General features: G+C 49.5%; 2 protein-coding genes and 1 non-coding gene across 4 annotated transcripts; 2 read left to right on the top strand and 1 right to left on the bottom strand.

Moving 5' to 3' along the window:
* Positions 1-5,465: 5,465 nt before the first annotated feature.
* LOC133341769 (protein FAM78B-like) lies at positions 5,466-29,770 on the bottom strand. Of its 2 annotated transcripts, none has more exons than XM_061550453.1 (2): positions 29,427-29,770; positions 5,466-9,910 (listed from the first exon to the last, which is right to left on the bottom strand). In XM_061550453.1, exons 1-2 carry the CDS (start codon positions 29,690-29,692, stop codon positions 9,295-9,297), a joined length of 882 nt encoding a protein of 293 aa, XP_061406437.1. In that variant the 5' UTR covers positions 29,693-29,770; the 3' UTR covers positions 5,466-9,294. The 2 variants fall into 2 exon arrangements, with proteins under 2 accessions (XP_061406437.1, XP_061406438.1); XM_061550454.1 differs by having other exon boundaries at positions 5,466-9,907.
* A 10,985-nt stretch (positions 29,771-40,755) lies between these two features.
* Positions 40,756-51,678, top strand: LOC133341770 (uncharacterized). Its single transcript, XM_061550455.1, has 3 exons — positions 40,756-41,320; positions 48,462-48,564; positions 49,026-51,678. Exons 1-3 carry the CDS (start codon positions 41,126-41,128, stop codon positions 49,439-49,441), a joined length of 714 nt encoding a protein of 237 aa, XP_061406439.1. The 5' UTR covers positions 40,756-41,125; the 3' UTR covers positions 49,442-51,678.
* Positions 51,679-59,390: 7,712 nt separating this feature from the next.
* LOC133341933 (U1 spliceosomal RNA) lies at positions 59,391-59,555 on the top strand. Its single transcript, XR_009755076.1, has one exon. It is a non-coding gene; the product is annotated as a U1 spliceosomal RNA (small nuclear RNA).
* Positions 59,556-72,089: the final 12,534 nt, after the last annotated feature.

The raw sequence follows: 72,089 nt of genomic DNA, 5'->3' as shown, positions 1-72,089 counted from the left end.
GCATCCACGACACGCACAGTGCGGATTGTGCAATAATTATAATAACGATACTAATTTACAGCCCCTTCATAATCAACGTTTTTGGGTTAGATCGCGTTATTTATAAATGTGTCGTAACCCTCCACCACCCGACACGGCCAATGAGTAAAAAAGTGTCACGTTGACAAAAGACAAATAGTTCGCTGCTTTAGCCCACCGGTGTGTTGAAGCGTGAAACCACAACATTTACAATTTGAGTAGCACGACGTTTCGCTGGTAATTGCATCCAGCATCATCGGGCAATTCGCCAGAATGGTGAGGCTCTGCTCTATCTCCCGTTCTTATATAGAGCAGCAGCAGGGTGACGTCATCATTAACTAATTAATTCATATTATAAATAACGCGATCTAAACCCAAAAGCGTTGATTATGAATAATATTGGTCGCGAAAGCCTACGTGTTAAATTTGCAGCCCCTTGTCAATGCACTGCTGGATGAAGGCGTCCATACGCCGTGTCGGCCACGGGAATTGGTCGAACATACTTCACCGCGCTGGTCACATGCGGGGTTTGATGAAGTTGAGGCCTCGGACCGGTTCAGGCGTCACCCGCCACTAATGTCAGCCATGGCCGGGAATCAAGTTCAGCTTGCAGGTCTCATAGCGCAGTGCTCTTCACCAGGACACTGCCGCCTCACCTCCACTATAAAATAGGCAGTTGTATACATCACAGCGCCCACTGCACTTGGATAGATATAGCAGCTCACAGCGGTATGCGGCGTTGCATGTACAAATGCTCTCAGCCTAATCCAGACCACCAGCTCAGTAGAACTGCATGCGATGTTTTTTTTTCGTCATTTTGCAGATTTGAATTCTACACGTGATTCACTCTCTCTCTCTCTATGCATTACTCATCCACTTCACCACCACCACCACCACGACAACAAAATCATCGTCATCTCCCCCATGATCCCGGTGACGCACGATCCTTGCTATTTTCGTGCGGTGTTTTTTGAGGCGCCGTAACACCGAGGCCGCATTCTAACTTGGAACGTTGCACGTTATTTAATGCGAAGTCGCCTTCGGGTCCGGTCGAAATATCCGTCCGCGAAGCGTTGAATCGGGAGCCTCGATTTTCAACCTTGCCCTCGATAGAGAAAAACAAAAGAAAACCCCAATCTAATAGCTCTTGGGGTTTGGGGTGTTTTCGGTTCTGCTTCGCGGCAATGAACAGTCGGGTGAAGGCAAAAAACAAAGAGCAAAGAGTGCATGGAATTGTAAACAGCTTGCCAGGAGCTGCGTGCAGCTCATCCCCATTGGCCCACGGTCGTTTATTGCAGCTCAGTAGCCGCGTTAGGGACACTGCCAACGCGTAATGTTGGTTGGAACAATCGACTTTGATTCCAGGGGGGGTCCACGGTTCGATCTCCATGAAATAATGGGTCAAGTTTTCTTAAATCAGCCCGTCACCAACCACCCCCCCCCCTCAACACTATGTCCACCCAACAATCTTAATGGGTACACCGCCTTTAGTTGATCAGCAGTCGTGGGGTGAAGTGTGGGTACACTCACCTCTTGCCAGACGCGTGACCGGCGAGGAAGAGTAGGCCAAATACCCTCTGGAGGGGCTCTCGAGTGCTCCTTCTATCTTACTGCTGCCTACTTTATTGCGGGGGGGGGGGGGGGGCGATAATTGGCACGTAAAAATAAAGACTGATTGATTAATAATTGGTTTTTTACCCTTCTATCTGGCAACAAAACTGACACCTTTTTACAAGGAGCCATGTTTGCATAGACCACACCCGAGACAGCTTTCCTTACACCCATGTGAGACTAGGCTCTAAGGAAAGCTGTCTCGGGTGTGGACCAATCAACTTCAAGGACAGTGCATATATTATCAGAGTTATGTTTTTTGTTTGCATTATGGCTGCAGGTATTGTGGTCTATGCAAACATGACTCCTTGTAAAAAAGGTGTCAGTTTTGTTGCCAGATAGAAGGGTAAACAAACAATTATCATATTTTTTACTGGCAAATGAGGTTCCAATACTTATTGATTAATTAGCTGCTCGGACATACGGATCAAACACACGTGGACACATTGTAAATTAAATAAAAGGGGACAACGCTGAGAAAATTTCGATTTAAAGCTTTCGTGACTGCAGGGATTCATCTTCTTGGTTCTTTCGGTAAAGTCACGTAGAAGGGAAGTAATAAAATAATAAAAATAAAACATAATAAAACAATTCTCACGACGTTTCGGCCACAACGCAAGCAGCCGTCCTCAGGTGAAAACAGGTCCGTCGAGGCGACAGAGTCGTGTGCTGTTTCATTCAGACTCTGTCGCCTCGACGGACCTGGTTTTCACCTGAGGACGGCTGCTAACGCTGAGAAAGTTCCGCGCCTGGACGCGCGGGCAGGGCCATGCTTGGACTTGCACCGAGACGCAGAGAGAGAGAGAGAGAGGAAGGCTTGGGTTCGAGATAGAAAAAGTGTGGGTGGTGTGGGCGGACCGTGCATTGCTTGGTCGAGGCTAAGAACAGAGCGGCAGCCAAACGAGGGAGTGGAATGGCACGGAGAAGACGACCGCCGTGGAGATGGAGCAGCGAATCGAGCTCGCGTGGAGGCGCCGGGTAGACTGTGGCCTCGCGGGGCCGTTGGAGACGGTGACGGATCCGTCCAGCAAGCTCATCGAGCGTGGCTGCTTGGTGAAGACGGCGATGAAGAGGAGAGCATCGCATGCATCTCCGTACCGTCGTGAACCTCGCCTCCAGCGAAGGGACCAGGAACGCGTTGCGCCATTCAACGGAGCGCTCCAAACGCCAGTTGAGTTCATCCGCTTGGCTTGGAGGGAACCCGAACTGTTTGTTATCCCGAGCCAGATGTTTGTTGGCCGTGATATTTTCCCTTAACGGGCCCGTGAATTATTAATCGAGCAGGCGCGCGCGCGCCACCCCTAACGATGCCAAATGTTTGTCGCCTTTAGTCACTCGGTCAACAAAGGCTGTCTCGCTTCGCGCCTTTGTCGTGGCCTACGTCATGGGGACATTTAAGCAACAAACAAACAAACAAAATAATCCCCATCATCGAATGTATCACCCTCCGCTGTCTTCATTGTAACGTCGCTTGCCCAACAGCACGGACGAGACACGACTCTGAGCCTGGCCCACGATCACACTTCACTTGCGGACGTGTGCTTGAAGAACTACGGTCAAACAATCCCCTTTGCCTGACACACGACGGTGTGAGGAGGACTTCATCCAGCAGTGGATTTGTTAAACGAATGTAAATAATTATTATTATAACATATGTAAAGGCAGAGGTGCAGCCCTGCAATTGCTCGCTCGTGTTACTGCTGGCGGGACGGCCTTCACTGCACTGAGCTCGACAGAGCCTCTCCAAATGCCACGTTGGCCTACTCCGGTTTCCCCCTCCACATTTCGAATCAACATCACGCGTTTCGAGTACTGCATTTGGCTGCGATAAATGTGCGCGTGATAAGCCACTTCGTTGAGCTATCATCTGTGGCCAGGTCGCTTCTGAAAAAGAGATACACATAGCTGAGTGGGCCTTACCTGGTACAATATGAATATATGTTTTTAAAGTTTAAAAAGAGTCACTGACAATCACGGTTCACAGCAGCAGCTGAGAAGAGGAACCCGATCGCCTTCGGTGTTAGTTGCAAAGTCAGAGAGCGCAGCATCGTTTTAATATAATACAGAGCTGTGCTCTTTTATTCAACAACAACAACAACACAACGCTTCAACATTCTTGAGGGAGGCGCTCCCGAGTGAGCTGAGCGCAGTTTTGTTTAAACGTAAGAGTCCTCGTAATGTTTTCATGTTTTGGGTTTTTTTGTGTGTGGACATTATTGTTTTTTGCAGGTTGTTCAAATGTTTATATTTTTAATTTTTTGAGAGAGAGAGAAAAGCCCAGACACCAGCACACATTGCAAGAGAGTAGTGGGGGGGGGGTTAGGTGCAGAGGTGCAGCTACACTTTCAAGCTGGGATGGGAGAGCTATGTATGTGTGTGTGTATGTTGAACTTCTTTCGCACCGTCACGTAGCCAACCGCGCTCATCAGAGGCGTGGAGTCTTCGCCCTTTGCCCGACGTGTCCCCGATGTACTTGGTTCGATCAACGGTGCCACGGATAATATAGGTCGTGGGCAGTAGTACCGCTGATAAGTGGAGTTCTGTTGTCCCATAATACTGGTAGGAACCTCCTGGTTACACCAGCCCACAGGGGATTATTGTGTCCGTCCGTCTGTCGTGCAGGGAGGGGCTGGGTGGGGAGGGAGGGGCTGTGTGGGGAGGGGAGGGTGGGGCTGGGTGGGGAGGGGAGGGTGGGGAGGGGCTGGGTGGGGAGGGTGGGGAGGGGCTGGGTGGGGAGGGTGGGGAAGGGCTGGGTGGGGAGGGTGGGGAGGGGCTAGGTGGGGAGGGTGGGGCTGGGTGGGGCTGGTCACCCCGTGGTGCCCTTATAAAACTCAACGTTTAACCTACTCACGCCGGCTTGTGCCCCCCCTCACAGTCGGGCATATTTGCGGAATACACCACGCCGCCGTTGACCCTGGCCATTGACCGAGCAACCCAACGTTCCTACCAGCTCCCTCCGCAGGAATGTGTATAATTACCGTATTGTGTGGATTATACACTCCCCCCCACCCTCCCTGTGTTTTAAAGCAAACGTTTGGGGGTAGGCGCGCGTGCGTGCGAGCAAGACGAGTGTCGCGTCGCGTCTTCACTTTACGGAGCGTCTTCTAATACGGGGAATACGGTTACGCATATTAAAAAATCTACCACACAATTGGCCACTTGCTCAGAACTCGAGCACCCGCTGTTCGTGAGCTGGTGTCCACTTACAAAAAACTTCCCTCCGTTATCACGATCAGCACTTACGTCGCCTTGCTGAAGGGAGATAAAGTGGTGACTGTGTGTTTTGTCTCTTAAATATACAGTATATAATATATATATATATGTCCAGGGGCATTAATTTTCCTCGTTAAATATTTTCTGCAGCTCAGCTCCGGACCGGCTCCTAGGCTCCAGTTCGGATGAAACCCTTTGCTACGTCTAATAACAACAACAAATTCGATTTAAAGCTTTCGTTACTGCAGGGATTCATCTTCTTGGTTATTTCGGTAAAGTCACGTAGAAGGGAAATAATAAATAATAACAATAATAATAATAAACATAATAAAATAATTCTCACGACGTTTTTGCCACAACGCAAGCAGCCGTCCTCAGGTGAAGAACAGGGCTGTCATTCAGACGCTGTCTTTCCGACAGACCTGTTCTTCACCTGAGGACGGCTGCTTGCGTTGTGGCCGAAACGTCGTGAGAATTATTTCATTATGTTGTATTTTAATTTTTTTTATTATTTCCCTTCTACGTGACTTTACCGAAAGAACCAAGATGAATAACAACAACAACAACAATATTGCGGATGGTGCCAAGCACACTCAAAACGTGTACGACACCGGCCACCGGTCTGGTTTGGTGTGACTCATCGATTCACTTGCCCACGCGCATGCATCGCGGACCCACTCACAACACCTTCCAGATGCATTACCGCCGTGCGGGCATGAAACACTACAATCAGCGACGTCGATTAATCTATGAAAAAATACAATATATATTTTTTCTACAAGGTAGGCTCACTGAGCCATATAGCTTTTTTCACATTTGTACATATATATATTATGCACGTGATGAATATGCGTTAGTTCTACAGTCCCTTTCTACAGTCCATTTTTCAATCCACTGCTGGATGAAGGACAAGTCTGAACACAAGTTACTCACGATAGCTGTTTAATCACGTGACGCCATGCTGATACGGGGGGTGTAGAGAAGGAGGAGTGGTGGCGCAGTGATTAGCACGCTGCGCTATGAACTCAGCTTACCTGAGTTTGATGCCCGGTCACGGCTAACATCGGTGGCGAATATCTCAACTGGTCTTGGGTATCCCCATTCACCGGCCCTGCACAGCGCGGTGAAGTATGGTCAAATAAACCCACCCCCGTCCTTTCCTCCTGAGTGACACATCATCCAGAAGTGGATTGAACAAGAGTACTGCAAATTCATGTTTATTATTGTTTATAGTTACCGTATAGTACATATTTTTTTTCTACTGTTAACATGAGACAATAGCCCTCTCGGTCACAATTAAATTATATACAAAACAATTTATTACAAAAAACCCACGGCTGCATGCATAGCATCGTCGCTGGACAATGAGAGATGTTAATTCCCTCGCCTGGTATGCAGGAGGTCGTAGGTTTGATCCCGACCCTGACGCCTGTTGTGTATTTGGAGTTTGCGGTGTCTCTCTCTCCCCCTGGTCGCGTGTTTTTTTTTCTCTGGGTCCTCCGGGTTTTCCCTCCACATTTAGAATTAACATCGCCATGCGGTTAAAGTGTTTTTGGCTGCTATAAATTTCCACGTGATAAGCCACTTCGTTGAGCTATTATTTGTGGCCAGATCGCTTCTGAAAAAAATGACATAGCTCAGTGGGCCTTACCTGGTAAAATGAAAATAGTTTGAGTAAAAAAATTGTGTATTTTTTAGTTTAGGCTTGGAACTACACGGACTCTGAATACGAAATGCAGGCCAGGATTTGTTGTTATGCAGTTATTGCTCGCGTAAGTGATGTGATCTTGTACACCTACCCACCTCCTTATAATTAGAATGCGTAAACATGCAATGGTACGCATTATTTAAATAACTAAAATCACAGTTAACATTAGTAATGGCATAAATAAATACATCTGAAAAACGCTTATTCAGTACAGTCATTCCAGGTGAGCGGTTGTAACCTTGGAGTTCGATTAAAATCAGCCGAATTTTTCGTTGAATTTAACCCAGGAATCGAACGTGAAGTCTGCGAGTGATTGCGAGTGATCGTTACGTGCGTCGAATTCGTTTGCCTCGACATCAGATTCAAGAAGAAGAAAAACATCCGCTGGCTTGTTCCTCGTGAATTGCACAGTGTGACAACATTAACACACTGGGCCAAGTCTCGAGGCTAAGTCACGTCCCCCCCCCCGCCCCCCCTTACAAAGGAAACAATCAACATTTGGACGATTCACAGCCCTCTGTCAATCCGCCCATGGAACGAAGGCCTCCCCCACTCCACGTCGATATAATGGGAATCGTTTGACTGCACTTCACCAGGCCAGTTAGTGCGCGGTTGGTGATTAAATCCGTGGCACGCGCGAGACCATTTCAGACATCGTCGCCTCCGCCGTTAACCGTTGGCTGGGAATCGAACTCGGCAAGTTGCTTCGGTTAACAGCGCAGCACGTGGGCCACTGCCACCACCGCTCCACCCCACGTGGGCAAAGGGAAAACTTTGGCAATTTAACTAAGCCCCCCTCCCCCCCCCACACGCATCTGTCAGTATGGCTCCAGTTCCACGAAGGGAGGGGGGGGGGGGACACCACTTGCGGGGTTCGTGGCGTGCCGTCGACGAGGGAGCGTAAGCGGCTACATTCATATTTAATCAGTTCTCACCAGAGGACAAAGCGCATTCATTTATCTCGAAGAAATTAATTTGGGGGGGGGGGGGGGTGGAGTTTGACTACGTCCGCGTGTAGCGGCGGTGCCGACGCGGTGTGGATCGTGACGCCTCGGAAAAAATTGGGCCCGTTTCTTCCTCCTCCCCCCCCCACCACCACCCCCTACCGCTCTCTGCGAATGAGCCACTCCCCGGCTGTCAGGTGCGAAAGCCCTTCACGGCCAGGGCCTTAAAGCATCATTTCACGGGCCGGAAATAAAAAAAAAGAACGGGGAAGAAAGTTGGTCACAGTGATTGAATTTCACACACACAAACACACGCGCGCGCGCGCACCAAAAATAAGTCAGCAGTTTTTGCACGCGATAATTTCCCCTGACCTCCGTGGCCTGCTCAGGTTTGTCAGCAGAACGGAAGCATGTGTGTATGTGAGAGAGAGAGAGAGAAGCTCTTGACACATTAGATCATGCTGTAAAAGAACCACTAATCTTGGCTCGCAATGACCTATGCAAATTACATCTGGCCTTGGGCAAAAGCAATGTAACGAATGCCACATATAATCCTGTTCATTGCGGTTGAGAGACAATACATAATTGAGCCATGTTTGTGGACTTGCCCTTTCACAGATGCAAGGGAGGCTTTCAAAATCGCGATGCTACCTTGTCGAATTTTTTTGCGGATGATTTCCATCCTGTTTTCCTCCGCATAAGTGCGCGGTTGTAAATTGTCGAATCTTCCTCTTTGTGAGTGTAATTTTGAAACAGCTCGCCCTGCAATCACAGTTGAGTTGTTGTGCCATACTGTGTGTTGTGTGTGTGTGTGTCAAATACACATTTGAGGATGGCAGTGATTGTAATTCCGGGTGCCGTTAAAAATCAACAATCTCATCAATCACATTCAACCCGTGTTCACATTTCAGTGTTCAGATCATCCGTTAAATTGCGTTTACTGCTTATGTTTTTTTTCTCTCAAAATATAATTGCGAATAAAAACAACTCCACAAATAGTTCAGCATTGACGTCCATTAAAATGTCATTTTATATCGGGACATGCTTTGCCTTGTCACATTGCAGTCCATGATTGTCTTGAAGATTATTTTCTCCACTATTTTCTCCTGTACAGTACTTTGTGCTCAAGCAGCTTCCATCCGAGAGAGAGAGAAACGTCCTTCGTCTATTTTTAAATTAAATTATCAACTCGCAAGTCAAACATCGCTCTAACACTCTAATGGTAGTGGCATCGTAAGGCAAGACCGCCTCACAATCTCACAGACGCCAGGCATATTCCTTCCCAATAATATCCCCGCGTCGGCATTTTAGTCTCATATGAGTTTCACATTCGCAGCACCCTGATACCTGTGACATATCGGAATGCTTCGGAGGCACGCTGGAGTTCCTGCTGCTTTGTGCACTGAATGCTGGCGCCGTGCGCAATTGGCGTTGAAGACAAATGGCACTGAAGATGGCTATGGAAAGACGATAGACAGCCGGATAGCCAGACATTCCGACACCCGGGGAGCTGGACATTCGGATAGCCAGAGAGCCCAACAGCTAAAGAGCTGGACAGCCAGGCAGCTGAACAGACAGGCAGCCAGACAGCCGGGCAGCTATACAGCCAGACAACCGACCAGCCAGACAACCGACCAGCCGGACAGCTGAACAGCCGGGCAGCTATACAGCATGACAGCCGAACAGCCGGGCAGCTGAACAGACAGGCAGCCAGACAGCCGGGCAGCTCTACAGCCAGACAAGCGACCAGCCAGACAGATGAACAGCCGGGCATCTATACAGCCCGGCAGTTGGTGACTCCTACTGCTTGGGCGGGATGACCACGACACAGGGGCCGCACTTGGGCCTCCACATGAGCACCTGCGCGTCGTTGGCGCTCGGCCTCTCGAGTGCGTTGGTCGGGATGGGCTCGTTGCGCGGCAGAATCAGCGGCTGCTCCTGCCGCGCGGGGCCCACGAGGCGCGCGCGCTGCCCCAGCGGCCGCCAGGGCTCCACGTCGATGCGCAGCCGCACCCGCCAGCGCACGGTGCGCAGCACCAGGCGCTCGCGCGTGTCGGGGTTCAGTGCCACCAGCCACGTGGTGAACGTCTGGTCGCGGGTCACGCGGCTGAGCCACGGCGTCGGTGGCGCCGTGCCCGCATCGCCGCCGCCGGCGCCGCCGGCGTTAACCGGCACGGCCCACGTGACGCTGGGGTAGAAGTTGTCGTTCATGCTGACGTGCACGCGGATCGGCTTCCTGCTGCCGTTGTTGTTGTTGTTGCTGCCGCCGCCGCCGCCGTTGCCGCCGCCCCTTGGGGAAGCCGACATGCTCGCGGTCTCGGTGGTGTTGCCGTACCACGGGTAGCTCACGCCGTCCGAGTCGGAGATGGCCGAGACGTGCCCGTCCCGCAGCGCCGGCAGCTCCCAGCTCGATCTGCTGGGAGGGAATGTCCGGTTAACGTCCCACCACCCCACTCACCGACTCTTCTTCGTTCGCAATTCCGACGGAGGTTGAAAGCTTTGATATCCGTTAGATCTGTCTGTCGGTCCGTAATTGGGAAGGGAGGGGTGGGGGAGCTTCTCTGGGAGACAATAGCACAGGACAACAATGGAATTTGCGGCATTGCCCTCTGCTGCCCACAACGTTGTACAGCTTCCGCGGCCGCCGATATCAACCTGGGAGCGCATGCCGCAGAGCCCACGGCCACCCACGCGAGCCCAATGCGGGCTCGACCCTGCACGCCGAGCTTCCGAAATCGAAAATGAGATCGGGCGGCGCAATTCCGGGTTGATTTGGTATCAACGTGGCGCGGAGTGGCGTGCGCGGAACTTAACACGGACAACAGATGGCACCCCCCCCGCCCCCCCCCCCCCCCCCCCAGTGGTGAGCACGACGGGGGATCTGGTTTCGGTCTGGGGGATAAGGACATAACCCACACGCAGCAGCAGCAGCATCATCATCATCATCATCGTCCCGTGCAATTATTCACTCTCCAGGCCACGAAGTGCATTCGACGATTCACACGTATTGCAATCGGCTATCGGGGGAGCAATGCATTTTAAATTATACCATTCATCCGACGCTTGCCTCGAGTTTAATGTACAAGGTGGTCCAGATGTCTTCTTACTCACTAAGTCCTCTTCGCTTCCTGTGGAGCGTAAGGCCGCAACAAGCCCACGCCATGCCGGACTGTCTTGAGCAGCTCTCTTTGCTTCATTGAATGTGTTCTTTTTGCAGTTTCCATAAAAAAATTATGGGGTTTGTTCTTCCCCGGGGTGGGGTTGTTAGCTCCACGCCCAACCCCCAACCTGGAGGACCAGGGCTTGTCCATTTCGTCTGTCTTCTAACCTTTGACCAGTCCGGCATGGTTGGACCCAGTGCTGGATTATCCTTGTCACAAAAGTAGCTAGATATGCTATGGGCCCCGCACTTTCAAGGGCCCCGCGCTAAATGCTTCCAAGCTATCAATTCTCGTTCGGTGATTCTGCACTTGCTCTATTACTATAGTACTATACCACCTTCAACTTTTATGAACGACTGGGTGTTTAAGGTTAGCGATTTGTCGGATTGTCTAGCCGTTTAGCAAATGAAGAAATACAATTACTTTATAATGCAAGTAAACAATTAGTGTTTTAATATTTATTTTATTTATTTAGGGTCCCTAATCCGGCACTGTTTGGACCTGCCGGCTTTGCTTTCTTCGTCATGGAGTGACGTGAGCTTCTCTAACACGACAAGGCGACAACCCAGATGTCTTGTGACTTCCATTTAATTCTCTAAAGTGTAATATATATTTTGAGAGGAAGGTTTATTTAAAACATAAATTTATATGTGATGGAGGGGGGGGGGGAAGGCAAATGTGAGGGGTCAATTAGTTGGATGGGTCACAAGACATCTGGGCCACCCGGTTCAATGCAACATCAACATCTTCAAATCAAGATTGAACATCGACATCGTTCAACCTGAGGCAATGCCCGCGTCGTCCGTTCATCGGCCGTCCATAATTAGTCCTAACCCATAGAGTCTCGCTTCTCTTCTTCTCTTTTCCACATCGACGAATTTCCCTTTCGCCCGCGATGCCAAGCCCACGGGCTTTAGCTGGCATCGGGGCAGTTTAACCGGGCCCACGTCTTGTAACCCGCATAGCGGAGCTCAACAATAATTTGCGGCATCTGCGAGTGACCCACGGAATCGCCACTGTGCTCCAAAGGCGGTGGGTGGGGGTGGTGGTGGTGGTGGAGAGAGAGGAGAGAGAGGCTGAGCTCACAAACCCCCCCCCCCCCGGCTGTTCTGTAATTGGCGCGGCGTGCGAGCCGCGCGGCCACGTGCTCAGCGCGTGCTGGGTGATTGACGCGGGCCCTCAAGTTGGTGACGAACCTGTGCCTGATTGTAATGTGACGCCGCATGCCTGTCAACCCCCTTATCAGTGCCCTGCCTTATTACAGACCAATTCAGACCGTGTTGGTCACCGCCGTGCCGCATATAAATCTCAACGTTCACCCTACAAAAGTCCCATCACAAGGGAGAAACACAAACAAATAGACAATCGCCACTAGTACACTCACCACTACGCTCACCATTACATACCTGTCAACCCCCTTATCAGTGCACTACCTTATTACAGACCAATTCAGACCTTATCGGTCACCCCGTGCCCTTTTAAATCTCAACGTTCACCCTACAAAAGTCCCATCACGGGGGAGAAACACAAACAAGTAGACAAAACCACGCAATGTTTGTTGCCCTGCATTGAAACGGCTGTACGCCGCACGGACCTGCAAACTCAATTCCCCTGTACAAGTATACAGGGTTAAACCGTTACGGGTCGACAGCTGTGATGTTGTACGCTCCGCCGATAGCCGAAGGCGGCTTTAAAAGAGCGGCATGCCACAGTCGAGATGATTGGCCAGCAAGGGGGTACGCAGACACTGCTCGTCAATCAGTGGCGGGATCTGCCTGCGTCCTGCCGAGGACCGCCAATCGCTTCGGCATCACGGTGGTTGTAATTCTTTGTAATTGTAAGCGACATGAATATGATATATATAGTATGATAATTGGTTTTTTACCCTTCTATCTGGCAACAAAACTGACACCTTTTTACAAGGAGTCATGTTTGCATAGACCACAATACCTGCAGTCATAATGCAAACAAAAAATATAACTCTGATAATGTATGCACTGTCCTTGAAGTTGATTGGTCCACACCCGAGACAGCTTTCCTTAGAGCCTAGTCTCACATGGGTTGGACCAGATGATGCCAGATAGAAGGGTAAAAAAACAATTATCATATTTTTACTGACAAATGAGGTTCCCATGATATATATAGTATTTATATTACTCGTTGGTGCTTTCGGTAAAGTCACGCAGAACGAAACAACCAAAGAGTATGGATTCCTGCAGTCACGAAAGCTTCAAATCAAGATTGTATTTATATCGTTTTTGTCGTGTGTGTGAGAAATACAGAAAAAAAGGTGACACCTTCCAGCTATTTCAATTTCGCACGTACAGCACACATCTGTCTTGCAAACGGTTGATGCTAATATTACACACTTTATCCATGTAAGCATTCCTGTATGAAGGGTCATAGGAGCATAAGGAATAGTCTATGATGATTCGTTTATGATGGTGGATGAAATAGGATAAGAAATACTGGTTTCCAAACGTTGATCGCCTCCCCACGCCGCGTGGGTCATGATGGTTATAGCCGGTGTGTTTGTGTATATAGGGGTTCAGACAGTGCCGGATGAAGCGAGTGCGAGGCCTGTAGCATATGTTATAAAGGGGCCCAAAATAAAGAGAATATTAAAACTAGATTCGAAGCTTTCGTGACTGCAGGAATTACTCTTTGGTAAATTAAATAAATTAAATAAGAATATTAAAACCCACATTTTTTACTTGCATAGTAAAGTCATTTTATTTTTCCTTTTGCTATACAGCCCGATAATACGACAAATCGCTAAACTTAAACACCCAGTCGTTCGTAAAAGTTGAAGGTGGTATAGTACTATAGTAATAGAGCAAGTGCAGACTCACTCAAACGGAATTTATAGCTTGAAAGCATTTAGCACGAGGGCCCTTGAAATTGCCGGGCCCGTAGCTACTGCACATGCAGCTACTTTTGCTCCGAGGATAATCCGGCACTGGTTTCAGATCTGATACCGGGGTCGTGGGAGGTTATGTGACCAAACTTCACCACGCTGGTCATTGGGGATTGGTGAAGGGCGGTAGGGGCGGGGGAGGTGTGCGGGGAGAGCGGTTGCCCAGGACCGTATCAAGCGTCACTCGCCGCTTGCTGACCCTAGCCGGGGCAGGAAATCAACTTCACGTACAGTCTATACGGAAAGGTTGATGGCTACTGATGACAAATAGTTGCACATTTTTACGCGATAAGAATGTAGAGGTGGTGGTGGTGGCTAAAACCACCTCCTCCCTCCCTCCCTGCCTCCACCACTGCTGCAGGACCTGCTTCAGCCGGACGTGACAGAAGTTGTGACCAAGCCAGAGGGATTTGCTGCGCTGCCAGAGAGGGCAACACGGCCAGAGAGGGCGATCTGCCCTCTCTGTTCTGCCAAGGAAGCGCGCCGCGCAGCGCGCAGCCACACGCACGGCAACTGTTGGTGCAAGTGCTGTATGCGAGCACCTATGAAGGGTCCTGGCACGGCATGCCGGGGTGGGTGGGCGGCCAACAACTTCGCCCGGTCAGCCTTTGTCTCCCTCGCGTTGCGTGGTTCACACACCGCACCAGGTGGTAATTTAAGGCCGAATCGATCTGGGGAAGGAGGCCCAGGACTCGGTTCAGATAGCTGTCAGCGGTGGCCGTGATCGGTAATCGAACCTGGGTGGCCGGGTTCGTAGCGCAGTGCCCTAACAACTGCGCCACCGCTCCCCTCGTGTGGATATTGCACTCATAAAAAGACAAAGATCCCCCGAATAGCCGGGACAGACTGTTGAGGCAAGTGCTGTTATCGAGTACCTATCAAGGTCGGCACGGTCCACACGAGGGGGTGGGTGACCAGCACCACGCCCGGCCGCCTTTGTCTCCCCAGTGGCGATGTTTACACACACATCACCAGGTGCTCATTTGAGGCTGAGTCGACAATGGAAGGAACGAGAAAGAAAGACCGCACAGAGAATGGCTTAACGACGGAAGAGATTTGTGCCAGAAATATGTGTCACTGCTTGAGCATATTGGCACAGGACAAGAGAGGAAAGTGGAAACAAACGACGAAACGTGCAGTGGAACACCTACGGGGTGTCTGCCCACATGGATCGTGATGATGGTGATGATTATGTGGTCAAAAATGTGAATGGTGCAAGTGAGGCAGTGGCATTTTGCTAGTTTCCATTCGAAACATTTCACCTGGTTCTTCAGCAAAAAATAGTCCTTGGGGGAAACGTATCACCGTGCTTCGGTATTGCTCGATGATGATTTGTTCGCAACTGACGTAGAATATCCCTCTGTCAGTGACTGGGGGAATTCCTCTTATCGCTCTGTCAGCGAGAGGATCCTTCGACCATTCTTGACCGTGCTCGTCAGCGCCGGCTGGATAAGTTGCAGAGGGCCCCCGTAGCGGTTTAGGCTTCGCCGGGCACCAATGTCAGCCGTGGAATGGCACCCAGGTCGCCCGGTTCACGGCGAAGCGCGCTTGCCTTCTGGGCAGCTGCTCTCCGATTGCTTTATAAATTCCGGTATCACCGAAGATCCACCGTTGTATTGTCCGCGAGAAACCGTGATTTTGACGAACGACCGTTGACCAAACCATTGGGAACTGTTCTAACCGTGTAGCCAACCAATGAAATATTAGCCAGCGTAGATGCAGGAGGGTGATGAAGAAGGGAATCGACTGATAACATCGAGGAAGGATGCAGCGGTGGCGTAGGTGGTTAGCGCGCCGTGCGTATGAAGCCAGCGTTCCGGGTGTAATCTCAGGTCACAGCGAACGTCAGCTGCTGAGTGATGTCTGAACCGATCCCGGGACACTCAACTTCTCCAACTCGCACTGGCCGGCGTGGTGAAGTATGGCGACGAAGGCCCCTATGACTGGCACGATGTGGAGAGGCTTTCACCCCAGCAGTGGGTTGACCAAGGATTTTAAATTATTATCAGTATCAACCTTCCAGCAACGGAGTGGCCTCCGAGCAGACGCTTCGGAGGACGTGAGTGGATGGATATCTCAGGCTGCCACCAAGCTTTCGCGAAGAGACAGCACAAGAGATTTCGATTTAAAGCTTTCGTGACTGCAGGGATTCATCTTCTTGGTTCTTTCGGTAAAGTCACGTAGAAGGGAAGTAATACAATTATTGTATAATGTTTTATTTTTATTATTTTATTACTTCCCTTCTACTTGACTTTACCGAAAGAACCAAGAAGATGAGCACAAGAGATGTTGTATATATACTCGCATTGGGTAAGTAAAAGTGCACAATGAAGCGTGGAGAGATGCGTGCTCGGAATTATATCGAGTCAGAAAGAGGAACACGCGCATTTTTGAAAACAAATACACTGTGCATGTTGAACTTCTATCGCAGTGTACCAAGCCGACCGTGCTCGAAGCATCACGCTGACTCATCATCTTGGTTCTTTCGGTAAAGTCACGTAGAATGGAAATAATAAAATTATAAAAATTAAACATAATAAAATTATTCTCACGACGTTTCGGCCACAACGCAGGTCTGTCGAGAAGACAGAGTCTGAATGACACACCCCAGGCTTGGAGCGGCTATTTAAGCAGGGATGGAGGGGGGAAGAGCGCCTTGACAAAATAATTTGCATATCAAGAGGAATTTAGCATATTTATGGGAAATGCAGATATGCGATTAGTACTACTTGTGAAATGGCTGACTCTGAATGAAAATGAGTGAGGCCTGGGCAGGGCCGTTGGACAAGACTGGGGATGTAACGGCAGCCAAAGGAGAGAACGACCACCGCAGAAATTTGGTTTGAAAAAAAAAACATTCATGAGCAGGAGCGAAATGAATTGTGGCATCGCCGCACCGTGCGAGGGATGGAGATGATGGGGTGAGGTCTTCGTTCAGCAGTGGATAGGCCATGACAAAGTGATGATGAGCATGATCATAGACTGATGATAGGTGAGATAGCCTACACCTGCCAGCATTCCAGAGTGTTATACCCTCACTCGACAAAAATCGGCTGTAGCATTATCAAGTCACGAGTTGGGAGTTTCAGAAGTCAGCTCAAATTTAACATATGCCGTTCAGGCGGTGATAAACTCAGAGTCGTCCAGCCCAACCAAGCCGCGCAGACTGCATTGCATTCATCAGTGCCATGCAAATAACTAAATGGGGTTCGTTCACGATAGTAAATTACAAGATTACGTGACACCTCTTTTGGCGTCATCTGGTCCAACACCATGTGAGACTAGGCTCTAAGGAAAGCTGCCTCGGTTGTGGACCAATCAACTTCAAGGACAGTGCATACAATATCAGAGTTGTGTTTTTGTTTGCATTCCGACTGCAGGTATTGTGGTCCATGCAAACATGACTCCTTGTAAAAAAAAGGTGTCAGTTTTGTTGCCAGATAAAAGGCTAAAAAAACAATTATAATATACATAAAGTCCTTAATCTCCACGTAGAGACCACGGCACGCCCGACCATTACGTTAATAACGCAGTGGGCCTATTTCCATCGACTCAAAGTACGCGTGCAGCCCTTTGTAGATCCGCCGCTGGACGAGGGCTTCTGTTGTGGGTCGTGTGGATGTATTTCACCAAACTTGACCATTGCTCGTCAGTGCGGGGATTAGCGGAGGTGAGAAGGGTTGCCTTGAAGCGCGGTATACAGTACAATGGATTGTCCTCCGCTGCAGCCTATAACACCTGTTATATTCACGGTGGACGTCCATCCAAGCCTCGTGCAGGGCTCAATTCTACCTAGCGTCCGAGATCTATCGAGATCGGGCGCATTCCACGTGATTTGGTCGTATAGGCTTTATAGGCTACAGCATACATCGATGTATCCACAATCATAGAGAGATAAAGATCCTGCGTATGGTCTTGACAGACTCTTAGGGCGCGTTGCTGTTAGCGAACACCGATGAAGGCGCGGTACGCGAGGGAGTATGAAGACAGAACCATGCCCGACCGCGTTTGTCTCCCTAGTGGTAATGCTTTAACACACCGCAACAGGTACTCGTTCGAGGCTGAGTCGACCTAGGAGAGCCCCAGGACCGGTTCAGATATCGTCACTGGTGTTGGCCGTGAGCGGGGATTGAACGCGCACACACACACAGGAAAATCTCAATAAAGATTTAACCCTTATTTTACACTAATGCATATCCTGAGACCTTCTTAAACAGGAACTGTGATCGCAAACAGACTGTTTCCTGATACAAAAATTTGTCATAAAAGGGCAGTTGCAATAAAATACAAATATCAAAATGCCCAACGTTTTCACTATCAAAAGTCATAGCTACCGTCCGTCTCTGTTGGTTCGCTACAATCATTTGTCCCATATTTAATATATTTATAAAAATAATCTTGTGATACTGCGTTGGCAATAGGTGCGACAAGCACAAATAACACAACTGCATGCAGTCGTCAATGAGACTGTGGTCTTCAAATGAAAATATATACAGGCGACAATTTTGGGCAATATCCCATCATCCCCCTCTCTGCTCTGAAGAAGGTCCATTGCCCGCAACGTCACCACCTATTACTGTACAGTACACTGTATATATATTTGTATCTTTTTATAGTATGTTAGCGAGTGAGATGCGTGAGCTGGATTGGGGAGGCCTTCATCCAGCAGTGGGTTCATATTGATCGATGTTGATGATAGTTCATTAAATGCTTATGTTGTAGTTATGGTGGCAATAATGGTCGGGGTTGAACCCTAAGCAGTATTTATTCAACATTTACCAACGGCCGTGTGTTCTTTTTCCACGTTTCCGTGAATTTATTTGCTTTGAAATATTCCGAGTAAAATATCGATGTGTATTTGTTTTTCTACTGGCATGCACCGCAAGTGATTTCCAGGAAATAGTAAGCAGAGAGTTGAATTAACTGGCCAACATTCAGTACCGCTCCGTTATTTAACGTGCTATAGTTTCAAAATGCCATGTATTTGTGCAAAGCGTCCACCCCACCAATCATGCAGATGAAGGCACGGGTTGTATCAGCCTCCAAAACAAGCAAGCATTGCAGGTCTCCCTTGTAAAATATACTTGTATTCTCAATGGATTGGTTCTGGGATGAAAATCAAAGTTATTCACTGCTTTCAAGGAACATAGAGGCATTGGTGCTCATATCTCCTGTTTACAGAGCTCAGCCAGGGATGGATACTCCACATTCCTATGGCGGGGTTGAGTTACTCCAGACGACAACCCATTGTCGACTCCCCGCACGAAGGGCGATCATGTTATTGGCCCCAGAGGGATGACGGTCTGAGTCAACACCAGGATAATGGCTGCAGAGTTTGGTAGTACATGTTGTTTACGTCGTTTATTGTGAAAATTCGGTCACAGTTCCTATGACCACTGTTTCATTGCTTTTATGGCTTTATTTTGGTGATTTTCGAAAAGTTTTTTGGTTTGGCCATGTTTGTTTGTTGTAGTACAGAGTTAGACTGATGGCCTTAATCTAAGTTGTCTTGTGGTTGTGGTTGTTGTTTGACTTGCATCCTACTGGGATTTTTGCACACAGCGTTTGTGTACGGTGCTTTTTCTGCAATATTTTGCCGCCTTTTCTTGGATTTTCTGTTTGCACTCAGTCACATGTTTACTTTAAGATGTTTTTTGTTCATGTTTTTGTTTTTTGTTTGTTGCGGTTGCACCCGATTCAAGAGCCGAATGGCTCACAGGGCTATACCTAATAAATGAACTTGAACTAATCACGAATTTTGACATTAACCTGCGCATGCACTATAATAGTGTATTTTCTTGGATTTTCTTGGATTTTCTGTTTGCACTCAGTCACATATTCACTTTAAGATGTTTTTTTGTTCATGTATTTTGTTTGTTGCGGTTGCACCCGATTCAAGAGCCGAATGGCTCACAGGTCTACACCAGATAATGAACTGAACTTGAACTTCACGTGCTGGAGTAAACGAAACGTCGGACATCGTGACAGAACAAGACGCACGAACCCATCCCCCCCCCACCCCCGCCCACAAAAAAAGCATCGGAGAAACTCACAACGGGAATTGGGCACACATCTTGATGCAGGACCCTCGTGCCGAAAGTCCCTGAGACTCTCTATGATAAGGCCATCGTGGGCCAAAGGGATTTGCCGTTCGAAGTATATTAGCTGGTGCTTGTGCAACAGAATATATCTGCTGCTTGTCAGAAGGCTGAAGAGGAATGCAATCAAGCGCTCTCTTGGTACGACCACATTGTGAAGGTGAGACTGGAGAGTTAACGCGTAGTGCAAATTTGGGTCAGGACGCTGCCTGACTTTTAATTCGTTTCGCAGTCATCGCAGTTATTTGTGATATCTACGCCTGCTCGCGCCGCTCACAGTGCCGTGCACAGCAAGTTGCATTCCTCCATTCATTCACCCACCCGTAGGCTCACATCGCGAGAGTTCGTCTTCAATATCGCTTTCGTTCCGGGCAATTGCGTTGCGCATTTAAGCCTTTCAACTGCAGCACCTCGGTCAATCCACTGCTGGATGAAGGGCACCTCCGCTCCCTTCCTCCACCACCTGCCCCTGCCGTGTCGGTCATTGGGGTTGTTCGCTCGAAGACCAAACTTCATCCACGCTGGTCGAAGCGGGTTTGGCGAACGGCAGAGGGCCCGCGAAACCGTCTCGGTTGTTACTCGCCACTGACGCTAGGCCGTGGCCGGGGATCGAACTCAGGTGATCACCGCGTTCGTAGCTTCTTGCGTGTTAAATTAACGCAAAGACAGCAGCAGCAGCAGAAGCAGCCAGGGAGCGTTGGCGCAGTCGTTAGCGCACTGCATTCCGAAGCCACCGACCCAAGTTCGAACCCAGGCCACGGCTTAAAATAATTGGTTCTATTGTGTCGACTCAGCCTTAAATCGGCATCTAATCCGATCTGCAAACCCTCAGCGCTGATATGGGGTGGTGGGAGCGGTGTTGGCTGAAGTTATCCATTGGCAGCATTTCGTGAATTAGTGATGTTCTGTCTGTGAGCGCATTGGTTAGCGAGCTTATATAGTAGAACCAGTCCTGACACCCCCCCACCACCACCACAGACCCCAATGCCTTTGTTTGCTGGCGCGCGAGGGCGTGCGTCTGACGAGACGTACCCACGGTATGATGATTATGTGCGGCCGGCACCGGGCTATTGCGGGGGGCATTTATACGCCGCTCATGCGATCGCAGATGCATAACGCATAAGCGAAATCGCCCGGGTAGTTTCCCATTAGGGCCAAGATCAATAGACGAGGTGACCTTGCTAGCCGCGGAATCGATGCGACAAATTCTGCTGCCCGTGATATGTTAAAGTCCTTGCGAACAAACACCGACAGCATTAAAAATGAAAGCCGTCCCCCCCCCTTTTCCTTAGCAGAGAGTTGCTTCGGTGTGGAGCGGTGGCGCAGCGGTTAGCGCGCTATATATGACGATAAATATGATACGTAGTCCTGTGGTTAAATCAGTGGCGATATTCATATTTGAACCGGGGTTTGGGCCCCGCGTCTCCAACCGAGTCGCGTCCGACCCCACGCCTTCATCAACCAGCTGGTCACTCCAGCAAAAAAAGAGGAATCAATTATTTACAGCCCGATCAATACACTTATTGATGACGGCCTCCTCAAGCCTTGCTCTAACCCGAACTGGTCAGCGTTGGTTGAGTATTGTTAAATCAACCACCCCATGACCGACGCAGCATGGGTGAGGCTTTTAATCCAGCAGTGGAATTAACGAAGGATTGTTACATTATAGGTGATTGAATTACATAATCACAAAGACAAAGATCCCTCGTAAAGCATGAACAGACTGTTGGGGTAAGTGATGTTACTAAAGCCGGAAGGACACAAGAGGGGGTGGGTGGCAATCACCACGCCCGGCCGCCTTTGTCTCCCCCAGTGCTGACGCTTACACGCCGCACTAGACATTAATTTAAGGGATGAGTCAGATATTCGACGCTGATGTTGGCCGTGAGCGGGAATCGAACTCAGGTCGGCGGTACAGGTACACTAAAAACAACAACAGGATCACTTCTCTACCAGCGTGCATTCTACACACACACACAAACATCACCCACGCACCTCACCCACGAACCTCACCCACGCATCACCCACGCGCAACACCCACGCACCTCACCCACGCATCACCCAGGCGCATCACCCGCGCACATCACCCGCGCACCTCACCCACGCGCAACACCCACGGACCTCACCCACGCATCACCCAGGCGCATCACCCGCGCACATCACCACGCGCATCACCCACGCACCTCACCCACGCACAACACCCACGCACCTCACCCACGCACAACACCCACGCACAACACCCACGCACCGCCCCACGCAAACACTCACGCACAACACCCACGCACCTCACCCACGCACCTCACCCACGCACCTCACCCACACGCATCACCCACGCACCTCACCCACGCACCTCACCCACGGGCAACACCCACGCACCTCACCCACGCACCTCACCCACTCGCATCACCCACGCACCTCACCCACGGGCAACACCCACGCACCTCACCCACGCGCATCGCCCACGGGCATCACCCACGCACCTCACCCACGCACCTCACCCACGGGCAACACCCACGCGCAACACCCACGCACCTCACCCAATCGCATCACCCACGCACCTCACCCACGCGCATCACCCAGGCGCATCACCCACGCACCTCACCCACGGGCAACATCCACGCGCAACACCCACGCACCTCACCCACGGGCAACACCCACGCACCTCACCCACGCGCATCACCCAGGCGCATCACCCACGCACATCACCCGCGCACCTCACCCACTCGCATCACCCACGCACCTCACCCACTCGCATCACCCACGCACAACACCCACGCACCTCACCCGCGCGCATCACCACCCACGCACCTCACCCACTCGCATCACACACGCAACACCCACGCACCTCACCACGCGCAACACCCACGCACCTCACCCACGCACCTCACCCACGCGCAACACCCACGCACCTCACCCACGCGCATCACCCACGCATCTCACCCACGCACCTCACCCACGCACCTCACCACGCACATCACCCACGCACGTGGCATCGGGCATTCCGAGTACAGTGCCCTTGCCCGCAGGAGTGGCTGTACCCCACGCGTGCCAACCTCCGCAGCGAGCCCGCCTCTCTCTCTCTTTCTCTCTCCTCCTCCAGTGAATCGCTCAAGCCTCCGACTGTCATAATTGCTCAGCCTGGCTCTGTCATCATCTGGCTGGCTGCTTTAGACGTGTTCAGTTGCACCACGCCGCCGCCACACGTGCTAAAATTAGGCATAATTATAACAGTTTCGTTCGGTTCACACCGTCCGGAGCTACAGGCGCCGCGTGTGTGTGTGGGGGGGGGTTGTTTTTGCTGTTGTTCATAAAATAATAATGCCAGGCGAATGTTATTGTGAAGGGCTTCCGCTCGAGCAGAGGGCAGATCTAGGGAGCCCCTCAGGAGGGTATTCTACCTAGGATGGACAGATACGCAAGAGTATTTAAAAAAAAAAACGCGATATCGAACACCCCGACCCTTTTGGATTTGGAAGTCCGACGTACGAACAAATGACACCACGCTCTTTGGTTCTTTCGGTAAAGTCACGTAGGTAGAAAGATAAAATAAAAAAATAAATAACGACGTTTCGATCGCAACACAAGCGATCGTCCTCAGACAGAAATAATATAATAATCCAGCAGTAGAGAACTGCTGCTGCACCAGGAAGTTCTTCGTGATTTATTTTAATTAGATTTTTCTACCTACGTGACTTTACCGAAAGAACCAAAGAGTATGGATTCCTGCAGTCACGAGAGCTTCAAATCACGCAATAACACGGCGGTTAGCATCCCCTTTAAAATAACAGGCATGTCAGACCTCGAAAGCTAAAGCGGCCTTTTCAGCACGCGTCGTGCTTGGATTGGGTGACCACTCGGGGTTTTGCCAGGATTTCTAAAGCCGTGCGACTGCGAGGGTGTCCAGGATATGGCAGGACAGCAAATAATTGAATCTTTAACACGTAGGCTTTCGCAACCAATATTATTCATAATCAACGTTTTTGGGTTTAGATCGCGTTATTTATAAATGTGTCGTAACCCTCCACCAATTGTAAATGTTGTGGTTTCACGCTTCAACACACCGGTGGGCTAAAGCAGTAAACTATTTGTCTTTTGTCAACGTGACACTTTTTACTGATTGGCCGTGTCGGGTGGTGGAGGGTTACGACACATTTATAAATAACGCGATCTAAACCAAAAAACGTTGATTATGATTAATTGAATCTAACTGCGCGGCGCATTCAGTACGAGTATAACCCCCCTTCGCATGCGTGGGCATCCCTCCGGTGTCTCCAATTTCCTTGCACGTGAAGCCAACCGCTCATTGAAGGAGTTGGCCAAGCATGCCAATACAGCAAAATGGAATCGTGTGCGTAAGAATTAATGATTATTGAACGAAGAATTAAGAAACATCACATTCGAATGATATTGCCGTGTTGTGTTTGCACTGACAGAGCAAACGCACGTGCAACAGAGGCTGGAGACAACGAGACAATACAAAGGAGACACCAACGATGTGGGTGGGACACATGGATCGCTTTGTTTATGCTCGGGGATGGGGGAGCGGTGTCCACCTGAGTTTGATTCCTGACCACGGTGACGCATCAGTAGCGGGTGAAATCTTTATCCGTCAAGGGGTCCCCCCCCTCCTTCATCAACCCGTTTGGTGAAGTATGGTCCAACAACTCCCATGGACGATACGGCGTTTGGGGCGGGGGGGAGGGGAGGTCTTCATCCAGGTGTGGATTGACAAAGTGCCGAACAATATTTGTATTATTAATAAAAAAATGAAATTAAAATTAAGAAAAAATTAAATATTTTTTTAAAACTATTTTTAATTTCATTTTTTAATTAATTTTAATTTAATTTTTTACCTACGTGACTTTACCGAAAAAACTAAGAGTATGAATCCTTGCAGTTACGAAAGCTTCAAATCTAGAATTATTAATTATAGCCCACGTGGCACTTGTGATACCAGAGTGCATGTAGCCTCGATTCAAAGGGGTAGCGCCTACTTCGGGGGTAACTTTCCGCGGTGCTGAAATGCATCGCCTTTTGCCCCGGCGCGACAACGTTCCGGCAAATCTGATCGGTCAATCGAGAGTGGAGGTCAAGCCTCGTTGGTGGATCAGCTGCCAAGCAGCATTGATCCCTCTCTGCCCTATTGATTGATCTGCATTAGCGATGTGCGTTCTTTAACGCGCCGTACGGTTTTGCGCTGTGCGCTCTCGCGAGCATGCCGGAGCGTGTCCGCCTCTTCTCTACCAACACAGCCAAGTACTGTATATGCAAAGGTGATGCAAGCGTCTATCGCAGCTGAATTAGCCTATGTGGCAATCTAAATGTTGCCGTATTCTCTGGTTGCAAGACGCACCCAAAACGTGGCGCTCGGTGTCAACAGAATTGCACTTGTAAAGAACATGTGTGCACTTTTTTGTTGATGTGTGAGTGATATTTGATCTAAATCGACTTCTGTGCACTTCCCCCCACCCCCCACCACCGCCACAAAGACAAAGATCCCCTGTGCAGCCTTTAACAGACTTCTGGGGCAAGTGCTTCTTTCGAGCACCCCCCCCCCACTTACCCCGATCCACCCCCACACAATTCACCAGCTCGCGGAGTGGTGAAGTATGGTCAAACGAGCCCCCATATTCGGCACTGTGCGGAGAGGCCGTCACCCAGCGAGGGACTCACAATGGCTTGTAAATAATTACTCGGCTAATTTCGATTTAAAGCTTTCGTGACTGCAGGGAGTCATATTTTTGGTTCTTTCGGTAAAGAACCAAGAATATAATTACTCGGCTTTTAAGATGACCGCTTGGAGCCCCGAGCTTTTGCTCAAGTCCGCCTCATGTCCAGCGCCATCTCTCCTGTGAAGTGGAGTTTTGAGACACGGCGATGGTGTCATTAAACAAGAAGTCCGCCTGCGCGTTTATTTTCGTCTAAGTCCAAAGCTCGTCGCTTGAAGTGTAACCCAGGTGCTCCGAAAACGCGAGTCAGAAACCCTGCTTCATATTAACGAATTAAAAACTATTTTATTTATTTGTTTTACCAGGTAAGAACCACTGAGCTGTACAGCTATTTTTCGGAAGCAACCTGGCTGCAATTCATAGCTCAACGAAGTGGCTTATCACGTGGCATTTTATAGCAGCCAAACACTAAATACGTGTCGATTCTAAACGTGGAGGAGAAAACCCTGAGGACGCGGAGAAAAACCCACGCGACCACGTGGAGAACACGCAAACTCCAAATACACCAGCGTCAGAGTCGGAATTGAACCCACGATCTCCCGTATACCAGGCGAGGTAGTTAACATCTCATAGCCAACGTGGCCCCGAGTCATATTTTTCAAGCGGAAATACCTTTTTTTTGTTCTTGGCAATTTAAAGAAATGTATTCCTTAAGTCTGTGCTGCTGGCTACTTGATATGGAATTGTCAAGGTGCCTCGCCTTTTACAATGTACAGCTTTATGTTAGTCCACTGCTGGATGAAGGCCTTTTCCACGATATTTGGTCCATGGGGGAGAGTGATTTGACCAAAACGTAATGTCGCTTGTTGGTGTGGTATTTAAAATAATAATTATATTGCTGCCATAATTCACCCACACGATGATGCTATGAATAAACATCTCAAAAAGGAATTGGCCCGATAACTCAAGCATGGCATTCGTAGTGGAAATAAAAGTGTCTTCAGCACTCGCTCAGACTTCTGTGGGTAAATAATTGAGGTATGACAATGTTTTCGCATTTCGCATTCACTACTTACGGACAACCATGATTGAGTGACCAATGCAACATTCTAGTGATGTGCTAGCATGTCTAAGAAGCAACTAATTGACGCGAATATGGTTGAGGCCACCACGCTTATAACTAAGATCAATTCTAAAACGAAAAGTGTTCTAATTTTAGCCCCCAAATAATATGGCTTGGAGCTGGATCGTCGTCACCTACATGACCGAGTCAGCAAAGCGTTATTCATTGCTTTAAGTTTCGTGGTAAACACTTACAAATACATACAAACCCTAATCTTCATTGTATCGAGTAATTCACCTCCAGCGGGCAGAGTGCCGTTAAAGCTGGTGGGTAGCAAGCTAATTCCGCTTCTGGATTACTCGCACGGAATATATAGTGTAGCTTCAATAGTGTAGCCTGAAGTCAAGTGGGCGTGTGTATGAAGACTCGAGCGTTGGGTTACACAACAGTGAAAGTTCGTCTATATACAGAGAGGGCGACAGGGTTGACGGTGCAGTGATGACACTGGTGCCTCACAGACAGAAGGGACTGGGTTCGATCCCCAACTCGGTTGGCTTTCTCCGTGGAGTTGATGTGTTTCTCTCTCTCCATTTTCAGCATGGGTTACGTTTGGGGTGCCCTGGTTTCGTCGCATAGCTAACAAAAAACAACGACCCGTGCAATGTAACTGCTATTGGCCAAACATCCCCGTGCTTATACAAGCATTCCTGCCAATCACTAAAATGGGAATTATGCACAACGATCCATCGCCCTCCCATACGATGCAAACTTGGCAGGAATCTCCTTGACAACAGTCTTGAGACTCGGTGAGGCTTTGCTGGGTAAACAATCGGAAAAAAATAACAACAACAACAACAACAGAAAATAATAGTTGAACATGCTGACCATGCTTCTCTTACTTGTGATCTAATTTAGTTGTTTATATTAATTTTATTTATTTTCACCTACGTGACTTTACCGAAAGAACCAAAGAGTATTAATCCTTGCAGTCACGAAAACTTCAAATCTAGAATCATGTTTCTCTTCCTTCATGATACGATGCACCACGTTGACCAGCTGGCAACCCAGTGAGACCACGGGCTCTCTTTGTCACGGGAGGCCTGAGCGAGAATGAGATCTCATTTTGCAAAGTAAAACCCGATAATTCCCACCGCACCATCTCCTAAACAAGTAAAGTGTTCAGTATAAAGGATACATGTTCAGCCCCCGCAACGGCTTGCTCAACACCACTGCTGGTGGAAATGTTCGCAGTGCAAAGCTTATAAACTAAAAACCTTTTTTTTTATTTTACCAGCTAAGGCTCACTGAGCTGTATAGCTCTTTTTCAGAAGCGACCTGGCTTCTGAAAAAGAGCTATACAAATGACAGCTCAACGAAGTGGCTTATCACGTGGAAATTTAAAGCAGCCAAATCCTCTAAGCGCGTGACGACGATTCTAAATGTGGAGGAGAAAAACCGAAGGACCCGGAGACAAATCCACGCGACCAGTAGCAGGCGTCAGGGTCGGGATCCAACGCATGACCTCCTGTGTACACCAGGCGAGGTGGTTAACATCTCATAGCCACCGTGATTATGATGATGAGAGAGAGACACGCAAACTCCAAATAAACAGCAGGCGTCAGGGTCGGGATCGAACTCACGACCTCCTGTACACCTGGCGAGGTAGTTAACATCTCATAGCCACCGTGATGATGACGAGAGATAGACACGCAAACTCCAAATATACAGCAGGCGTCAGGGTCTGGATCGAACTCACGACCTCCATGTACACCAGGCGAGGTAGTTAACATCTCGCCACAGTAGATGTGTACTATCGCGAACGCTGGTATCGCCTAAAGTTGTCAATGGGATTTGTCTCACAACACGGACACATTCGGGTGAGCATTTGACCATTGCGGGTGGACCAAGAGCGCACGAGTCACGGTGAATATTGTCACTGAACAAAAAAAAAATATGAATCACGGTCGCTGGGAACACTGCCCAAAGGTCCACAACGACAATCGGCCAGTAACAAGCAGCACTGTTGAAGTTGTAATAGCAGAGAGAGAGAGAGTAAATGCGCTTCTTGAATTGCGCTAGGTTATTATTCTTCTATAAGAACTCGGTGGGGGGAGGAAAGAGACGATTACGTGCGGAGGGGTTTTCAAAGAGGAGCAGTGCGCGGGAATAAATCGAGAGAGAAGCAGTGTGGTGAGTGAGTGTGTGAGTGAGAGAGTGAGCGTGTGGGTGAGTGATTGGGTGAGTGAGTGAGTGTGGGTGAGTGATTGGGTGAGTGAGTGAGAGTGTGGGTGAGTGATTAGGTGAGTGAGTGAGAGTGTGGGTGAGTGATTAGGTGAGTGAGTGAGAGTGTGGTTGAGTGATTGAGTGAGTGAGAGTGTGGGCGAGTGAATGGGTGAGTGAGTGAAAGTGTGGTTTAGTGATTGGGTGAGTGGAAGTGTGGGTGAGTAATTGGGTGAGTGAGTGAGAGTGTGGGTGAGTGATTGGGTGAGTGAGTGTGGGTGAGTGATTGAGTGAGTGAGAGTGTGGGTGAGTGATTGGGTGAGTGAGTGAGTGAGTTGTTGTGACCTGCAGTGTGGTGGTTAAACACGGCGTGGTGGATGAGACGAAAAAAGTCTGGTCGACTGATCCCTGAACATTAGTGGAGGAGTCAAATAATATTCACTGTGTATGGTGAACAGTCGCCAGGCTAATAGCGATAGTAGAGTGATAAGGAGGCGATTATCCGTCTGTAAGCGAGTGACTCGAGCAATGATTACGTTCACTGGAACAGTAACCGCGGTAATAGCGATCGAAGAGAGAGTGATGGTAAGCGCGATGTGAGAGTGATAAGTAGGCGACTGTCCATCGGTGAACGATTGAACCTCAGCAACATACCTTTGGGGGGGAGGAGAGGGGGGGGGATGGGTGTGTGGGTGTGCGGGGAAGAATAGGGCACGCACGATGATGGATCTCACCCACCACCCCACCCTTCCACATCCCAGGATCGCGTTAATTGCACGCGCGCTAAGTGAATTCGCGACGTACATTCCCAGCTCTCCGTAGACGTTGTGGAACTCCATGTGGTCGCACGCCTGCACGAAGCCCACGACCCACGTCTGTCCCGGCGGGATCGGGGGCACGACGAGTCGAGCCGACGCACGGAAGTAGGGCGTCTTGTAGCGCAGCACGATGGGCGACGACTCCTCAACTACGGTCGGCGTGGAGTCGATCGTGGCCGAGAACTCCTCCACCACGATGTTTTCTCGGCGGAGGCGCCGCGGCTTGCAGATGAGGCTCTGGATGCAGCCCATGGTGGCGGTCGGTCGGTGTCACTAGACCAGAGGTTTGACCAGAGATGAGACGCGCACCTCGATGTTTGGGACCGCTCCTGCCCACCAAACTCACCCACCCACCCACCCACCCACCTCCTTTCCTCGACTTGATTGAGATCAAGGTGTCATCGTTCCAAAAGCCGTGAATTCCACCACAGCTCCAGCCGACTCCGGCAATGATTGTCCTATCGTCCGTATGGGGTTTCCACCGTGGAGTCGGAAGATCGCACCGTCGGTATATTTTACGTGCCACTTCGGCGGCCGCGTTGGAAAGTTGCAAACGTGCGAAGTGATTTGTCCATTTGGCGAGCCGGAGTGGAGCAGCGACGCCGATGATGCGTCTAAGCCGCGGAATGGAGATTACCCCTCGAATCACCACCACCACCACCACCAACAACAACAACCACCACCATCCACCACGACCACGACGCGACCGTGCAGTTGAAGGTTGAGCCGATGCGATGAGATACACCGTGAGGTTTGGTGGGGCACGGTGTGTGAGGAGTGCTGATGGAGCGGTAGCAGCAGCAGCAGCGGCGGTGGCAGCGGCGGTGGCGGTGGTAGTGGCGATGATGCCTATACCACTTCGCAGAGACGCCGGCTAATTCCGAAGACGTAGTCCCTCTCTCACGGCGGGGAAGCAGAAGCAGAACGCGAGACGAGCAAGAGGCGATAGCTCGCGGGTGCCGTACGACACCACGCGCGTGACACGGATGACGCTGCCGCGTGCCGCACTGACAGCGACTCTAGCCCCCCCCCTCCTCCCCCCCCACTGATAGCGCTGTAGCTGACCCCCCCCCTTGCACCCCCACCCCCTCTCCTTTAACGCGAAGCTCTTTGTCCAGCGATTCTCATCGTCTCGCGCGCGCGCGCCGTGTCTGTCCGGGGGTTCTGCCGACCGACACCGCTCGCTCGCTCGCACCACGAATACAAAACGACGCCACCGATCTGCCACCCCCCTCCACCCCCCCTCTCTCTATCGCTCTCTCCCTCTCTGGCCGTGTCGCCTCGTCGCATCTCTCGCTCTCTCTCTCTCCCTTTGCGCCTTCTCGCTCGTTCTATTATAACGTCGCTCGCACGCGCGCTCTCTCTCTCTGCGGCGTTAGTGGTGGTGGTGCTGCTGGTGGTGCTGTTGGACTGGGCCAGGCTGCCCACGGAAAAGGATGCACGGGCGAGATAAGGGAGCGAAAGGCGCCTTGCGTGGGTCCGCCACGCCCGCGTGCTGCCCAGCATTGTGTGAGTGTGGCGCTACTCTCTCTCTCTCGCTCTATTCTCTCTCTTAGCCGTACGTGCATGTGTCACGCTGTGTGTGTGAGTGTGTGAGTGAGTGTGCATGTGTCACGCTGTGTGTGCATGTGTGACGCTGTGTGTGTGTGCATGTGTGACGCTATGTGTGTGTGTGTCACGCTGTGTGTGTGTGTGAATGTGTCACACTGTGTGTGTGTGTGCATGTGTCACGCTGTGTGTGCATGTGTCACGCTGTGTGTGTGTACATGTGTCACGCTGTGTGTGTGTGTGAGTGTGTGTCACGCTGTGTGTGTGCATGTGTCACGCTGTGTGTGTGTGTGTGACGCTGTGTGTGTGCATGTGTCACGCTGTGTGTGTGCATGTGTCACGCTGTGTGTGTGTGTGAGTGTGCATGTGTCACGCTGTGTGTGTGTGAGTGTGCATGTGTCACGCTGTGTGTGTGTGCATGTGTTACGCTGTGTGTGTGTGCATGTGTGACGCTGTGTGTGTGGGTGCATGTGTCACGCTGTGTGTGTTAGTGTGTGTGCATGTGTCATGCTGTGTATGTGTGAGTGTGTCACGCTGTGTGTGTGCATGTGTCACGCTGTGTGTGTGTGTCACGCTGTGTGTGTGTGCATGTGTCGCGCTGTGTGTGTGTGTGTGCATGTGTGACGCTGTGTGTGTGAGTGTCACGCTGTGTGTGTGTGTGCATGTGTCACGCTGTGTGTGTGTGTGCATGTGTCACGCTGTGTGTGTGTGTGCATGTGTCACGCTGTGTGTGTGTGAGTGTGTCACGCTGTGTGTGTGTGAGTGTGTATGTGTGACGCTGTGTGTGTGTGTGTGAGTGTGCATGCGTGACGCTGTGTGTGTGTGTGAGTGTGTCACGCTGTGTGTGTGTGAGTGTGTATGTGTGACGCTGTGTGTGTGTGAGTGTGCATGCGTGACGCTGTGTGTGTGTGTGTATCACGCTGTGTGTGTGTGTGTGAGTGTGCATGCGTGACGCTGTGTGTGTGTGTGAGTGTGTCACGCTGTGTGTGTGTGAGTGTGTATGTGTGACGCTGTGTGTGTGTGTGAGTGTGCATGCGTGACGCTGTGTGTGTGTGTGAGTGTGTCACGCTGTGTGTGTGTGTGTGCATGTGTCACGCTGTGTGTGTGTGTCACGCTGTGTGTGTGTGCATGTGTGACGCTGTGTGTGTGTGTGCATGTGTGTGGGGGGAGCGCTTGTGATTCCCGCTCACGGCCAACACCAGCAACGATTATCTGAACCGGTCCTGGACCTCCCCTAGGTGGACTCAGCCTCAAATGAGCACCGTACATTGTGCGGCGCGTAAACATCGCCACTCGGGAGACAAAGGCGGCCGGGCGTGGTTGCTGGCCCTAACACCCCCCTCGTGTGCCGTGCCGGCCTTCGCAGGTGCTCGCTAACAGCGCTTGTCTGAAAGGCATTGCCAAGGCTACACCGGCGGGCGTGTGTCTGTGTGAGAGTCGGACATTCGTACGCGTGGACCCATTGATGTGCGCGCACTTTGCTCCACACAACACCGCACGCGTCTGCACGGGATGCTGCATCATGGTTCTGTATACACCCACACAACACATGTGCTGGTGGTTACTATACACAGACAAAAGACAAAGATCCCCGTATAGCCTGTAACAGACTGTAGGGGCAAGTGCTGTTAGCGAGCAACTATGAAGACCGGGACGGCACACGAGGGGGTGGGTGGCCAGCACCACGCCCGACCGCCTTTGTCTCCCCAGTGGCGATGTTTACACATCGCACCGGGGTACTCATTTGAGGCTGAGTCGACCTAGGGGAGGTCCGGGACCAGTTCAGATAATCGTCACCGGTGTTGGCCGTGAGCGGGAATCGAACCCGGGTTTGCCAGGTCTCTAGCGCAGCGTAGCGCTAACCGCTGCACCACCGCTCCCCACTACTATACGCCCATTGTGGCCCACACAGAGGCGGGTGCATTAACGATGGAAACCACGAGGGCTTAATACGAGTGGTTGTGAGCGTGAGTGACGCGATATAAATTGAAAGTCGTATTTTTTTGGTAATTTTTATTTTATTTTATCCGGGACGCGAAGGCCAGCCAACAATTCCCGGGAGGTTGTGGACAGGGGGAGGGGAGTGTTTTCCGGCGTTCAGCCCCGGACAGCTCCGGCTGAAATGAAGCCCTTGGGTGAAGCCGGATGCGACAGACGACACTCGCGGTGTTTCTCAATACGAGTTATAAAAACGTAAAGACGGTGTATTTACATTGATCAGATTAACATGTAGTGTTATACCAATATCATCTACAATACAAGTTTTTTTTATTGGGTTAGATCGCGTTAATATATCAATGTGTCGTTAAACCCGCCACCACCCGACACAGCCAACTAGTAAAAGGGTTGTCACGTGAACAGAACGTGGCCAATTCGTCACTAGTACAGCACTAGTGTGTAGTGTATAGTGTAGTGTATAGTGTAGTGTATAGTGTACTATACGCCGGTGTGTTGGAGAGCCAAGCCACAACATTTACAATCTGAGTACGACGTTTCGACAGTAATTACAACTAGCTTCATTAGTTTGTAATTGCTAGTAACTAATTTTCACATATAATCGATGTATGCCTTACCATCTAGTTATGTTTACATAGGGATGGCCCAGTGGTTAACGCAGCACTGGTGATCATAATAATGATAATTGGGATTAATAAAGAGTCGACTAAATGCATAAGCATCTCATTTTACAAGGCACACATGAAAGGCACATTCAGACCAATAAGCTCGCCAGTAATACAAATACTGAACTATGTACATCCGCAATCGACATGTTCATAAAAATCTTCTCTCAATACTTTTTTTAGAAGGCTCCTGCTGCATGTGAATCTTCGCCCAATTATATAAATATATAAACATTAATTATCCGTTTCACTTCGTGGAGAATATAACAGCGATGCCCGGAACCCCCCCCCCACCCCCCAAATCTCCGCATACAGGGGATCAACACCGGCTTAGTCCGCACAGACGGGTCCACGAACCCAGCTTCTGCACTGAAGTTTCACCAATCTACATCTTTTCACGCGACTCGAGGCCCACCGCCGCCGCTTGGAAACGATCCGCCGACGAAACGCGTCAACGGCTGGGAGCATCCCTGGACGACACAGACACGACACAGACACTCTTCGGCGAGCAGACGGGGGGGGGGGGGGGTATTTGACGCTGCCGAAATTAGGAGACCTGCCCGGGCAGGTGGTGATGCCTCTCCTCTTGGGTAGGGGGTGGGCGCTAGAGAACAGTGCGTTAGAGACACACTCATAGAGAACTGCAGCTGCTGCTGCTCCCCATTCTGTTTCGTGTTTAACATTTGCTTCGAGTTTGTTGAACATCGATTGTATCTTGTCCCCCCCGCCCCATTCCTCCTACGTCTTTGTATCCCCCCCCTCCCCCGCCTTTACACAACATAACGCTGCAAGGTCGCATCACAGCATGCTCTGTGCACTGTGACGTCACACCGCGTGCTCTGTGCGCTGTGTGACGTCACACCGCGTGCTTTGTGCACTAAGTTGTGGGTGAAGTTGGTTTTGTTACTTTTTATTGCTCAAGAAAATAAAAACGTGTGGTACAGTAATACCCCGGCGGTATACGTCGGGGATGCGTTCCTGAACGGCGCGACGACGTATATCGAAACGACGTGAAATCAAAGCGATGTACAGGGTAGGCGGTAGTGGTGGTGGTCGTGGTGGGGTTCAGGCGACGCGAGTCGCGACGCGGTGTTAGTCAAGTGACGACGTCTTTGCGAGACGACATGAACGCGGCGAGAATGAAACCGGGGTACTGCTGCTGTACGTGTTTCGCAAATTGCCTGCGTAAGAATTGACGTGAATCCTTTCCTGCGTGTTGTATGTCACCAGTCCGTGCGAGGTATGCCACCACGAGAGGCCGCTGCTATCATTCCTCGTGTACACGATATTTCACACCAGCCGCGATGTCTTCCATCTCCTTCTTTAGGCCGCCTTCTTGTCATGCACGTGGGTTGGTGGTGATGGGCCAGAGAAGATCGCACGACGTACAACGAAAGACGTCAGAGAGTTTTTATTCGTTCACCAGATAAGGCCCACTGGGCTATAACAGCTCTGTTTTTCAGAAGAGACCTGGCCACCAATGATAACTCAAGGAGGAGACTCGCCATGTGGAAATATGTTGCAGGAAAATAGTCTGAACGCATGGTTCTAAATGTAGATGGAAAAGAAAGGACCCGGAGAAAAAAAATCCACGCGACCACTTGAAGAAAAACACACAAACTCCAAATATACAGCAGCAGGCGTCAGGGTTGGGATCGAACCCACGACCTCCTGTACACCAGGCGAGGTAGTTAACATCTCCTAGCCACCGTGATGATGAGAGAGAGAAACACACAAACTCCAAATATACAGCAGCAGGCGTCAGGGTTGGGATCGAACCCACGACCCCCTGTACACCAGGCGAGGTAGTTAACATCTCTTAGCCAACGTTTAACATGCGCTCGAAGTTTATTTTCTCACTGGATGTTGTCGTGCCCCCCCAGCCCCTCCCCTGATATTTTGCCTGCCCCCCCACCCCGCCTCCTCAGCCCCCCCCTACCCCCCAAACACCCCCCACTCTCCGCCCTCCCCTTCAAACAGCACGCTCGCGCTGCGCGCACAGCGAAACCCGCTCATCAGCACCGGGCATCAGTGCTGGATTATCCTCGTAGCACAAGTAGCTACACATGTGTAGTAGCTACTACATATGTTGTAGCTACTACACATGTAGTAGCTACACGTGCTACGGGCCCCGCACTTTCAAGGGCCCCGCGCTAAATGCTTTCAAGCTATCAATTCCGGTTCAGTGATTCTGCACTTGCTTTATTACTATAGTACTATACTGCCTTCAAATTTTGTGAACGACTGAGTGTTTAAGGTTAGCGATTTGGCGTAGTATCTGGCTGTATGGCAAATGAAAAAATACAATTACTTTACATATGCAAAGAAAAAAATGTGTGTTTTAATATTCATGGTTTTGTAGAAAAAAAATCAGGGTCCCTTTATAACATATTCTACAGGCCCCGCACTCGCTTAATCCGGCGCTGCCGGGCAGCCGTCGTCAGTGCGACATCTCGCCTCTGCTCCTCCTCGGCTGTCGAGGAGCAGCGGTGAGGCATCATCCTCCTGATCCCCCTCCCTCCCCCACGAGTGGCTTTGCGAGTTCGTTAAATTCGGGCACGCGGTCGCGAACCGCACCGAAGTTTCGGTTTTGTTTTCTCTCTCTCTCTCTTACCGATCTCGTGACGAAATTTAATTCGCGAGATAGACACACAAAACAAAAACAACTCCAGCGGTGGTAGAACGACAGAGATCGTGACGCCGCTGAGACGGAATCGATCTCCCACGCCGGAGGGGGTCATCGCGTGGGGAAGGTGTCAACATCGCCATGATTCGCAGTGTCACAACATTTGGCTCTGCACGCCTTGACAGCAGAGGTTGTCTAACCACTCCTACTACTCCTACTACTACTACGCATCAGCAGCAGCACTGGCTGCTGTCTTACCCTCCTTCCTTACCCACGTGCATTTATTTGGCGTTATTTTAGAATTTAGATAATGGTATATTCACCCGGATGAGAAGACGTCACGGGGAAATTATGTTTAAACATTTATTACGTTTGTTTAGCCGCAATAGCCTCACTGAGTCTCATGAATTTTGCAGTAGGTAATTTTGCTTGATGCACGACCCGGATAAGAAGAAGATTCGGGGAAGTTACGTTTACATTGTGCTTACGTTTGTTTAGCCACGATAGCCTCACTGACTTTTGCAGCAGGTTGCAATGATTTTGCAAATAGCACGAGACGTGAAGTATTAAGATCGATTTTTTGGAAGCAGAAAGACCGGAGCAAGTCATCGCATTGTACGTCATCGTAACGTTTAGAGAAGGTGCAGCAAGACGACACTGAAGCAAGGTGGGTACCAGATGATACGCACCATCACGTGTGCAAGGCATAGCCGGTCAGCATGTTCGATGCGTTTAATACAATCCCAGAATAAACCACGCAATGCAGTACAGTACACACCTTTAGAGACGAAATGCGGTTTTAAAATCCTCATTTAAAAAAAAATCAGCTCGAGGGAAGGCCGTGGTATGGGCGGGGTGAATATTCAACATCGGCCAGCCCCCCTGTCCCGTCAGCTTTGATCCCCCCCCCACTCACCTGGTCTTTACCTGTCACCGAACACAATTCACTCAACGCTCACCTGGTCTTTACCTGTCCCGAACACAATTCACTCACCGCTCACCTCGTCTTCACCTGTCCCGAACACAATTCACTCAACACTCACCTGGTCTTTACCTATCACTGAACACAATTCACTCAGCGCTCACCTGGTCGTCACCTGTCACTGAACACAATTCACTCGAAGCTAACCCGACCCACATTACTCGCCGAACTAACACCTGGCACCGCTCACAAAACACGCTCATCGCTCACCCATTATCCTTTTAGCAAAGCAATAAATAAGACAAGACTGTACACCCTCCTTCCCAAATGTGTCCCTTCACATATACAAATAAAGGTATTTTATTCACATCCCATGTGCCACACGTTCGCCTTGGGGTGGATTTTTGTTTCAGCAAATTTGGGCTTAATAAAGGCAACCTCGGGACCGGTTTCAGCATTCAGGATCTCATCAGCAGTCAGGCTTGCTGGATCCAATGAACTGTCAGATGTTGAACGGCAAAGCATCCTCTTCTGTAATAAAAAGTGGTCCTAGTTTGACATAAAACTCTACGCTACATAACGCGCAATAGTCACAAGCGTCGTTACTGAGAATACGAGTAACACAATAAATAAATAGACACACACTTCGACTCTTTACAATACTTGTTTCCACAAAAAGTAAAACGATTTAACAGTCCTGTAAAACAAAACAAAAAACTTTAAAGGGAAACTGCGGAGTGAATTGGTCATTGACGCCATCTGCCGTTCGATTTCTCGTACTACACTCCACTGACGACACTCACCAAACCACAGGAGAGTGATTTACTATCATAAAGTAAAACATAAACATATATCGTGGAGTGGAGTGAGACGAGAGGTAGGTGAGTGCGTGGAGTAGCGTCAGATGAGAGAAGAGAGGTAGGAGAGTGGGTGGGAGATGGTTGGGTGAGAGGTAGGAGAGTGCGTCGGGGGAGTAGGGTGAGATGAGAGGGGAGAGGCAGGGGAGTGCGTGGGGGGGAGATGGTGAGATGAGAGGGGTAGAGGTAGGAGAGTGCGTGGAGGGGAGTAGGGTGAGATAAGAGGAGAGAGGTAGGAGAGTGCGTGGAGGGGAGTAGCGTAAGATGAGAGGGGAGAGGTAGGAGAGTGGGTGGGAGATAGTAGGGTGAAAGGGGAGAGAGAGGTAGGAGAGTGCGTGGGGGGGAGTAGGGTGAAATGAGAGGGGAGAGGTAGGAGAGTGCGTGGAGGGGAGTGGGGTGAGATGAGAGGGGAGAGGTAGGAGAGTGCGTGGGGGGGATTATGGTGAGGTGAGAGGGGAGAGGTAGGATAGTGCGTGGAGGGGAGTGGGGTGAGATGAGAGGGGAAAGGTAGGAGAGTGCGTGGGGGGGATTAGGGTGAGGTGAGAGGGGAGAGGTAGGAGAGTGCATGGGGGGGAGAAGGGTGAGATGAGAGGGGAGAGGTAGGAGAGTGCGTGGGGGGGATTATGGTGAGGTGAGAGGGGAGAGGTAGGAGAGTGCGTGGGGGGGAGAAGGGTGAGATGAGAGGGGAGAGGTAGGAGAGTGCGTGGGGGGGATTAGGGTGAGGTGAGAGGGGAGAGGTAGTCCTCGAGTCAGCGGAGGTCATCAGCATCGAGGCCATGGTCCTCAAGATACAGCTTCGTTGGGCAGGGCACATCGCCAGGATGGAGAACCACCGCTTACCTAAGCTTGTGCTGTATGGGGAACTGTCCTCTGGCCATCGCGACATAGGGGGACCACGAAAGCGATACAAAGAAGACTCCCTGAAGAAGTCCCTCACTGCTTGCTGCATCGATCACCGTCAGTGGGCAACACAAGCAGCTGATCGCAACTCCTGGCGGCACACAGTCCACCAGGCCAACTCCTTCTTCGAAGATACCCGCAGGGCCCGTTTGGAGGACTAAAGGAGAAGGAGGAAGAACTATGATCCCTCAGCACCCATCCCAGATGAGACCTATACTTGCAGCTGTTGTGGCAGGACCTGCTTGTCCCGCATAGGCCTCTTCAGCCACCAGCGTGCCTGCAGAAGACCTGGGTGTCCTTCCTAGATCTTCGTTCGCGAAGTCAAGCCATGATGGATGATGAAGGCCGGAACGGTACACGAGGAGGTGGGTGGACAGCACCACGCCCGACCGCCTTTGTCTCCCTAGTGGCGATGTTTACACACCGCACCAGGTACTCATTTGAGGCTGAGTTGACTTAGGGGAGGCCCAGTAACGGTTCAGGTAATCGTCACTGGTGTTGGCCGTGAGGGGGGATCGAACCCGGGTCGCCAGGTTCATAGCGCAGCGCGCTAACCGCTACACGCACTCACACACTTACTCACACTCTCACTCACACACGCACTCACACACTTACTCACACACACGCGCACTCACGCACTCACACACTCACACGCACACTCATGCACTCACTCACACACTCACGCACTCACTCACACACTCACTCACACACACGCACGCACTCACTCACACACTCACTCACACACACGCACGCTCACACACTCACGCACTCACTTACTCACATGCACACACGCTCACGCACACACTCACTCACACACTCACTCACTCACACACACACACTCACGCACTCACTCACACACTCACACACACGCACGCACTCACTCACACACTCACTCACACACACGCACGCTCACACACTCACGCACTCACTTACTCACATGCACACACGCTCACGCACACACTCACTCACACACTCACACACTCACTCACTCACACACTCACACACACACTCACACACTCACTCACACACTCACACACGCACACTCACGCACTCACTCACACACTCAGGCACTCACTCACACACTCACTTACTCACACACACGCACGCTCACACACTCACTTACTCACACGCACACTCACTCACACACTCACTTACTCACTCACACACTCACTCACACAATCACTCACACTCACTCACTCCACACACTCACTCACGCACTCACTCCACTCACACACTCACTCACTCCACACACTCACACACTCACGCACTCACTCACACACTCACGCACTCACTCACACACTCACTCACTCACACACTTACTCACACACACTCACTCACACTCACTTACACACTCACTCCACTCACTCACACACTCACACATTCACTTACTCCACTCACACACTCACACACTCACTCACTCCACACACACACTCACACACACTCACACACTCACTCATTCACTCCACTCACACACTCACTCACTCGCACACTCACACACTCACTCATTCACTCCACTCACACACTCACTCACTCGCACACTCACACACTCACTCATTCACTCCACTCACACACTCACTCACTCGCACACTCACACACTCACTCATTCACTCCACTCACACACTCACTCACTCGCACACTCACACACTCACTCACTCACACACTCACTCATTCACTCCACTCACTCACCTACTCACGGTCCCACGTCTCATCTCATCCGAACTCTCCCGACTATTTTAGCGTTTAGTTTCTAACCAGGAAAGGCCGACCGAGCTGTAACAGCTCTCCTCCAGAGGCGAGCTGGGCACACAAACGATGAGCTCAACGCCGCGGGCTTATTGATGCCCGTGTCGATGAATGAATGAAGAATGAATGAATAATGAATGAAATCTCCACGTGCCCTCTCGCCTTGCCCTGCAGGGTGCGCGCTCGAGCAGGAAGTCGCTGCTGTCCGAGTCGGACGTTTTCTGTGCGTCCGGTGACGACGGTGACGGTGGGTGCGACTGCTTCCGTGGGCTTAGCTACTACTGCTGCTACTACTACTGCTGCTTCTTCTTCTGCTGCTACTGAGACGCGCTGTGTGAGAGCCACTTTAATGTAAACCTCGCCACGAGGGAGACAAAGGCGGCCAGGCGTGGTGCTGGTCACCTCCCCCCTCCAGTACTTGCCCCAAGCAGTGTGTGTCAAGCGGGAAGAGCTCGGGTGAAGTGAAAGATGTCTCGATCTGCGGCTGTGCTGTGTCTACTGCTGCTGGTGGTGGCGGTGGTGGTGGTGACCGTCGCCCACGCGGCCAGGCACGATGACCGGGACGAGCAGGAGAGACCCAACGTGTTCAGACAGGCGGCGCAGGGAGTCTGGGACGGCGCTGAGATGGTGCTGGGAAGAGACACCGTGAGGTCCATCGTCAAGGTGAGTGATGGATGAGTCGCGGTGTCGGAACTTGTGGGGGAGGGAGGGAGGGGGGGTGAGAGATGAAGGTGGCTGGGAGTGCTTCTGCTCAGATCCAAACACACGTGGCGGGGCTCTTTGATAGGTGCTCGCGAACAACGAGCCTTGCCTTGTGTGTGTGTGAGATCTTTAGATGTTTTCTTGAGTCATTGGGAGTTTTTGTTGTGTTTTGCGGAGTGGTTAGCGCTCCACCAGACGACCAACATTAGCGGGTTATTTTCTAAATCGGTCCCCGTTCTGGGCTTCCCCCTTAAGCCTTACATGTTCGTGTCTGTTGGGGGTGCGACATCACAACTGGGACGGCAAAGACGGCTGGGAATGGGTCTGGCCACACACCCACGTGCCGGCCTTAATAGGTGCTCGCTAACGGGCATTGCCTTCATCCAGCGGTGGATATATCGTGCCTGATGATGAGGATAAGAAGCATACGGGCGACCCTACAGGCTATGCGTACAACGAATTGCAGATGATAATAGTTTTTTTAGCCTTCTATCTGGCAACAAAACTGACACCTTTTTTACAAGGAGTCATGTTTGCATAGACCACAATACCTGCAGCCATAATGCAAACAATATTATCAGAGTTATGTTTTTTGTTTGCATTATGGCTGCAGGTATTGTGGTCTATGCAAACATGACTCCTTGTAAAAAAGGTGTCAGTTTTGTTGCCAGATAGAAGGGTAAAAAACCAATTATCATATTTTTTACTGGCAAATGAGGTTCCAATGGTGTGAATTGCAGATGGTTTTAGTTCACCAAAGTTCAGTGACAACGAATTCTCACGGCGTTCGACAAAGTTCTGTCGCGAAATTGTAACGTATAAAGTTGTCAGATGGGGAGACGAGGCCACCTGCTAGTGCTGCCTTATCCTGTGATGCTGGGCCAGCATCACAAAAAATCCCTTGGCCTCGTCTCCCGACAGCTGACGAGATTGGGTGCATTGATCACGGTAACAATGATGGCTAATTATGGCGACTTTTTCCATAACGTGTCATCTGAAACGCATTTGAAAGAGCGCCCCCAGCGGCAGCTGTCTCTGTTGGGGTACAAGGATGACTCCACATCTGGCCTGAAAACGGGTATTAGTCCGCCAGTAACGGAGCAACGATCGTTATGTCTAATCGATGATTGCTAGCTATACTATAATCCCAGTGGCGGTCGCGAGGCCTCGTGAAGGACGCTGCTACTGGACAGTTGGAGGAAGTCGCCCTCCAACATCGACAGAGGGCGGAGGAGCGACGCTCACAACGAGCGGAGCGCCGGGCGGATAAAACGCAGCAAGTTGGCACAGTAGGGGGCACAGGTGGAGCATCGGGCAGTCGTCTCGGTCAGTCGACCCTTGTGGCACCTGGGTCTGCACCATGATCTCCTGCCAGCGGGCGTTCGACACTTCACGTGGCCTCAACGTGCACCTAGCCTGGCACAAGCGCCGTGGTGACGTCACCGCCACTTACTGGCGAATGGCGCTTGTTGTTACGCTGGTCGAGCGAGGAGGCTGATTAAGCAACCTTCATGGACATATTCTTGGTTCTTTCGGTAAAGTCACGTAGAAGGGAAATAATATAAATATAAAAAAAATTCTCACGACATTTCTTGCTGTGGATTTCACACCTGATGGTGATTGCTCGTGTTGCAGTCGAAACGTCGTGAGAATTGTTATTGTTTTATATAAAAATTATTTTATTATTTCCCTTCTACGTGACTTTACCGAAAGAACCAAGAATATGAATCCCTACAGTCACGAAAGCTGTAAATCTTCATGGACATGTTCAGCAGATCTCTGCTGCGTTGTGCAAAAAAATAAAAAAACCCCATCAAAATTAACATGCCCTCCTCACGTGCTGATGTGGAGAGGTAGGAATGAGAGTGTGTGGAGGGGAGGAGAAGGCACGCCCTGACGCCTGCCGGTTTCTCCCTCCACATTTAAAATCAACGTGCGTTTAGAGCAGAGGTCGCAACCGGGTACCCGATACCTGGCTACCCGTACCCGGCCGGGTACGGGTATGGGTACCCGTTTGCGACCCTTGTGCGGCCGGGTACGGGTACGGGTAGACCGTGAGTCACTGGTGAGTAACCGTTTGTCACTCATTTCCCAACGTCTTGTCTCTTCTCACAATTCAAGTTCCTAGAATCAACCCACCCGCGCCTGCAACATGGCTTCATCCCAGAGGTCGCAATCAGATACCTGATACCCGTACCCTACCCGTACCCAGTCGGGTACCCGTACCCAGTCGGGTACGGGTAGGGTACGGGTACGGCCGGGTACGGGTACCTGTTTGCGACCCTGGTGCGGCTGGGTACGGGTACGGGTAAGGAATCAAAACCTGTTTGCGACCTCTGGTTTCGAGTATTTTGCCGCTATACATTTCCACACGATAAGCCACTGTGTCGACCTATCATTTGTGGCCAGGTCGCTTCTGACAATGAGCTATACAGCTCAGTGGGCCTTACCTGGTAAAATGACATTTAAAAGTTCAATAGTTTTAATCGTGTTTTGAGAGTGAGATGAGAGCGAAGCGGTTACTAGTTGACTGTGCCGGTTGGTGGCGGGTTTTCACGCCACATTTATATTTTGCGACGACGTTCGCGTAAACTGTTCATGCTACCACGCACCCGCGTCTCGAGTGATTAGTTTGATCCGCGGTCCACCGGGGGTGACCACAAGAGGTGGCGCCGTTCCTTTGGGAGAGTCGCGGTACACTTGGGACGTCGGCCGCCAAACTTGAAGTGAGCGCAGTTTGCTGGAATTTTTACGCATCAAGAAGTGGGGGGTGGGACGCGTCCCAAAAAGTGGCAGCCGTCTCCCTCGAACTGAACCGTCGATCGCTCGGGGACCGGTCGCAGATGCAATGGTGGCCTTTATTAACGATGTCAACATAGTAATAGGTTTTTACCCTTTCAACTGGTACAGTGAGCATATCATTATCATCATCATCAGAGTTGTTTCTTTTTGTTTGCATTTTGACTGCTTGTGTTGTGGTTATTGCAAACATGACGCCTTGTATAAAGGTGCCAGTTTTTGTACCAGTTGAAAGGGTAAAAACCTATTACTATATTTTGCCACTGGTAAAGGAGATGTCTCATAGTGATGTGAACATAGGCCACGTGATTTTGATTCCCCGGCCCTGGCTGACGTCTGAACCAGTGCGCTGGCCTCTCCTTCGCTCAACCCTCACTGACCGGCGTGGTGAAGTATCGCTCGAACAATCCCCCGAGATCCACTCTGGTGTGTGGGCAGGCCTCCACATCCAGCAGTAGATCGATTGGTAAACGGCTCTCAATAATTACTTGATGTTAACGGCGCTTAGCGTTTGCTTTGACGGCGTCATAAAGAACTAACCTCGCCTGCACACTTTGGGCGTGTCGCTCGGAATTAATCTGTGCTTTTCCAAAAGCACGCATTCCAAAAAACACGCGTCAGAACCTTTTCTTAAATCTGGTGGCCCATGGCCACGTTTTACACTTGGAAGGAGCTTTGGTTATTCGTTGGCAATTTAGAGATATTAACTACTTTACTGTGTGCTGCTGACTACTCGCTATGGAACACTGCCGGTGGCTCACCTTGTCTAATTCACAGCTCTCTGTCAGTCCGCTGCTGGATGAAGACTTCCCCCATGACGTTTGGTTCACGGGCCTGGGTCGTTTGATCAAACTGGACCACGCTTGTCGGTGTGGGTTAATGACGTCTGGGGTTTGCGACCTGTTTAGTTTTTGACCCTGATGTTAGCCGTGGCTGGGATATCGAACTTGGAGTCGTGAGCTCTTATAAGTGCAGTGCTCTTAACCGCTTTAGACGCCGCTGTACCCCACGCACCTTAAGTTAAAATATCAGACGGCCGTCACGCACGTGTCAGATGCGAAACGCGAAACACAGTGGGTTTGCGGTCCTTGTTGAGCGACGTGAGAGTTGGGAGGCGGTAGTGATTTGTCATGGGGCTTGTTGGACTGTACTTCACCGTGCTGCTGGTGGTGGTGGTGGTCAGTGAGCGGGTTTCGTGAAATGTGTGCGTAAGCCTTCATCGATTGGCTTATTGATGCGCGCCTCTGAATTGTCGATGGTGAGTTACACATGGGATCGGCCTTTCGATGCACACCTGCGTCAGGACGCTTTATCGGCTCACACTATCATTGCATCTGGCAGCCATGGTCGTTTGTGCTTCTGCGGGACACGAAGCGAGGACCGATATATACTCTGGTTACACAGTTCCGTGTCTCTCGCCGCCTAGGCATCGCCCTCTTTTGCCGCACGCGCGAATGCCCGTGTCTCTTCGTGCGCCAGCTGTGCCTTACAGTGTGCGGACTTGCAGGGCCCGCATTTTGTCGAGCTCGTCGGATTTCACGGCGTTTGTCCGAGTGCCACGCGGACGGATCGGGTTTTGCTCCCTGAGGTCGTGTGCTCTTTTTTTTTCCCTCCCCACCCCACCCACTCCAACCCTTATTCGGACAGAGGCTTGCGAAGCAGACGCCGCTCGGTACAGAGTCGCTTTTGCAAACTTCGCCGATTGCAACCGCTATGCAAAGGACATCATCGCCCGCAGCTTCCTTGCCGCTGTGCGGCGTTGGCGGCGAGGGCCCGCACGCCTCCGCACGCGATTAAATCGGCTCAAGCCGTGAATTGTGTTCAATTATTTCGGGATTAAATTTGTAAATGCGGTGCCGCGGACACGTGCGTCCATTCGTCCATCCGTGTGTTGTTCGGGCAGCACAGTAGAACGTGTTCCGTTCATTGCGAAGGCTTTGTCCTGCCGCTGCATTGGGGCAATAATGCTGCAACAATGCCCCAATGCAGCGGTGGTGCGACGTTCACTACCTCACCTAGTACACGGGAGGTCGTGGGTTCCAGTCGAACCCTGACGCCTGTATATTTTGGGTTTGCACGTGCTCCCCGTGGCCGCGTGGATTTTATCCGGGTCCGCCGGTTTTTCCCTCCTCTTTAAGGATCTACATCACACGTTTAGAGTGTTTGGCTGCTGTACATTTCCACGCGACAAGCCGCTTGGTTGGGCTAATATTTGTGGCCAGGTCGCTTTTGACAAGGAGCCGTATAGTTCAGTGGACCTTACCTGGTAAAATAAAAAATGCTTCTAGTTTAGGGAGGGCCACCCTTGAATTATTGAGTTGTGCAAAAACAGCCTCGAGAAAAAAAAATGTGTCGTGTCACCTCATGCGTGTTCCACACGGTGCACGCACACGTATGTGTGTGTATGTGCGCGTGCGCATCTCAACAGCAGTCGCTGTTCGAGTTAAAAGGACGCGTTCAATAATTAATAACGAGCCTCACGGCTATGCAGGTGACATCAGTTGGGGGGGGGCAGGAGGGGGCATCGCATTCAAATTTGCCCGTGGCCCCTAGGAGTGTTCCAGCGTGGTGCCCCGTATTGTCCCACACGGTGTGTCTTCAAGTGCACCGTGAATAAAAATAACACCCGGCACTGGGCAGTATCGGTGGTGATAGTGCGGGGGGCGGGGGGTGCAGCAGCAGAACCTCACAAATACAAAGGTCCCCCGTGTAGCCTGAACAGACTGTTGTGGCAAGTGCTGTGAGCTATCCCCTATGACGGTGGGCACAGTGGCACACGAGGGGCTGCGTGGCCTGCACCACGCCCAACCTCCTTTGTCTCCCCAGTGGCGATGTTTTTTGTTACACACAGCACCAGGTACTCGTTTGAGGCTGAGTAGACCTAAGGGAAGCGCAGGACCGGTTCGGATAATCGTCGGTGGCCGCGAGCGGGAATCGAACTCTGGCCGCCGGGCTCGTAGGATAACCGCTACGAAGGCAAAGATCCCCCGTATAGCCTTAACGGACAGTAGGGGCAAGTGCTGTTAGCGAGCACCGATGAATGGGGGTGGGTGGCCAGGACCAGCGAGACACCCCCCACACACACATGTCCAGGACACCCGTGCAGTGCTGTGACGCTCATCGCAGCTGTTGTGCGCGTGTCTCGCGCTGTGGCACAGACGGGTTTCCACTGCACACTGGGAGCGTGATGTCAGCCAGGAACGTGAGCCCAAGTGCGGTTCGAGTATCGTGCAGCGTGACGTTACTCCAAACCAAACACAATTGGATCTATAACAATAGGTATAAAATATCTCTAACAATAGGTATAAAATATCCATTACAATAGGTATAAAACATCTCTCTAACAATAGGTATAAAACATCTCTAACAATAGGTATGAAAACATCTCTACAATAGGTATAAAACATCTATAACAATATGTATAAAAACATCTCTAATAATAGGTATAAAAACATCTCTAACAATAGGTATAAAAACATCTCTACAATAGGTATAAAAACATCTATAACAATAGGTATGAAAATTTCTCTAACAATGGGTATCAAAACATCTCAAACAATAGATATGAAAAATCCATAACAATAGGTATAAAAACATATCTAACAATAGGTGTAAAACATCTCTAACAATAGGTATAAAGCATCTCAGACAATAGGTATAAAACATCCATAACAATAGGTATAAAAACATCTCAAACAATAGGTATAAAACATCTCTAACAATAGCTATAAAAACATCTCAAACAATAGGTATAAAAACATCTCAAACAATGATAGCAGAATACATCCTGAACAGCATTCCCTCGTCATTTGTGAGGGATACGTTCCGGAGATGCTCGTGAGTAGCTAATTTCGCGGCAAATGATGGTGGCCTTTTATATGAATTACCTGAAATACATAAATAATCTATTGAACGCATTGAAATTGTCATAACACAAAAAAGATTGCTTATGTTTAACATGAATAAATAAATATTGAAGTATGAATGAACAGTTTATAAATGAACTTAACTTATCGCTTGATCTCACCGCTTGATCTCATCACTTTCTCGCATCACATTCTCGCCCGTCACTTTATTTTCACTCTCTCACCTCGTCACTTTATTTCAGTCTCTCTCGACGCGATAGTCACGATTCGCGGGTAGCCAAAATCGCGGATGAGCGAGTTCGTGAGTAATGACGGAATGCCGTACAACAACAACAGCAACAAAAATGTTCGGCTATGCAACAGCACCGATGTAGGTAAAGGTGTACATTGTAGTAGTACGAGTGAAAGCAAAAACACGGTTTTGTAATTCTCCGCAGGGGAGCGGCGTGGCTCGAAGGCAGCTCGTCACCGCTGTGGACGCCTGTCTGGACTTTCTGGCCCGGGTTGCCCACGACTTCTTGGAAATTCTCGGATATAAAGGTGAACGGGGGGTGGTGGTGGTGGTAGTGGACATACTGTCGGTTGCGCATTGATTCATTGGTTCGTGTTTAATGCACAAAAGCGTGGTCACAGTCGGTGTACGACGATAGGCAGGCGAGCGAGCGTCGCCCCCTCGTGTGCTTGCTGTGCTTTGCATGGATGTTGCATGCACGTTGAACTTCTTTCGCACCGTACGCCGCCATCCGTGCTCATCGGGGGTTGCGGGCCCTCCCAATTTCCTCTCGCGACGCTCATCGTCGGCGTCGGTCCAAACCTCCCAATACACCACCCTCCCAAGTGGACAGTCCCCGAGTAAACGAATGCCAAACAAAACTGACGCGCCGAATAAAACGGCGCGCGGGACATTCTGCCAAAGTCGGTGAAAATCACGCGATCTCCATCGCCCGTCCGTTCATCCGTGCGCGCCTGTCTCTCCCCCTCGCCCGCCCGCCCGTCACCAGACATGGACATCTGGGGGCTGCTGGACGTGAAGACGCTGCTCGCGTCGCCGGGCAGCCTGCTGGCGCTGCTCGTCGCGCTGCTCGTCCTCTACCAGCTCTCCTTCTTCCTGCTGGCGGCGGCCTGCGCCGCGGCGTTCTCCCTGCTGGGGCCCCTGCTCGCCGGCGTCGTCCGCGTGCTGTTGCTCGGCCTGCTGGCCGCCTACCTCTCCGTCAAGTACGAGGCGGCGCCCGAGAAGGCCGTCGCCGTCATGGTGGTGGCCGTGGGGCTCTACCTGTACTCGGGCTCGCTGGGACGCGACGGCTCCCAGGGGCGGCACGTGGACGCGCGCCTGCGCCGCATCGACGAGCGCGTCAGCAGCCTGAGCCGTCGCCTTGATGGCATCGAGCATCGCGGCGGAGGCGACTCCGCCGAATAAGCGGAGCCGTACACGGAGCCGTCGACCGTAGAGCCTCACCCCCCCACCCCCCCCATCCGCCCCATCTGCCCTACCCGATCCCCCACCCCGAGACCGCCCGGCTGAGTGGCAACGGGGGGGGGGTGGGGCAGGCGATCGCGCGCTCGATGTCGTCCGTGAGCCACCCCCCCCGGACAGATATCTTCACTTGTCCGGTGCCACCTGGGGTGGCGTCACCCTCGGGCGGTTTGCAGTTTTCTTCGCGTGGGCAACAATGGTGATTTTGGGCCGGGCAGTGGGGGTGGTAATGGAATGATTAAAACGCTGATTTGCCGAATAAAAATGAATCGGCACCGCTGAAGTTCTTGCTACCCTTGGGGCGGTACCAGATTCTGCCGGGGGCCCATGGACTCCGTTGTCTGTAAAGCCGTGGGTTTATTCGAACTCCAACCCTCGTGATCGACCACCACCACCGAGGGAGAGAGCGAGAGTGAGCGCCTTCCCATGTTTACCGGTCTACTCCGTTGGGAATGCAATCCAAGTTGTTATAAACGCCGCATGCGTCTCACGAGTGCTAAACGATGGCCCCGCCGTGTCTTCATTCAAAAGATGAAGGCAAACATCCCCACACCCCCCCAACACTCCTCCCCGCGCATAGCCTTTAACAGACTTGTGGGGCAAGTGCTGTTAGCGAGCACCGATGAAGGCCGGGCTAGCACCACGCCCGGCCGCCTCTGTGTCCCCCCAGTGATGATGTTAACACACCGCGACAGGTAACGATTTATGGCCGAGTCGACCTAGCCGAGGCTCATGACTGGTTCAAAAATTCCCTGTCACTGTTACTGGTCGCGAGCAAGAATCGATCTTGGGGTCGCGGGATTCGTCGAGCAGCGCGCTGACCACTGCGCCACCGCTCACCAATGGTGCGTGACTCACGCACACAAGATCTAAATCTTAATTTGAATCGGGGCACATTTCACAATCATCAGGCTTGTGCAGCGTGTTACAACCTTACCTGCAGCTGAATGGAGGTGCCTTGGTGAGTGGAGAGAAATTGAGTTTGAGAAACGCTATTTTCTCAAACTCTGGTTTCTTAAACTTCATTGATTTGAGTGAACCAGTTATGCTGTGTTTGGGACTTTCCACGTGCGTGCTGTGTGGTTTGGTTTGTTCATGATCGGGAGATGGTGCGGCGGATCAACAGTTGTTTGAACCCTTTCCCATTCCGAGACGTTTGCAACTTACAGGGTCTGTCCCGTTCACCGATGAATCTCGGAACGCGCAAGCGATCCGCGTTGATTTTATTTAGAGAGGCGTAGCGCCGCGGTTTTTAAAAGACATCGCACTCACCGCAAAGAACTGTAGCGACACGACCGCACACTACGATAGCTGGCGCCAAACTGTGCGACGCGCCCTCTCCGCATGGCGTTGTGGGAGCCTCGGTCCGTCTTCCGACCAGAAGACGAGCCGTAAACACACGTCGTCGGAATGGGAAAGGCTTAATCAGCAAAGGCAGTCTGGAGTGACGTTCTCGTCGACGCTAACATCTCCGTGAACTTTCATCTGGTGTTATGAGTCAGGATAGCGGAAGAAATTTAAAAAAGGAAAAAAATTCTCTCAGGTTTTTCCAACGCATTGTCACGTTTGTAGCGATTAAACGGACGTGATATTTAGAAGTCAAGAGCAGATTTCTTGCACGATTCATGTTACGAAGAGGGTGGACGTCTGCCAAAGCAAAATAATGCTAATATTTGGAATGCGAGTTGGCTGTAGTTATTATAAAAAAAAAACATTTTGAGAGATCGATGTTGCTAAATCACTACTGCCCATAAAGTAACCACCCTCGTATTGTGAAGTATTGGGCGATATAATGATTTTGGTTTTAAATAATAAAAATAATTATTTTGAGAATAACACATAAAAATTAGTTGTTACTCCATGCCGCTTAGATCGTGAGGCTAAAGAGTAGTGCTTTATAACTACCCTGTAAATAAAGGTTTGACAATGGTGGCAGCACTGCATTATTTTCACGATTGAGTATTTAATAAATTATGTACTTTCTGCAGGAGGCGCTTTATTTTAAAATGTAAGATCATGCCAATAACACTAATTTGATTTCTGATCGTAATCTAAACAGACAACAGTCGCTGGATCATCTATTTACACTTCACAATCTGCTGCACAGAACTATGGTAAAGAGACCTGAGACTGATTTCACTAGAAACTCCTTAACGAATCCGCTGTCCCCCCCCCCCCCCCCCCCCCCGATACAAAGTCATATCGCCGCTAGTTTTCAGTAAATATAATGAAAGCCCTTTTTTAACACTGGCCGCTCGAATCGGACGGAATGTTTCGACTTCAACAAACCTGCTGCTTATTCAAACTCTCGTACAGGTTTAAGTCTTCTTGGTTCTTTCGGTAAAGTCACGTAGAAGGGAAATAATCAAGTAATAAAAATCAAACATAATAAAAAACAATTCTCACGACGTTTCGGCCACAACGCAAGCAGCCATCCTGTTCTTCACCCGAGGACGGCTGCTTGCGTTGTGGCCGAAACGTCGTGAGAATTATTTTATTATGTTTTATTTTTCTATTTAATTATTTCCCTTCTACGTGACTTTACCGAAAGAACCAAGAAGATGAATCCCTGCAGTCACGAAAGCTTTAAATCGAGGTTGAAGTATTTTTCTTTTTTCGCCGTTGTGCCGTTGCACGGCTCTCTCCCCGTGTGTTTCCAGGTGTGCGTTGCGGACGGACAAACACATTTGGGGCGATGGCGTGCACGTGTACGTCTCACTTGGGCTCCTTGCACCTATTTTATCGGTTACTTTCATGATTTAACCTTGGTAAAAGATAAAAAAAAAGTTTTCTCTGGATTGTAATGCACGCTGGAACTGTAGGGCTTTTGTAGGTTTCATTATGGTGCGTGGTGTATGTGTGTTTGATAATCCCATTTGTTTAGGGTGAACGTGTCCTTGGCTAATCGTCTACTTCTGCCCTCAAGTGGTATGCGGTCCTACTGCCCTGTAACATCTTTAAGGCAAATTGTAAAATAAATGAACATTTAAGGAGACACCTTTTTTTGGGGTTTTATGCGAAGTAGGCTTTCGCGAGCTGTATCCATAGTAGAGGTTTCTTTGGGTTAGATCGCGTAAACATACAAATGTGTCGTTAAACCCGCCACCACCCGACACAGCCAATTAGTAAGGTTTGTCACGGAAACAAAACATTGATGATGCTAGCTGTAATTACTGGCGAAACTTCGCACTCAGATTGTAAATGTTGTGGATTTACTCTCCAACACGCCGGTGTGCTGAACTAGTAACGAATTGGCACGTTCTGTTTACGTGACAAACCTTACTAGTTGGCTGTGTCGGGCGGTGGCGGGTTTAGCGACACATTTATATTTAAACGATCTAACCTAAAAAACCTATATTATGGATCCTTTTTGCATTTGTTTTGTTACTGATGATTGTGAGTTGTATGATCCACTGGTCCCATATGCATCCAACAAAGACAACACCAACACATCTATATGCGTGTGCCTTTCAGGAGCAAGATCTCACAAAATCCAACCGTAATATCTGTAGCCACCGTAGAACACAACCCAAATACAGATATTAAACCTCGCCTAAATAGAGCACATCTCATGGCCAACGAATTCCATTTTACGAACAGAATATCATCGAACGCATTTAAAATGTAGGGTTAATTCCAGCGAATCTTGGCCACGCGTTGAGGTGTTCTGAAGTCTGGGAGCAGTCGTCGCTTGTTACTTCGGTTTTCCCTGGAAAGCCTCGCTGAGTCTCGTGACACATTTTCGCGTGAATCCTGCCAAGTTTTCCCCAGTGGGGGCGGGAGTGGGGAGGGGTTACGACGAATTGCTGCGTGTTGTTCCACTCAAGTCATTTGCGGATACATCTTTACCCCTTTCCCGTTCCGTTGACATGGCCACATGTTATAACCCGACAAAGCGGATTATCACGTGGACATTTATAGCAGCCGAATACTCTACGACGCATTATTCTAAACGTGAGAAAAAAAAACGGTGGACCCGGAAAAAAATCTACGCGACCACGGGGAGAACACGCAAACTTGTAAATCCATTTGGACGTTTTCAGGATTCTGTCGGGTAAAGATTGTATCCCACCTCCAGTCCTATTCGTTCTGTCGCTATGTTTTGCAAAGTCCCACTTCTAAACTAAACTACTGTTTTTTTATTTTACCAGGTAAGGCCCGCTGAGCTACGTGGCTCTTTTTTCAGAAGCGACCTGGCCACAACTGATAGCTCAACGAAGTGGCTTATCACGTGGAAATTTATAGCAGCCAACTACTAAAAAAAAACCTAGAATATGCAAACTCCAAATATGCAGGGGTCAGGGTCTGGATCGAAGCCACGACCTCCTGCACACCAGGCGAGGGAGAACACATTCCTGCAGAGGGAGCTGGTAGGAACGTTGGGTTGCTCGGTCAATGGCCAGGGTCAACGGCGGCGTGGTGTATTTCGCAAATATGGCCGACTGTGAGGGCGGGCACAAGCCGGCGTGAGGAGGTTAAACGTTGAGTTTTATAAGGGCACCACGGGGTGACCAGCCCCTCCCCACCCAGCCCCACCCCTCCCACCCCCCACCCAGCCCCACCCTCCCCACCCAGCGCCGCCCCACCCTCCCCTCCCCTCCCCACCCAGTCCTTCCCCACCCAGCCCCTCCTCACCCAGCCCCTCCCCACCCTCCCCTCTCCACCCAGCCACACCCCTCCCATTTTTGGATGCACGACGGACGGACGGACACAATAATCCCCTGTAGGCTGGTGTAACCAGGAGGTTCCTACCAGTATAACATCTCCTAGCCACCGTGGAACCCCAGGAGGGGTAACGAGCAAGCGAAAACCATTCAGTAGAACCTGCCAATCAATCTGTGTTGTGCATTATTAATGTGCACACAGTGGGGCAACACTGAACGGTCAGCACAGACGGGTGCATTAACCGTATACAGATGCGCGACTGCGGCCGTCTGGAACGCTCTTCCTTCCGATCTTAGGAAGCCAATGGAGCTCTGCACTTTTAAATCTAGATTGAAAACTCGTTTCTTTAGGACTGCTTTTTGTCTTCAGTGTGTTGTCCTTCACCCCCCCTCCCCCCGGCACCTCCGGTTAGCACGGTTGGCTACGTACGGTGCGAAAAGAAGTTCAACATACGCAATTCATATTCTTGGTTCTTTCGGTAAGGTCACGTAGAAGGGAAACAAAATAATGAAAATAAAAAACAATTAAATTCTCACGACGTTTCGATTGCAACACAAGCAATCATCATCAGGTGTGAAATCAAAATTTAAATACACAATGAAGTTAAACAAGTGGGGCCACCGATATGCAAACCGTGCTCGACATCCGCCTTTTGCGGCACACGGCATTGTGGGTTCGGGAATTGGGAGCGGTGTCCCGCTACGCGCGCACCGGTGGGATGTGTTTAACACGATCGTCACTTTCATGATAATCGCCGTTTCATTTATCAACATTATGTGTTCCTGTTTTATATACCTCCTAAGGGACGCAGACCGGCCATATGGAACCACTTGTGATTATTACACGTGCTTGACGTTTAATTACGACAGCCGGTGTGCAAATGACATGCACACTGGGCCATAGCCTCAGCATTCCGACTCGCTTATCAACGTGAAGCATTGTCAATTAATGGGTTTAAACGTGTAATTTTATTTACCCAGGGACGTCTCGACACCAGGGTGTCAAGACTTTATTCGGAGGGCCCTGAGTTGAGATGTCTCGCTATTCCCACGTTGTTGAGTGTGTTTGCTTCGTGTGGGAGGAAACCGGAGGTTTTGGACAAATCCCACAAACGTACGATGGGACAAGACTAAAAGGTCAGCACAGATGGGTGCATTAACCTACTTGCTGTACCGCATCATGGCCATCCCTTTTGGAGGAATTTTCCTCCACTTAAATGCAACATGCAATACTCCTCTGTAATCCACTTCATGTATTACATTACAGGGACTCCTCTACTTGCGAATATTCGACTTACGAACTTTCAGAGATACTAACAAACCAGGTCCGTATTCCCAGTTGCCTGTTCGAACCGAGAGTCATAAGTTCAACCGCCGCGCAATAGATAGCGTTGGTGGCATCCACATATGCAGAACGTGAAGAACCAGTGGCATCTACATCCATGGAAGATTATATAACTTTTAAAGCCATTCCCTGTGTTTAGTGTACATGCCGTACAACGTGTTTGGAATCAACAGGAGTAAAGTTGGACTTACGAACAAATCGACTTACGAACAGACCTCTGGAACCTAACTCGTTCGTAAGTAGAGGAGTCCCTGTGTACGAATATAAAGAGATGCATACACATTGCCCTTATCAGAGTTGTGTTTTTTGTTTGCATTCTGACTGCAGGTATTGTGGTCAATGCAAACACGACTCCTTGTTAAAAAGATGTCAGTTTTGTTGCCAGATAAAAGGGTAAAAAAACAATTATCGACTTAGCATTTGCTTTAAAAGGTCTGTTTAGCATTGGTTGCTGCATCTCCCCCGAGTTGCTTTGCATGGAGTGCCCCTCATTCTCGCAAGGTCACGGTACACGTGGGCTGTTTAGAAGTGGCCGTGTTGTTGTTGTTATTTGGTCTTAAATCTTGTTTCGCGCTGGGATTACCAACGTGCGTGTCCCTGCGACGGTTGCCAACTCCACAAACGCGAGGAAGTCGCCAGAAACATCTCAGAGGCGACGAAACAAAGTCGCCAGAAACATGACGAAATGTTTCCAGATGGCATATCTCAAGAAACTGAAGGATTTTTGTTGCAAGTATTTTCTAAACCAAGGACAATTGCCTTCGCGTGGTATTCATGAGAACCTTGCAATAGCCCAAGTGCCGGATGTTATAAAGGGGCCCTCAATAAAATAAGTATATTAAAACACACATTTTTAACTTGTATAGTAGTGTAATTGTATTTTTTTTATTTGCTATACAGCCAGTTAATACGACAAATTGCTAACCTTAAACACCTAGTCGTTCATAAAAGTTGAAGGCGGTATAGTACTATAGCAATAGAGCAAGTGCAGAATCACTGAACCGGAATTGATAGCTTGAAATCATTTAGCGCGGGGCCCTTGAAATTGCGGGGCCCGTAGCTACCACATGTGTAGCTACTTGTGCTGCTAGGATAATATAATCCGGCACTGAATAGCCCAGGAGCGTAGGCCAGATGTAGCCATTTTCAGTACCGCCTGAGGGTAGTGTAGCTTTAACTGGTTCCAATTTCTCTGTGGACAACAACAGTGAATTATTCAATAACCGTTTTGAAATGAGTGAAGTTATTTAACAACAAAAATAATGACCCGATCCCCTGTGCCCAGTAATACGGGATCATTATACGGGTAGGAACCTCCTGGTTACACCAGCCCACAGGGGATTATTGTGTCCGTCCGTCGTGCAGGAAGGGGCTGGGTGGGGAGGGACGGGCTGGGTGGGGACGGGAGGGTGGGCCTGGGTGGGGAGAGTGGGGCTGGGTTGGGAGGGGAGGGTGGGGAGGGTGGGGAGGGGCTGAGTGGGGAGGCGCTGGGTGTGGGGGGTGGGAGGGGTGGGGCTGGGTGGGGATGGGCTAGTCACCCCGTGGTGCCCTTATAAAACTCAACGTTTAACCTACCCACGGCGGCTTGTGCCCGCCCTCACAGTCGGGCATATTTGCGGAATACACCACGCCGCCGTTGACCCTGGCCATTGACCGAGCAACCCAACGTTCCTACCAGCTCCCTCCGCAGGAATGTGTTTCCTGATGAAGGTGACTCTACAATGTGGCGTCTGCTCTGTCGCTCTGTCATCTGTTGTCCGCAGTCAAAGTCGCTAGAATTGTCGCCGCAGGTCGCTAGGAGACGCCGGTCTTTGGGTCTCAACAAGAAATAAAGTCGCTAAATCGAGCGACGAACTCGCCTCGGTCGGCAACTCTGCCGGTCCGTAATCCTCTCGTGGAATGCGAGAGGATTACGATTTTAAGTGGCCCTTTAATTTAAACTCAAGCGCTTATCTTTAAGCTCGTTAACATCTTTAAGCTCGTTAACATTTCACGCGGTTGTGGAAGACGGGGGGAGGGGGAAGGTGGCGGGTGGGGGGGGATGGTTGCAGAGCGGTGGGGCGGTGGTTAGCACGCTTCACGTTTAAGCCGCACTATCGATGCACGTGTTCATCCATCGGATTGGCACTGTAGCGAAACGAGCGTGTGGGGGGGGGGGGGTGCCTTGGCTCTGCCTGGTGGCCAAAGCGATGAGTTAGGGTCTCCTTGACCACCACCATGAGATGTTTTCAACAACTGTGTAAAATAACAAAAACAAATCAAATATTGGTGCCCCAACTGATAATGTCGTGACGCCACTGGGTTGGCTACGGGAGCTCCCGTTTGTCTTCTCGGCGCCTCTGCCCGCCCCCCATGTCACCAGGGCTCTTCTGCACTCGTGTACTCCCAGGTCGGGAGGAGGTTGTCGCGAATGACCAAACTTTAAGAAGCGTGAGGGTGTTGCATTTGGACGATCTAAGTGAGGTCTGTGCGCTGTGCGGATGGGCAGAGACGGGCTCGGACTGGACATTGCTGTATTTACGCTCATGCTGTGGTGGTGGTCTTTGGCAGATGGCAGTAATTTTTGACTGGGCCCGAGACGAATGATAACTCTACACCTGGACCCAGTTTAATCACGGGTGGTTGAAACCTGATTTCGAAGCCAGCATGATCGGCGATGGCAACTCTCTGCTTCGTGCCATCCAGCCACCAGGAGGCAATTGTGAGAACTAAGATGAACTGAGTATGTTTTTCCTTTCCATACCCTTAATAGATGTTGGTGGGGCGGACCAAAAACTCCAGGGTTGGAGTGGCGGTGCAATGGCTAAGCCTCAAGTGCGCTGTGAACCTCACCACTTTAATTTTCACCATTGGTACCTCATTTGCCAGTAAAAAATATAATTGTTTTTTTACCCTCTTATCTGGCAACAAAACTGACACCTTTTTTTACGAGGAGTCATGTTTGCATAGACCACAATACCTGCAGTCATAATGCAAACAAAACACAACTCTGGCAATGACAGTGCATACATTATCAGAGTTGTGTTTTTTGTTTGCATTATGACTGCAGGTATTGTGGTCTATGCAAACATGACTCCTCGTAAAAAAAGGTGTCAGTTTTGTTTCCAGTTAAAAGGGTAAAAAAAACAATTATCACTTTAATTTTATTTTTGTATTTCCGGCCACGGCTAACATCAGTGGCGAGCGATGTCAGGACCGGTCCTGGGGCCACTCACTTCACACCACCATCACCACCATCACCCACGTGTAGACCCGTGTGGTGAAGTATGGTCAAACAAAACCGACACGACTGACGCGGCCTGTGCGGTCGGCCTTCATCCAGCAGTGGATTGATGACGGTTCTTCGAGAAGAGAAAAACTAAATTGATTTTGAAATCTCCGTCGTATGCTTGTTTATGGGCTTTGGGGGAGCCCCCTCTGTATTTGAAAAAACAAAAATCGTACACCTAAAAAAAAAATGTGCCATATGTCGAGGTGAAATTACGCTGGAAGGCATTTTACACGAAAAAAAAGGCCCCTACAATTTTGTTCCGAGTTTCCTCAACGGTGATGGCAATTACAAGGACCTGGTGATTTGTGCGCTGTGTGTGTGATGTGTGTGTATGTGTGTGTGTGATGTTTGTGTGGTGTGTGTATGTATGTGTGTGTGATGTGTGTGTATGTGTGTGTCTATGTGTGATGTGTGTGTGATTGCACCTGCATCCTGTTTTTCCACAGCCGTAGGGGGGTGCACGCAGCGTGAGGTCTAAAGGGGGGCAGATCCACCACTTAGCCTCAACGTGGCAACTGCTGCTGCTGCTTGCTGTGCGGCAACAGCAGCCGCGCCGGTGTGATGGAAGTCCGGGAGCGAGTCGCCGTCCCCCGTGCGCAGGTCGTGGAAGCGGGGATTACCTGACAGGGGAGGGCACCATGATTACACAGGTGGTCCCCCCAGGGCGAGGCTCTTCCATTGCACTGCGGGAGGGTTGACCCCTGCGATTTCCCCACATGCGGGAAACTCGACTGTATAATTTGTGGTAGTGGGGGACTGCGTTCGTGCTATCCCCCCGAAATTGAACTCCAATGAAAAAAATAAAAATGAGAGAGAGGAAAAAAATGGGGGGGGGGGGGGGGATAGACAAAATAGTCATTGGACAAATGGCCCGAGAATGACTAATCGGTACCGACTAGGGTGGCAAATGCTAACACTTATTTCTTGAAGCATTTCATCTCGAGATTACAAGTGTGTATGATAGCAATCTCATTATCGTAGCCATTGATGAGACAATTTCGTTCAAATGGAACGATTATACATTTCAAGTGCTATATAAAATGTCTGGAAGATGCAAGTTAAGCAACTAGGAAGGGTGCATGTGAAACAATACATTGGGATAAACTCTCTTCCCATGGTGGATACTGGGAGCATGTGCCACCCTCGGTGATAGCGAAGTTGGCACAGTAGGGGGCACAGGTGGTGCATCGGTAAGTCATCTCAGTCAGTCGACCCGTGTGGCACCTGGGTCTGCCCCGTGACCTCCTGCCAGCGGGTGTTCGACACTTCACGTGGCCGCAACGTGCATCTAGCCTGGCACAAGCGCCGTGGCGACCAACTCCCGCTGCATTGAAATCGGCTCGCGCTGACCGTAGATTATTGTCGCATTGCAAACCAGCGAGAGATGAGGCCTTCATCCAGCAGTGGATAAGTCATGGTTGGTGCTGCTGATGTGATGCTATCCAAGAGAGAGAGACCCATCCGTGCAGCTTACCTCTGGGTTCGAACAGCGTAATTCACAGGAAGTCCACGCGTTGCATCGGATTGTTCTTCTTTCGTATGGCATGTGAGTAACAGTTTGCATAGATGTCATAGTTAAATGTGTAGTTATTTAGTATCCACCTCCAGCATCCTTCGGCAAGTTTCACCCAATTACAGACTATCAGCGTCCGTACAAAGAATCAAAATATATTATTATTATTGCTCTTTCATGAATATTCTCCTTGTCCCCGTGATCGATGCTGGCCATGAGGCGGCCGATATGATTATACAAAGGGTGAATTGTGTAGCGTGCGCACGTGCTTGAGAGCCGTGTAACTGCTGTTGCTGCGTGTTTTGAGTGTGTAGATTCTGGGCACGGACCGCGCCGTTTGTTTAGTGACCGCCGTGCCATTATGGGCAGTGGGAATGAAGACGCGAATTATTCTAAAACAAGCCGTGCAAAGCCTGTGCGTTACGTGAGCCATCGTTTGTTTCGTGGGTGGCCCCGAGCTTTGTAATTGTCAGATCCTCTATTTGTGTACACATACGGCACCTGATGTTTCTGCACGGACCTCAATGTTAACTACCTCGCCTGGTATACAGAAGGTTCCTGAGTTAGATCTCGACCCTGACGCCTGAGTATTTCGAGTATGCATGTTCTTCCGGTGGGGGTTGGAACGTCGCCAGTTTGTATGTGATATCGTCTTCATTTTTAGGGCAGTGTAATTGACATTTTTTTCGTAAATAATTATTATATTATCGCGTATAGCAGCAATATGTTCAGGCGCTCGATGCCAATGTCGAGGCCTGTTACTGGCCACGATGAGAGGGCTTCAGCAGAGAGAGTTCGTGTCAAATCTTGACTTAAAGCTTTCGTGACTGCAGCAATTCACATGCTTTGGGTCTTTCGGTAGAGTCACGTAGAACAAAAAAAATGCGTTCCTCCAGATGACGATTGCTTGTGTTGCGATCGAAACGTCATAGTTTTTGTTGTTAATTTTTTTTTTGCTCCACGTGACTTTACCGAAAGATCCAAAGAATAAAAGTTCGTGTCGTTTTTGCTATTCCCTCCTCCTCCGTTGAAGGAACGCAGACCACAGTGGGTGTACTAACATAGATTTGAAGCTTTCGTGACTGCAATGATTCATACTCTTAGGTTTTTTTCGGTTAAGTCACGTAGGTAAAAAAATAAAATATAAAAATTACATTTTTTATAACTTTGAGTAATTTTTTAATTTATTTTTTACCTACGTGACTTTACCGAAAAAAACCTAAGAGTATGTACTAACATAGTCTATAGTTGGGGTTACATGACCACAATCGCACTATTGTGGCTTGTCTCTAATGTGTCCCTGGCTACAATCGCGCCACCTACCATGGTTTGTCTCATAAAAATGTACCCTTTTGTAAAGTAGATAATAATAATAGCGCTATAATAATACAGCCACGTGCAAATCACTTTGCCGTGTGGCGTGCAGTTACCGTTGTCGAGCGCCAGATGGCGACACCACGCCACGAGGTGGCATTGAAAGCCCCCTCCTCTGCTTCGCTCAACCAGCCCAATCGATCGTCTGCGATCGATCCATCGATGTGTTTTTTTTGTTGACGCCGGGCAAAACGACGTTTCGGCCGTAAGCCGATTTACAAGAACGAGTCGCGGAGGGCGTTGGTTGCAGGCAAGGACGTCTCGAACTCATAAATCGCCCCGCGTTGCGGACTCCGAGAGGCCAACAGACACACACACAGAAAGTCGAGCAAAACGAACATTCAAGTCCGACAACACCGGCGGGGGGTGGAGGGGGGGGGTGAAATGAGCGATGCGACGACGAAATCGCGCGCGGTTTGCTGAGCGCGCGTGCAAGAGAAGGGGTATTTCGGATGATGGAAGGGTAGTTACAAGCGGCTGAAATGTTTTGACCGTCTGCGGAATCTCTCCAAAGCTTCAATCGGATGTTCGTTGAGCAACAACGGCTTACTATGTTCCTAATTCGACGTGCACTCCCGAACAATTGATGTATCAGCCAATGTGTTAGTGCGCGCGCGGTGCTGTTGAAGACCCACCGCCGATTTAACACGGTTGGCTGTGTACGGTGCGCAAGATGTTCAGCGTAATACATCACACGAGACGTGCAATCCAGAGGTTCTCCCGATCGATGTCCCGGCGTGGCAGTTAAACCAATGGTATCATTCTTGTTTTAAAAACCCCTCCGCTTCTGCCCACGCAGCCGTATAAATGGGTACACCACGGTCGTTCGAACGGCAGATCGCGTGTGGTGGGGTAAAGTGTGGGTACGCCCACGTCATCAGAAGAATAATGAGGTCCCACATCTACTCGAGTACGAGACGCTCTTTGGCGAGAACAAGCGACTTGCATGGCTGCACCACCAACTGCTCCAAGTGTCCTCTACGCCTAATAAAAGACAGTGGCCAAATCACACACGCACAGAACCCTCCTGAAACGACATTTAAGGCTCGGGAGAGCCATTCCCCGACGCACAGAAGTATTGTTATTAGCGCATTAACAGATGCGCCCTGCCAATGCAGACGGAAATTGTAAAAATTGTAAAAAAAAGGCAGCACGACCAACAGCAACTTGCCCCGATGGCATTGTACGAGAGCGCGTCTGTCAGCCGGTCAAGCACCCGTAGTGTCGACGTCATGTGTTGCAACTTGAAAAACCGGTGGTCTTTTATTGTGAAGCTGCTGCTGCTGCAGCTGCTGTTGATGATGTTCCAGTGACCTCTGCTACTGCGACCGCGAACAGCAGAGGTCATTGGAACACCATCAGTGCTTGAGATGAATGCACTTGGGGGACTTTGAAGTGTGGGGAAATGTCAGGATGAATGTCTACCTGGGTCAGCTGCTGCCCTAAACTCCTAGCAAAGCTGCGCTGGCAACTCGAGATCCTTGGAAGAAGAAGAAGAAGGGGCTGAGTGATGGTGCTTATGAGTTTGGTCGAGAGGACGAGGCAGCGTAAAGTGCAGGGATGAAGTTGACCCAAAGGGAACACAGCCACTATAAAAGTTGCAATGTATTAAATGTAATGCAATTCTTCGAATTGAGCAATGTTACATTGTACGATATTGGAGGAAATTAGTAATGTGTGTGCTCACGTGACCGTGACTTTGTATTTATTTTGTTCTTTCTCATTATTAGCGAAGCTTCGAACTCGTATCAGACACGCGTCCGATGTGTGTGTGTGTGTATACAAGACACGTCTTGTATGCATTAGCCAAGAGTGCTTGCATTCCCTAAAGAGGGCATTTCTGGAGAAACAAAGTCTTACTTTCCAAGATCTTTGCGAACCTTGCGCCGACTTAATGTTGTTGGCTCGGGGTCCCCACAACCCCCGGAGTGACTTTATATCTACACGAGTCAACTTGGCAAACATTCCCCTTCCTTCCCGTGGTTTCAAGTTGAGTTTTTTTTTAAGATTGGCCAATTCGTTGCGAGCATTGCCCACTAGGTGGCGGGTTTTGTTTGTTACAGATGCAATGCAGTTTTGCAGGTAGTAAGGCTTTCGCGACCAATGTCATCTATAATAGAGTTTCTTTTGGGTTTCATAGCGTAAATATATAAATGTGTCGTTAAACCCGCCACCACCCGACACAGCCACGTAAACAGAACGTGCCAATTTGTGACTCGTACAGCACACCGGTGTGTTGGAGAGCAAATCCACAACGTTTACAATCTGAGCACGGCGTTTCGCCAGTAATCACAAATAGCATCATCACTGTTTTGTTTATGTGACAAACTTTACTAATTGGCTGCGTCGGTTGTGGGCGGGTTTAACGACTCTTTTATAAGTACGCGATCTAACCCAAAAAAACCTATATTATAGATACAATTGACTGAATAACATTCGACTTACGAACATTCGACTTACGAACTTTTAGAGATACGAACAAAGCTGTCCATATGCCCAGTTGCCTGTTCGGATCGAGAGCCGTAAGTTCCACCGCCGCGCAATAGATGGTGGTGATGGCATCTACATCTACAGAACGTGATGAACCAGTGGCATCTACATCTACAGAACGTGAAGAACCAGTGGCATCTACATCTGCAGATCATGAAGAACCAGTGGCATCTACATCTGCAGATGATGAAGAATCAGTGACATCTACAGGAGATCATTTAATTTTAAGAGCCATTCCCCGTGTTTAGTGTACACGCCGTACAGCATGTTTGGAATCGACAGGAGTAAAGTTGAACTTACGAACAAATCGACTTACGAACAGACCTCTAGAATTTACCTCGTTTGTAAGTAGAGGAGTTCCTGTATTTCATAAAAACAAATCTTACCTGGACAATCTCTTGAGATTAAGCATCGTGCTTTCAAAGTTGTCCAGAATTATGTCATCATTAAATGGATTAATATGTCATATTTAGGCTCACGCTACAACAGCCTGTGTGTTAATAAATATGGTTCCATTTATGCACGTACAGTATACATATTTTCGATTGTAAATATTTGATAAATTATTATCTGAAGATTATATGCCAAGATTATATGTAGGGTTAATGCTACCAACATCTTACATTAACCTAAATACAACATATACGCATTTTAGAACTAAAATCTGTAATAAATTCAATATACCACCAATGTGTTTACCTAAGGTAAGGGAAGTAGAGTCAACGATATGAAACAATAAGAAAAGGATTGAACATTATTATATTTTCATACTTTTAATACTGGCGAAAAGGACCCATAGATAGAGTCGAGGTTGTGACATGGAGAAAATAGAACGGGAATAGAAAAAGAGTGGGGAATATGAGCAAATGTATGGAAAAGGAATGGAGAAACTGGGATAAAGAGCCAGGAGAAGTGATGAGAACGAGGAAGAGGCTACACGAGGACCTTCCCGCTGCTGCTGCTGCACGGAGCGGCGTCTGTTTTCACAGGGGGTGGGGAGAGGGGAGGGCTTCAACGTGGGGGGGGGGGGGGGGGGGGGTGCACACAAGTCACGTGGTTTACGGGAGGCTTGAGCTGATTAGATATATATCGACTTGTAACATGTGCACATCGTTCATTCATGTACAGTAATTATGAAAACGATTGTAATGATTATAAATAAATAATGATGTTGTGGTTGGGGAAAACACAGAGATGAGACAGGATAAGAATGAGAAAACATAAGATGACCAAATCTTCAATGATAAAAAACCGAATTTCGCCCTAGAATCGCAACAATTAATATAATAGCCGTGGTATTCGGGGTGGGGATGAGTTGGATAACTTTTACGAAACATCACAAGTCGTATTTCTTTTTCTAAAAAATAAATAAATGTGAAGTGATAATTTCTGAGTTGTGGAAGTAGAGCAAAGCACCACAAAAAAGGAAGCAATTGTGAAGTAAAATCACAAAGTTACGGGAAAGTGATACCGTGCGTAATCGCCACAACGTGAACATCATCGTGAACAAAATAATACCGCGCGGTAACCCGACTTCAGTAGGCACTCCTTCCCACGACGTGACCCTGTGGCTGTAACGAAACAAAGACGCATTGAGCCGTGACGTGCACGGCCGATGCAGGGCAACGCTTATCTCTTGTAGGACCTTGGATGAGTTAGCAGCTGCATTTACAGTAGAATTTTGAAAGATAAGAAGAAGAAAAAAATCTTACATCGAAAAGAAACCTTTGCGTGAAGTCCCGCGAACTAGAGCAATGCCGTAGTAGAAGTTATCCTTCCGAAAGATGGGCGTGGCATAATTGTAGAGGAACCTAGATTTGAAGCTTTCGTGACTGCAAGGATTCATAGTCTTAGGTTTTTTTCGGTAAAGTCACGTAGTTAAAAAATAAAAATTAATAAAAGTAAAATAAAAAATAAAATAAAAATAAAATATTTTATTTTTATTTTACTTTTATTAATTTAGCTTTTTTCGGTAAAGTCACGTAGGTAAAAAAAATAAAAATTAATAAAAGTAAAAAAAAGGAATTCGTATTTATTTATTTATTTTAGTTTTATTAATTTTTATTTTTTACCTACGTGACTTTACCGAAAAAACCTAAGAATATGTAGAGGAACCGTTGTGAAGCAGCCGTCTCGCTAGCCACTGGCAGGCCCCTGGTGGCCTTTAGTGCGGCCCCCGAGAGCGCAACACCACGTGACAACGTCCCCTTGCAGGCGGTGTGGCGGTCCTCACGCTGATGACGTCTTATCGGAGAAAGTGGCCCCACCACCGCCTCCTCTGAAAATTAGTGAAGAAACCTGTCGTAAACTAAGCACGGTGGCTAGGAGATGTTAACTACCTCGTCAGGTATTCAGGAGGTCGTGGGTTCGATCTCGACCCTGACGCCTGCTGCTGTACATTTGAAGTTTGCGTGTCTCTCATCATCATCACGGTGGCTAGGAGATGTTAACTACCACGTCTGGTATACAGGAGGTCGTGGGTTCGATCTCAACCCTGATGCCTGCTGCTGTATATTTGGATTGTGCGTGTCTCTCATCATCATCACGGTGGCTAGGAGATGTTAACTACCACGTCTGGTATACAGCAGGTCGTGGGTTCGATCTCGATCCTGACGCCTGCTGCTGTATATTTGTAGTGTGCGTGTCTCTCATCATCATCACGGTGGCTAGGAGATGTTAACTACCTCGTCTGGTATACAGGAGGTCGTGGGTTCGATCCAGATCCTGACGCCTGCTGCTGTATATTTGAAGTTTACGTGTCTCTCATCATCATCACGGTGGCTAGGAGATGTTAACTACCTCGTCTGGTCTACAGGAGGTCGTGGGTTCAATCTCGACCCTGACGCCTGCTGCTGTATATATGGATTGTGCGTGTCTCTCATCATCATCATCACGGTGGCTAGGAGATGTTAACTACCTCGTCTGGTCTACAGGAAGTCGTGGGTTCAATCTCGACCCTGACGCCTGCTGCTGTATATTTGGAGTGTGCGTGTTCTCATCGCGGTTGCGTGGATTTTTCTCCGAGTCCTCCGGTTTTCCCCTCCACATTTAGAATCATGCGTTCAGAGCATCTGGCTGCTATAGATTTCCACACGGTGAGCGACTTTGTTGAGTTATCATTTGTGACCAGGTAGGTTTTGAAAAAGAGCTGTACAGCTCAGTGGGCCTTACCTGGTAAAATAAAAATAGTTTAGTAGTTTTATAGTTTTTTTGGTAGTGCGGAGCCAGATGTCAAGCTAAGGTTCTGTACCTGCGGTACGCGTTATTTTTTTGTATCGCGAGAGGGGTCGCCATCCTTTCGCACTTGCCAACCATTGCCGCCGAGTCGAAACGCTGACATTGATCCAGAGATCGGTATAACGAGTCTGTCCAGAGTTTCATTGCTTAAACAAATGCTGCTCTGATAGAATTGGTACGGAGAGCCAATGGGCCTACGGACGAATTACACGTGCATTTATGTGTGGAGACGGCACGGTAGTTCTGCCCGTATTTGCTTTATTCCAGACAGGGCATCTTGAGCACGGTGCTGTTTGCATGGCAAGAGAGTCTCAACCTGCCCCGTGGTTTTATTATAATAAACCATGGATAATGTTTAAACCGCGGCTTCGGTAGATCGTATCGAACCGGCAACACCCTGTGGATTGCGAGTGCAATCTTGCTCGCTAACCATTACACGGCAGCAGATCATCACGCCGCAGGTAAAATACGAGCACTCCTCGATATGGACGTGAAACTTCTCGAGCTCCGTACGTAGCCAAACCGTGCTGTGCGGAAATGCGGAACAAGTTACTGGAATTCCGTATATCGGTCGTTATTTTCCGATTGACTTCTGTTGTATGTATTGGAGATGCTTTCCTGCAGAAACAAGTCGGCCCCAAGAAATGAAAAATCACGCTTAGAAATGCAGCAGACCTCTTTTTAAAGCATACATTGAATGGCAAATAGATACTTTGATGATAATATACTGTACTAATAATACCTAAATGAGCCTCGAAAACAAAAATGTACTGCTTGCTACAAAAACGGTGATGATTGTGTCTTTGAGGAGGGCAATTGCTTGCGGTCTCATTTTGCACGTCTGCTAAACAATGAAGAACGTTGACAAAGGGGTGACTATCCTGCACAGCGCAGTATATCAGGCGCGATCGACTACAACACAGCAGGAAAACAAAGTCGAGCTTGGACGACGCGAATACGGCGGAGACACCTGCACGGTGGCAGTAACAGCGCGTGACGAAGCCCACGTGCGAACCACGTGGAACGGCTTGAACCCGCACGCTCGGAGCCAACGTCTGTCAATCGATTTCTCTCCCCCCACCCCTCCGCCCAAAAAAGATATGGACGATTTCGAGACTCTGAATGCCATGAACGCGAATTGAGCGGTGACGCATATCTCGAATTCGGCCCCCGATTTCCAGGTGACGTTACAGCCAAAATCCGCCTTTGTCGAGTTGGCGTCCTCACGGAGGGATGGGATGACTCAAAATTCCACACAACTGGCGCCCCCTCAAGGTCCGGACAGAGAATAAGACGACGACGACGACGACCACGGTGATATTACTCATCGAATCCAGCAGCAGCAGCAGCCGCAGCGGCGGCGGCGGCAGAATTCCTTTTTAGCACATTTTACCCGATACAAATTACGCGCAAAACATACACACGCACGCACGATATATATATTTGGCCGACTTTGAGAGGTATGCATTTAGAGCTGTAGTGGCCAACCAAAACAGCTCGCTCAGCCCGGCACACCGGCCCCGTCTGCGCACGGCACTCCGCCGCCGCTATTTTTAAGGCTGGGTGTGGGGGGGGACACAGGGCCGATTGTTTCGATTTCCCAAGTAGGACTTTATTAACACCACCTGGCATAGGAGGCACGGGTAGAGGTTGGGGTAGAGCAGGGCGAGTGGGGAAGAGGAGGAGGAGAGGGAGAGAGGGAGGGAGGGAGAGCAACTCTGTCTATGCGGCACGCTTTTCCACTCCACGCCAGCCAAAGGCACAAAGAATAATATTTAGCTTCCTTCCAAACGGCAGGGAACACTCCAAAAACATTAGGAACTTGCATGCATGAAAACTACCCCGCCCCCCTTTCCCCTAACCCCACCATCAGCCCCCCCCTCCACCCACCGCAATCACCACGGGTGTACCCCTTTCCCTCAATTTTTCTCACTGAAGACGCGAAGAAAACGCGCGTTTGAAATCATAACAATCATAACAACAGCAACAACAGCAATTAAGGAGAGAAACCGGTGGCAAATTTGGTGACCATTTTCAAACCAAAGTCGAGTGAAAGTTTATATTGCCGGGCACAGACCCATTTAGCGAGTGCCTTGGCTGGCTGATGATCACTCGTGGACTATATTATTTTTAAAAATCAAAAACAAAAAAACGCCAAGCGGTCAGCAACAAACGCCACCATTGAAGTTGTGACGGGATGAGCTTCCTGTGCGTTCCATGAATGGAGCAAGGCTATTATAGGAACTTGAGAAAATAGACCACGGGAGGGAATTCCAAAGTGTCCGGAGAAGTGCGGTGGCTGACACACACTGATCTCACGCAGTTTGTGCCCAAACTCAATCGTTCTTTTGTACGTGCGTTGCACTTCTTTGGCATCGTACGTAGCCAACCGTGCTGATGGGAGGTGCGGGGGAAGGACAACAAACTTAACACAACAAACAGTTCTAAATGAATGAGTTTTCAATCTCGATGATTTTAAAGGTGCCTGGCTCCAGTGGCTTCCTAAAGATATCGGAAAGAAGAGCGTTCCAGACGGCCGCGGAAGCGCATCTGAAAGCGCGCGATTCGGCGACCGTCTTTGTTCGGTGGTCAGACAAAATACGCTGCTGCTTCTGCAGATGCTGCTGCTGCGACGATGATGACCGGAGTTCGCGTGATAGCTTACGCTGGCTGGCTAGATCAGTAAGGTGCTGTGGTTCATTTGTGGAAAGCGATTTGTGTGTACAGAGCGCGACCTTAGAATGTATTCGTTCGGCAAACCGGAAGCCACTGCAGCTCCGGCGAGCACTGGACGGACATTGTCGGAACGTTTCCACGTGGCTTTGGGCTTTGTTTCGTCTATGTCCTTCTCTTTATGCTTACCCGTGCATTTTATGTAAATATACATCTGCTCAGTTTTAAAATCCCGCAATTTTGTTTTTTTGCTGCACGATGACTAGAATAACTTAATTTTTTGTTTTTAAACTACTACTAACTATTTGTATTTGACCAGGTAAGGCCCAACTGAGATATGCAACTCTTAAAAAAAAAGACCTGGCCACAAATGATAGCTCAACGAAGTGCCTTATCACGTGGAAATGTATAGCAGCCAAATACTCTGAAGGCATATTGATTCTAAATGTGGAAGGAAAAACCGGAGGACACAAGACCGCGGGGAGAGAGACACCGCAACTCCAAATGTACAGCAGGCGTCAGGGTCGGGATCAAGCCCACGACCTCCTGTATACCTGGCGAGGTTGTTAAAAAAAATGCGTTGCAATTATGGACTTGCCCTCTAGTCAACGGGCCATGGCGTGGTTTAAAAGGTTGCTCAGAACTTGGGAAGGGAACAAGAAACACATCCAACGTTTAAATGTTTCGTCATGGGGATTTCCATTCCAGAACTCGCGACTATCAACGACCCCTTCTTGTAGATTTGAAGCTTTCGTGACTGCAAGGATTCATATTCTTAGGTTTTTTCGGTAAAGTCACGTAGGTAAAAAATTAAAATTAAAATTAATAAAAGTAAAATAAAATAAAAAATAAAATAAAAATCACGACGTTTCGGAGGCAACACAAGCTATTAATTTTTATTTTTTACCTACGTGACTTTACCGAAAAAACCTAAGAATATGACCCCTCCTTGATCAAGTTTTGTCTCAGCATTGTTTGTGCTCAGCTTAGATTGCACTGCTCCATAGGTCGTCAAACTGACAGCGACGAAGCCTCCCATGGGTTCTGACTTGGTACGGTAAGATCAGTTGAGACGATGCAAATAGTTATCTCTCACATTAGACACGCAATTCCAAAGGGTAGTGGGTTCCGTCTCCCGGTTCCACGTTTGAAACAAGCAGCGTGTCTTAAATACTCTTTGGTTCTTTCGGTAAAGTCACGTAGGTATAAAATTAAATTAAATAGATCACGACGAGAGAGAGACACGAGAGAGACATGCAAACACAAGCGTCCGTCATCAGCAGCAGACCATGCTTTCCCACCTGTTTATACCTACGCGACTTTACCGAAAGAACCAAAGAGTATGGATTCCTGCAGTCACGAAAGCTTAAAATCAAGAAACGTGTCTTAAATATCATTGCTCGTCTCTGCCCACCCAGCAGTATAATTGGGTGACATGACCGGTTGTCTAACGGCAGGTGGTGCCAGGTAGAGTGCGTGGGGCTACGCCAACCTCTTGCAAGACGTCTGGCCAACGTGGAAGAGTAGGCCAAAATAGCCTCGTAGAGGGTTGCACTCTTAGAACTCATTCCAATGGGGGAGCTCCTCCACCGGCAGTGTAGTGAACACGTGATTGCAGGGCTGTTAGGACCTTGTTTACAATGAGCGCTGTCACTCTGCAGGCAAAGCGACCTAAATTAGGTAAATAACGACGTAAATTAATTACCAACATGCTAGGTTTATTGCAGTAATACCCCGGCTTACGTCGGGGATGCGTTCCTGAAAGGTGCGACGGCGAATATCGAAACGTCGTAAGTCCAAAGCCATTTACAGGGGTAGTAAGTGGTGGTGGTGGTGAAGGCTGAGAGGCGACGGATAACGAGACAGGATGGACGAACGATGCCGCCAGCGACGCAAGTGCGGGGGTTAAGGTGACGCAAATCACGTGGCGGTGTTCATAAAGCAACGACGTCTTTGCGAAAACACGTCAATGAGTGAAACGTTAAATCGGGAGCATTACTGCATTTTCATTTTCCATTTCCAGC

Source organism: Lethenteron reissneri, chromosome 12 (assembly GCF_015708825.2).
Source record: "Lethenteron reissneri isolate LAM-NWPU_2019-01 chromosome 12, ASM1570882v1, whole genome shotgun sequence".
Lineage (NCBI taxonomy): Eukaryota > Metazoa > Chordata > Hyperoartia > Petromyzontiformes > Petromyzontidae > Lethenteron > Lethenteron reissneri.
Note: the sequence above shows the minus strand (reverse complement) of the source record. Positions and strands in the feature narration are given on the sequence as shown.

Coding starts and splice junctions, on each gene's coding strand:
- LOC133341770 (XM_061550455.1), top strand. CDS start 41,126: ATGTCTCGATCTGCGGCTGTGCTGTGTCTACTGCTGCTGGTGGTGGCG. Junction 41,321..48,461: donor CCGTGAGGTCCATCGTCAAG/GTGAGTGATGGA, acceptor AATTCTCCGCAG/GGGAGCGGCGTGGCTCGAAG. Junction 48,565..49,025: donor GGAAATTCTCGGATATAAAG/GTGAACGGGGGG, acceptor GCCCGTCACCAG/ACATGGACATCTGGGGGCTG.
- LOC133341769 (XM_061550453.1), bottom strand. CDS start 29,692: ATGGGCTGCATCCAGAGCCTCATCTGCAAGCCGCGGCGCCTCCGCCGA. Junction 9,911..29,426: donor GTCTACGGAGAGCTGGGAAT/GTACGTCGCGAA, acceptor ATTCCCTCCCAG/CAGATCGAGCTGGGAGCTGC.